General features: G+C 44.8%; 4 protein-coding genes across 5 annotated transcripts; 1 reads left to right on the plus strand and 3 right to left on the minus strand.

The window, feature by feature from the left end:
- Window positions 1-2043: 2043 nt before the first annotated feature.
- LOC138793371 (olfactory receptor 52B2-like) lies at window positions 2044-24550 on the plus strand. Of its 2 annotated transcripts, none has more exons than XM_069971914.1 (3): window positions 2044-2119; window positions 16462-16547; window positions 23559-24550. In XM_069971914.1, the coding sequence occupies exon 3, from the start codon at window positions 23585-23587 to the stop codon at window positions 24548-24550; it is 966 nt and encodes a 321-aa protein (XP_069828015.1). In that variant the 5' UTR covers window positions 2044-2119; window positions 16462-16547; window positions 23559-23584. The 2 variants fall into 2 exon arrangements, with proteins under 2 accessions (XP_069828015.1, XP_069828016.1); XM_069971915.1 differs by lacking the exon at window positions 2044-2119 and adding an exon at window positions 3972-4058.
- Window positions 24551-32034: 7484 nt separating this feature from the next.
- LOC138793992 (olfactory receptor 1E1-like) lies at window positions 32035-32829 on the minus strand. Its single transcript, XM_069972757.1, has one exon. The coding sequence runs from the start codon at window positions 32827-32829 to the stop codon at window positions 32035-32037; it is 795 nt and encodes a 264-aa protein (XP_069828858.1).
- Window positions 32830-42023: 9194 nt separating this feature from the next.
- Window positions 42024-42959, minus strand: LOC138793993 (olfactory receptor 10G4-like). Its single transcript, XM_069972758.1, has one exon. It carries the CDS (start codon window positions 42957-42959, stop codon window positions 42024-42026), a length of 936 nt encoding a protein of 311 aa, XP_069828859.1.
- Window positions 42960-52310: 9351 nt separating this feature from the next.
- LOC138793372 (olfactory receptor 10G8-like) lies at window positions 52311-53252 on the minus strand. The gene has a single exon (XM_069971916.1). It carries the CDS (start codon window positions 53250-53252, stop codon window positions 52311-52313), a length of 942 nt encoding a protein of 313 aa, XP_069828017.1.
- Between the last annotated feature and the right edge of the window lie 18837 nt (window positions 53253-72089).

A 72089-nucleotide genomic window follows, 5' to 3' on the forward strand; every position in this document is an offset into this window, starting at 1 on the left:
AGAGCCTAGGAACTCTATCTCGCAGCACGGTTGTCAGCAGGAAATCCTCAGCATTCTGCTCATCTCAGGTAACAAGGTCTGGGGCCTTGTGCCACTCTCATAGGACGGGTCACCTGACACTGGTAGGGCATTAGGTGGTGCGAAGACCCAAAGGTCAAAACACGGGCACAAGTATTCTCTTCTTCTTCTAAGTATTCTTTTACCTCCTCCTCCAACCTCCCGGCAGCACACAGTACTACTTGGGTTGAGACTCTCATGACATCCTCCTCTCTGCTACTCTGATTCTTTGTATCTCTCAGCACGCTACTCAGTCAGCACGACTGTACTCTTAACTGTATCCCTATCACAGATCTGGTTGCTGTATTTTCAAGTGTACTACTGAGTGTATTCTCAAGCGCTTTCTTAAGAGAAACATATCCTATCAAGGGAAAGTTGTATTACCTGATGCTCACTTTACTTTCACAGTAATATGAGATTATTTATGATAAAGAGACTTTGTGATTCTTCACCCCACACTGACACAGTGTACATTACATCCTTGGGACATTTCCCCTTTCTGTGGGTGGCAGTTCCGATAGTCCGGGAGGGTCACTACACCGCTCCCGCCCACCGTGATATCATCCCAAGGGACCCCGTAGCAACCCGTCAGGACACTGTCCACAGGGGAACAAGGTACAACTGGCCCTTTAAATTAAAAGCAGGTGTCCCACCATACCTATGTACCTGACCAGCACTGGCATCACGACACAACATCACTGGGCCCGGTTGTATCTCGGCCTACCACCACCATAGATCTGGTGTCACACCTCAACATCCGACATAACACCACAGGGGGTCACCACAACTGCATAATAAAAATAAGTGTTGCTTTGAAAAAGAAGTGTCTCTGTGTTTCCCATACGTCTGTCCACTACCAAACTCCCGACTAGACTACACTGGACAGGTGGGGGGACCAGGGCCCAGCTGGACTACAGCAGGGACCGTCTTGTTGTACGTCCTCTCTCTACCAAGACTTGGATAAGACTCCCTAAGTGTGGGCGTGTACTTCCTCTCCCCATGTGACAACTTCCTACAGGGTGTGTAATACCTCCTGTGAGTGGTGGAGAAGAAAGTGCAAGAAAAGAAAGGAGAATACAGATAGGTGGAGAAAAGTAAGAGCTCTTAATGGTACGCAGATTACAAATAAACAATAACCCCTTGTTCATTACAGCTGTGCAATATACAAGTACATAGATAAATAGTAGCAACACCTAGTGGAAAAACTTAGGCATAACTTCATTACCACTTTATATATATGGCAGAGGGTGGGGTGCATTTCGTATGTGGGAACTTGATTTGAGAGAGGATAAGCATGTAACATGGACACCCAAAGAGTCTGTGGTGTTACATAGGACTGCAGGTGACTACTACATTATTTGTACTCAGAGATATATCAGTGTTATCTGTGCTGTTACATAGGACTGCAGGTGACATCTACATTATATGTACTCAGAGATATCACTGTGTTATCTGTGCTGTTACATAGGACTGCAGGTGACATCTACTACATTATCTGTACTCAGAGATATCACTGTGTTATCTGTGCTGTTACATAGGACTGCAGGTGACATCTACTACATTATCTGTACTTAGAGATATCACTGTGTTATCTGTGCTGTTACACAGGACTGCAGGTGACATCTACTATATTATCTGTACTCAGAGATATCACTTTTATCTGTGGCGTTACATAGGACTGCAGGTGACATCTACTACATTATCTGTACTCAGAGATATCACTGTGTTATCTGTGGTGTTACATAGGACTGCAGGAAACACCAAATATATTATCTATACGCAAAAAAATAATTCCAGTATATAAATAATTCTGACCTAGAAAAGTTAATGACAAACTCAGCTCTACTACATCTGTATATTCTTAGTTTACAATACGCTCATAAAAGGTAATATAAAGAGTAAACACAGTGAGCGGCTGGTTCCCGATGCGTCACGTGTCTCGGCCGCTGGTTATCTCCTGCCACATTCTCACGTTTATATGGAGACGGGAGAAGACGAGGGACGGATTTATACCTGAGAGGTCGCAGCACCTCCACATTACACTGATCCCAGGCGGCAGCAGGTGAGTACAGGGGAATATAGAATATATTACTACAGGGGGATTATAGAATATATTACTACAGGGGGATTATAGAATATATTACTACAGGGGGATTATAGAATATATTACTACAGGGGGATTATAGAATATATTACTACAGGGGGATGAGATGTAATAGCAAGTACAGCGCCACCAAGGTCTCTGTAAAGGATTATACACTGCCAGACTGACAGCTACATAGGTTACATTATTGCTGATCCGAGCACCTGAGGGTGTAATACTGATCATAGGGAGACCGATAGCAGCACTACTATTTATCTATCTATCTATCTATCTATCTATCTATCTATCTATTTCCTATCTATCTATCTATCTATCTATCTATCTATCTATCTATCTATCTCCTATCTATCTATCTATCTATCTATCTATTTCCTATCTATCTATCTATCTATCTATCTATCTATCTATCTATCTATCTATCTATCTATCTATCTCCTATCTATCTCCTATCTATCTATCTATCTATCTATCTCCTATCTATTTATCTATCTATCTCTCTCCTATCTATCTATCTATCTATCTATCTATCTATCTATCTATCTATCTACTTATCTATCTATCTCTCTCCTATCTATCTATCTATCTCCTATCTATCTATTTATCATCTATCTATCTATCTCTCTCTCTCCTATCTATCTATCTATCTATCTACTATCTATCTATCTATCTATCTATCTATCTATCTATCTCCTATCTATCTATCTATCTATCTATCTATCTATCTATCTCCTATCTATCTATCTATCTATCTATCTATCTATCTATCTATCTATCTATCTCCTATCTATCTATCTATCATCTATCTATCTATCTATCTATCTATCTATCTATCTATCTCCTATCTATCTATCTATCTATCTATCTATCTATCTATCTATCTCCTATCTATTTATCATCTATCTATCTATCTATCTATCTATCTATCTCCTATCTATCTATCTATCTCCTATCTATCTATCTATCTATCTATCTATCTATCTATCTATCTATCTCCTATCTATCTATCTATCTATCTATCTATCTATCTATCTATCTATCTCCTATCTATCTATCTATCTATCTATCTATCTCCTATCTATCTATCTATCTATCTATCTATCTATCTATCTATCTATCTATCTATCTATCTATCTCCTATCTATTTATCATCTATCTATCTATCTATCTCCTATCTATCTATCTATCTCCTATCTATCTATCTATCTATCTATCTCCTATCTATCTATCTATCTATCTATCTATCTATCTATCTATCTATCTATCTATCTATCTATCTATCCATCTATCTATCCATCTATTTCATGTGCCAAACCACAGCTCCATTCATATCAAAGGAGGTGGGGGCCGATCTAGAGATCCCCAGGGAGCACAGTGGTTGCCCCCCCCCCCCGCCCACCTTGCGCAGTCTCATACTTTTCCCCATTCCCATGGATAGGGGACAAAAAAGTTTAAATCAGAAAACCCCTACTGTGATGATCTAGAGCATTACATGTCTGATAATAGAGATTTTTAAGGTTTAATAGAGATTTTTAAGGTTTGTGTTCAGGATGTTCACTTCTCACTAGTCTAGAAGGGGTTACTGGTAAAGCTCTTGGTGGTCTAGGGCATGTAATGGGTTAAGGGTATAAAGGTTCTGATAGTCTTGGACAATGAAGGAGTTAATGGTGATGTCTGGACTGTCTCCTGGTGACGTGGAGCTGAATGTTCCTTGTGTTCCTGTCCTGTTTGCCCCCCCCCCACACACACAGTAGTGGCACAGACTATATTTGGTCACCCCCTCAGCCACATTCCCTCGTTTTCACGGTGTAATCGCGGAGGGCAAGTCACCTGTAAGAGTTTTGTTTTCGTCTTATTTTCCGCTCGGCTGAGCTGCTGCATTCGCCGCTCAGGAGGAAATGTGAGTAAATCAATAACGGTGACATTAATACACATTACGGGCAGCAATGAGCCGCGGCGTGTCCAAGGGCTCCTGATAATCTCAGTAAATATGGAAAGTTTTCCGGACTGCAGATAGTAACGTAGCGACGTCACCGATCACTGAACATCTGTCCACATCACTGCCCACACGGGAAGTCATTGATCCGGCTGCTGTGGCGGTAATTGGTTATTATGGGTTTTATTATATTATGTCACAGTGATACATTCCATAATGCACATGATATAGATTATAGGAGATATATATATATATATGGACGCAGTGATAGAGGGGTGGGATCCGCATGTCAGCCCCGTGGCCACACAACCCGCTCTAAGCAGATCAGAACACAGAGATCAGCCACCAACTGATCACACATCAGCTGATCGCTGGTCCTATCACACAGGACAACATCAGTCGGTAGTAGAGTCCATTCAGCTGTAAGGACTGACTGGTCACATGATCAAAATATCCCCCCCTCCCCCCGGCCGTGATCACATGTGCTGTCAGGTTCCCCCATAAACAGTGCCAGCCAGACTTCTGCCTTAAATAAATACTAATTTCTCTATATAAATAGTAGCAGCCATATAAACCTCTAGACAGGATATCCCTACAAACAACAGTGCCCACTAATTGTATCCTATAAAATGTGCTCTAAAACAGTGCCAGCTAGAGCTTCTCCTATATCAGTGCCAGCTAGAGCTTCTCCCATATCAGTGCCAGCTAGAGCTTCTCCCATATCAGTGCCAGCTAGAGCTTCTCCCATATCAGTGCCAGCTAGAGCTTCTCCCATATCAGTGCCAGCTAGAGCTTCTCCCATATCAGTGCCAGCTAGAGCTTCTCCTATATCAGTGCCAGCTAGAGCTTCTCCTATATCAGTGCCAGCTAGAGCTTCTCCCATATCAGTGCCAGCTAGAGCTTCTCCCATATCAGTGCCAGCTAGAGCTTCTCCTATATCAGTGCCAGATAGAGCTTCTCCCATATCAGTGCCAGATAGAGCTTCTCCCATATCAGTGCCAGCTAGAGCTTCTCCCATATCAGTGCCAGATAGAGCTTCCCCCATATCAGTGCCAGATAGAGCTTCCCCTATATCAGTGCCCACTAGAGCTTCTCCTAAATCATAGCCAGCTAGACCTTCTCCCATATCAGTGCCAGCTAGAGCTTTTCCTATAGCAGTGCCAGCTAGAGCTTCTCCTAAATCAGTGCCAGATAGAGATTCCCCTATATCAGTGCCAGCTAGAGCGTCTCCTATATCAGTGCCCGCTAGAGCTTTTCCTATAGCAGTGCCAGCTAGAGCTTCTCCTATATCAGTGCCAGCTAGAGCTTATCCTATATCAGTGCCAGCTAGAGCTTCCCCTATATCGGTGCCAGCTAGAGCTTTTCCTATAGCAGTGCCAGCTGGAGCTTCTCCTATATCAGTGCCAGCTAGAGCTTCTCCTATATCAGTGCCAGCTAGAGCTTCTCCTATATCAGTGCCAGCTGGAGCTTCTCCTATATCAGTGCCAGCTAGAGCTTCTCCTATATCAGTGCCAGCTAGAGCTTCTCCTATATCAGTGCCAGCTAGAGCTTCTCCTATATCAGTGCCAGCTAGAGCTTCTCCCATATCAGTGCCAGCTAGAGCTTCTCCCATATCAGTGCCAGCTAGAGCTTCCCCTATATCAGTGCCAGATAGAGATTCTCCCATATCAGTGCCAGCTAGAGCTTCCCCTATATCAGTGCCTACTAGAGCTTCTCCTAAATCATAGCCAGCTAGACCTTCTCCCATATCAGTGCCAGCTAGAGCTTTTCCTATATCAGTGCCAGCTAGAGCTTCTCCTAATTCAGTGCCAGATAGAGATTCCCCTATATCAGTGCCAGCTAGAGCGTCTCCTATATCAGTGCCCGCTAGAGCTTTTCCTATAGCAGTGCCAGCTAGAGCTTCTCCTATATCAGTGCCAGCTAGAGCTTATCTTATATCAGTGCCAGCTAGAGCTTCCCCTATATCGGTGCCAGCTAGAGCTTTTCCTATAGCAGTGCCAGCTGGAGCTTCTCCTATATCAGTGCCAGCTAGAGCTTCTCCTATATCAGTGCCAGCTAGAGCTTCTCCTATATCAGTGCCAGCTGGAGCTTCTCCTATATCAGTGCCAGCTGGAGCTTCTCCTATATCAGTGCCAGCTAGAGCTTCTCCTATATCAGTGCCAGCTAGACATTCTCCTTTATCAGTGCCAGCTAGACATTCTCCTTTATCAGTGCCAGCTAGAGCGTCTCCTATATCAGTGCCCACTAGAGCTTTTCCTATAGCAGTGCCAGCTAGAGCTTCCCCTTTATCAGTGTCAGATAGAGCTTATCTTATATCAGTGCCATCTAGAGCTTCACCTGTATCAGTGCCAGATAGAGCTTCCCATATATCAGTGGCAGCTAGACTTTCTCCTATAGCAGTGCCAGATAAAGCTTTTTCTATAGCAGTGCAAGCTAGAGCTTCCCCTATATCAGTGCCAGCTAGAGCTTCCCCTATAGCATTGCCAGCTAGAGCTTTTCCTATAGCAGTGCCAGCTAGAGCTTCCCCTATATCATTGCCAGCTAGAGCTTTTCCTATAGCAGTGCCAGCTAGAGCATCCCCTATATCAATGCCAGCTAGAGCTTATCCTATATCAGTGCCAGCTAGAGCTTCTCCTATATCAGTGCCAGCTAGAGCTTTTCCTATAGCAGTGCCAGATAGAGTTTCTCCTATATCAGTGCCAGCTAGAGCTATTCCAGTATCAGTGCCAGAGAGAGCTTCTACTAAATTAGTGCTGGTTAAAGCTTTTCCTATAGCAGTTCCATCTAGAGGTTCTCCTATATCAGTGTCAGCTAGAGCTTCTCTTATATCAGTGGCAGCTAGAGCTTCTCTTATATCAGTGGCAGCTAGAGCTTCTCCTATATCAGTGCCAGCTAGAGCTTTTCCTATATCAGTGCCAGCTAGAGCTTCTCCTATATCAGTGCCAGCGAGAGCTTCTACTAAATCAGTGACAGCTAGAGCTTATCCTACATCAGTGACAGCTAGAGCGTCTCCTTTATCAGTGCCCGCTAGAGCTTTTCATATAGCAGTGCCAGCTAGAGCTTCCCCTATATCAGTGCCAGCTAGAGTTTATCCTATATCAGTGCCAGCTAGAGCTTCTCCTATATCAGTGCCAGCTAGAGCTTCTCCTATATCAGTGCCAGCTAGAACTTCTCCTATATCAGTGCCAGCTAGAGTTTATCCTATATCAGTGCCAGCTAGAGATTCCCCTATATCAGTGCCAGATAGAGCTAGAGCTTATCCTATAACCGTGCCAGCTAGAGCTTCTCCTATATCAGTGCCAGCTAGAGCTTCTCCTATATCAGTGCCAGCTAGAACTTCTCCTATATCAGTGCCAGCTAGAGCTTATCCTATATCAGTGCCAGCTAGAGATGCTCCTATATCAGTGCCAGCTAGAGCTTCCCCTATATCAGTGCCCGCTAGAGCTTCTCCTATAGCAGTGCCAGCTAGAGCTTCTCCTATAGCAGTGCCCGCTAGAGCTTCCCCTATATCAGTGCCAGCTAGAGATTCTCCTATAATCAGTGCCCGCTAGAGCTTATGCTATATCAGTGCTAGCTACAGCTTTCCCTATATCAGTGCCAGCTAGAGCTTTTCCAATAGCAGTGCCACCTAGAGCTTATCCTATATCATGGCCAGATTGAGCTTCTCCTATATCAGTGCCAGCTAGAGCTTATCCTATATAAGTGCCAGCTAGAGCTTCTCCTATATAAGTGCCAGCTAGAGCTTCTCCTATATAAGTGCCAGCTAGAGCTTCTCCTATATCAGTGCCAGCTAGAGCTTCTCCTATAGCAGTGCCAGCTAGAGCTTATCCTATAGCAGTGCCAGCTAGAGCTTCCCCTATATCAGTGGCAGCTAGAGCTTATCCTATATCAGTGCCAGCTAGAGCTTATCCTATATCAGTGCCAGCTATAGCTTCTCCTATAGAAGTGCCAGATAGAGCTTCTCCTATATCAGTGCCAGCTAGAGCTTTTCCAGAATCAGTGCCAGATAGAGCTTCTACTAAATCAGTGCTGATAAGAGCTTCTCTTATAGCAGTGCCAGCTAGAGCTTCTCCTATATCAGTTCCAGCTAGAGCTTCTTCTATAGCAGTGCCAGCTAGAGCTTTTCCTATATTAGTGCCAGCTAGAGCTTCTCCTATATCAATGCCAGGTAGAGCTTCTCCTATAGCACTGGCAGCTAGAACTTCTCCTATATCAGTGCCAGATAGAGCTTCTCCTATATCAGTGCCAGCTAGAGCTTCTCCTATATCAGTGTCAGATAAAGCTTCTCCTATATCAGTGCCAGCTAGAGCTTCTCCTATAGCATTGCCAGCTAGAGCTTCTCCTATAGCAGTGCCAGCTAGAGCTTCTCCTATAGCAGTGCCAGCTAGAGCTTCTCCTATAGCAGTGCCAGCTAGAGCTTCTCCTATAGCAGTGCCAGCTAGAGCTTCTCCTATATTAGAGCCAGCTAGAGCTTCTCCTACAGCAGTGCCAGCTAGAGCTTTTCCTATAGCAGTGGCAGCTAGAGCTACTCCTATTTCAGAGCCAGCTAGAGCATCTCCTATATCAGTGCGAGCTAGAGCTTTTCAAGAATCAATGCCAGCTAGAGCTTCTACTAAATCAGTGCAGGTTAGAGCTTTTCCTATAGCAGTTCCAACTAGAGCTTCTCCTATATCAGTGCCAGCTAGAGCTTCTCCTATATCAGTGCCAGCTAGAGCTTCTCCTATAGCGGTGCCAGCTAGAGCTTCCCCTATGTCAGTGCCAGCTAGAGCTTCCCCTATGTCAGTGCCAGCTAGAGCTTCTCCTATATCAGTGCCAGCTAGAGCTTCTCCTATATCAGTGCCAGTTGGAGCTTCTCCTATTAGTGCCAGCTAGACCTCCTCCTATATCCGTGCCAGCTAGAGCTTTTCCAGTATCAGTGCCAGATAGAGCTTCTCCTAAATCAGTGCCAGTTAGGGCTTCTCCTATAGCAGTGCCAGCTAGAGCTTCTCCCATAACAGTGCCAGCTAGAGCTTCTTATACATCAGTGCCAGATAGAGCTTTTCCTATAGCAGTGTAGTTAAAGTTTCTCCTATAGCAGTGACAGCTAGAGCTTCTCATATGTCAGTGCCAGATAGAGCTTTTCCTATAGCAGTGCCAGATAGAGTTTCTCCTAAAGCAGTGCTAATTAGAGATTCTCCTATATCAGTGCCAGATAGAGCTTTTCCTATAGCAGTGCCAGATAGAGTTTCTCCTAAAGCAGTGCTAATTAGAGCTTCTCATATTTCAGTGCCAGATAGAGCTTCTCCTATATCCTGTCCCTATAAAAAGTGCCATGTAGTGATACCACTATAAACCATGCCATTAAGAAATACTCCAATAAATAGTGTCATCTAGTGCTACCCCTATAAACAGTGCCATCTACAACTACCCCTATAAACAGTGCCATCTACAACTACCTCTATAAACAGTGCCATCTACAACTACCCCTATAAACACTGCCATCTACAACTACCCCTATAAACAGTGCCATCTACAACTACCCCTATAAACAGTGTTATCTACAACTACCCCTATAAACAGTGCCATCTACAACTACCCCTATAAACAGTGCCATCTACAACTACCTTTATAAACAGTGCCATGTACAACTACCCCTATAAACACTGCCATCTATAACTACCTCTATAAACAGTGCCATCTACAACTACCCCTATAAACATTGCCATCTACAACTACCTCTATAAGCAGTGCCATCTTCAAATGCCCCTATAAACAGTGCCATCTACAACTACCCCTATAAACAGTGCCATCTACAACTACCTTTATAAACAGTGCCAACTACAACTACCCCTATAAACAGTGCCATCTACAACTACCCCTATAAACAGTGCCATCTACAACTACCCTTGTAAACAGTGACATCTACAACTACCCCTATAAACAGTGCCATCTACAACTACCTCTATAAACAGTGCCATCTACAACTACCCCTATAAACAGTGCCATCTACAACTACCCCTATAAACAGTGCCATCTACAACTACCCCTATAAACAGTGCCATCTACAACTACCTCTATAAACAGTGCCATCTACAACTACCCCTATAAACAGTGCCATCTACAACTACCTCTATAAACAGTGCCATCTACAACTACCTCTATAAACAGTGCCATCTACAACTACCTCTATAAACAGTGCCATCTACATCTACCTCTATAAACAGTGTCATCTACAACTACCTTTATAAACAGTGCCACTACAACTACCTTTATAAACAGTGCCATCTACAACTACCCCTATAAACAGTGCCATCTACAACTACCCCTATAAACAGTGCCATCGACAACTACCCCTATAAACAGTGCCATCTACAACTACCTTTATAAACAGTGCCATCTACAACTACCCCTATAAACAGTGCCATCTACAACTACCTCGATAAACAGTGCCATCTACAACTACCCCTATAAACAGTGCCATCTACAACTACCTTTATAAACAGTGCCATGTACAACTACCCCTATAAACAGTGCCATCTACAACTACCCCTATAGACAGTGCCATCCACGACTACCCCTATAAACAGTGCCATCTACGACTACCTTTATAAACAGTGCCATCTACAACTACCCCTATAAACAGTGCCATCTACAACTACCTCTATAAACAGTGCCATCTACCTCTACCTCTATAAACAGTGTCATCTACAACTACCTTTATAAACAGTGCCATCTACAACTACCCCTATAAACAGTGCCATCTACAACTACCCCTATAAACAGTGCCATCTACAACTACCTCGATAAACAGTGCCATCTACAACTACCTCGATAAACAGTGCCATCTACAACTACCTTTATAAACAGTGCCATGTACAACTACCCCTATAAACAGTGCCATCTACAACTACCCCTATAGACAGTGCCATCCACGACTACCCCTATAAACAGTGCCATCTACAACTACCTTTATAAACAGTGCCATCTACAACTACCCCTATAAACAGTGCCATCTACAACTACCCCTATAGACAGTGCCATCCACGACTACCCCTATAAACAGTGCCATCTACAACTACCTTAATAAACAGTGCCATCTACAACTACCCCTATAAACACTGCCATCTACAACTACCTCTATAAACAGTGCCATCTACAACTACCCCTATAAACATTGCCATCTACAACTACCTCTATAAGCAGTGCCATCTTCAAATGCCCCTATAAACAGTGCCATCTACAACTACCCCTATAAACAGTGCCATCTACAACTACCTTTATAAACAGTGCCAACTACAACTACCCCTATAAACAGTGCCATCTACAACTACCCCTATAAACAGTGCCATCTACAACTACCCTTGTAAACAGTGACATCTACAACTACCCCTATAAACAGTGCCATCTACAACTACCTCTATAAACAGTGCCATCTACAACTACCCCTATAAACAGTGCCATCTACAACTACCCCTATAAACAGTGCCATCTACAACTACCCCTATAAACAGTGCCATCTACAACTACCCCTATAAACAGTGCCACTACAACTACCCCTATAAACAGTGCCATCTACATCTACCTCTATAAACAGTGCCATCTACAACTACCCCTATAAACAGTGCCATCTACAACTACCCCTATAAACAGTGCCATCTACCTCTACCTCTATAAACAGTGCCATCTACAACTACCCCTATAAACAGTGCCATCTACAACTACCTCTATAAACAGTGCCATCTACAACTACCCCTATAAACAGTGCCATCTACAACTACCCCTATAAACAGTGCCATCTACAACTACTTCTATAAACAGTGCCATCTACAACTACCCCTATAAACAGTGCCATCTACAACTACCTCTATAAACAGTGCCATCTACAACTACCCCTATAAACAGTGCCATCTACAACTACCCCTATAAACAGTGCCATCTACAACTACCCCTATAAACAGTGCCATCTACAACTACCTCTATAAACAGTGCCATCTACAACTACCCCTATAAACAGTGCCATCTACAACTACCCCTATAAACAGTGCCATCTACAACTACCCCTATAAACAGTGCCATCTACAACTACTTCTATAAACAGTGCCATCTACAACTACCCCTATAAACAGTGCCATCTACAACTACCTCTATAAACAGTGCCATCTACAACTACCCCTATAAACAGTGCCATCTACAACTACCCCTATAAACAGTGCCATCTACAACTACTTCTATAAACAGTGCCATCTACAACTACCCCTATAAACAGTGCCATCTACAACTACCCCTATAAACAGTGCCATCTACAACTACCCCTATAAACAGTGCCATCTACAACTACCCCTATAAACAGTGCCATCTACAACTACCCCTATAAACAGTGCCATCTACAACTACCCCTATAAACAGTGCCATCTACAACTACCCCTATAAACAGTGCCATCTACAACTACCCCTATAAACAGTGCCATCTACAACTACCTCTATAAACAGTGCCATCTACAACTACCCCTATAAACAGTGCCATCTACAACTACCCCTATAAACAGTGCCATCTACAACTACCTCTAAAAACAGTGCCATCTACAACTACCCCTATAAACAGTGCCATCTACAACTACCCCTATAAACAGTGCCATCTACAACTACCTCTAAAAACAGTGCCATCTACAACTACCTCTATAAACAGTGCCATCTACAACTACCTTTATAAACCGTGCCAACTACAACTACCCCTATAAACAGTGCCATCTACAACTACCCCTATAAACAGTGCCATCTACCTCTACCTCTATAAACAGTGCCATCTACAACTACCCCTATAAACAGTGCCATCTACAACTACCTCTATAAACAGTGCCATCTACAACTACCCCTATAAACAGTGCCATCTACAACTACCCCTATAAACAGTGCCATCTACAACTACCTCTATAAACAGTGCCATCTACAACTACCCCTATAAACAGTGCCATCTACAACTACCCCTATAAACAGTGCCATCTACAACTACCTCTATAAACAGTGCCATCTACAACTACCCCTATAAACAGTGCCATCTACAACTACCCCTATAAACAGTGCCATCTACAACTACCCCTATAAACAGTGCCATCTACAACTACCTCTATAAACAGTGCCATCTACAACTACCCCTATAAACAGTGCCATCTACAACTACCTCTATAAACAGTGCCATCTACAACTACCCCTATAAACAGTGCCATCTACAACTACCCCTATAAACAGTGCCATCTACAACTACCTCTAAAAACAGTGCCATCTACAACTACCTCTAAAAACAGTGCCAACTACAACTACCCCTATAAACAGTGCCATCTACAACTACCTCTATAAACAGTGCCATCTACAACTACCTCTATAAACAGTGCCATCTACAACTACCTCTATAAACAGTGCCATCTACAACTACCCCTATAAATAGTGCCAACTACAACTACCCTTATAAACAGTGCCATCTACAACTACCTCTATAAACAGTGCCATCTACAACTACCTCTATAAACAGTGCCATCTACAACTACCCCTATAAACAGTGCCATCTACAACTACCCCTATAAATAGTGCCACTACAACTACCTCTATAAACAGTGCCATCTACAACTACCCCTATAAACAGTGCCAACTACAACTACCCTTATAAACAGTGCCATGTAGTTTGAGGACAGGTGTCTGTATCAGTACTGCAGCAGAGCTTCTCCTCTTGCAGTAATACTCTCTAAAGACTCTGCACCTCCCTGTGTATATGAGCGCAGCTCAGGAGGTAAATAGGTGTGAATGCTTCCGTCACACTCAGTGGGGTCACTAGATCTCCGCCATAAGTGATAGATCCATTATATGGATAGAGGGCGCCCATAAAACCAACACAATCCAAGACATAAGTATAAGAAGCCGAGTCAGGGTGAATGTTTAACTTACTGTGACAACCAATTAAAGTAGAACTTACTGAGCTACAAAGGGTCAAAGGTGAAGCTGGTGCCAACAGCGCTTCTGGCATGGCTGTCCTGCTCTATGGTGCTGCAGCCACACTACATAGGGATTATGACATGGGGAGATATATAGTTCTTGGGAAGAGAAAGGACTCATAAGGGCCAAGGGATAACTTTTTTTGGTAATCATGTTTACCATTTCAATGGCTTAAAAGGCTTAAGGGGGTATTCTGCTGCCCATGGTGAGACTAACAATTCCTTCCATACTTGTTATTATCTATTCAGTCTCCTTCCCCCAGTTCTCAGCTGCTGCTTTCTGCTGAAGGCACAAAAATATGACTGTGAGCTTGTACGTCTGTCTCCCCATTTTCCCCCCTCCCTTTGGAGACAGCTGATGTAAACAACTTTGTAAATCTGCAACTTTGTAGTTTCATTAGAAACTTGACCTCAGAATAACTCTCCCAGCATTACAAAGAAGCTAGAATGTTGTAGATACAGCCTGCCAGGGACCGTCTCAGAAGGGAGGGGGGAGGAGGGGGACATGGAGTGAACAGCTTTTATAAAGTTTTTTGTGTCTTCAGCAGAAAGCAGCAGCTGAGAACTGGGGGGAAGAGACAGAATATATAATAACAAGTATGTAAGGAATTGTTGGTCTCACCATGGGCAGCAACATATCAAAAGTTATGTATGAGTGGAGTACCCCTTTAAAAAGTTTGTCCAATTTAGAAAACCCACTATACTCTAGGGAGTTAAAGGAGGAAGTCCCCAGTTCAGTCTCCTCATCTCTTGGCCAGAGTTCAGTTCAGTTACAAAGAACGTCCCTTTTACTGGAGGACCTGACTTGTCCTGCCAACTGAGATAGATATGTATATATATATATATATATATATATATTTATATATACACACACACTGTGTAGTGCTTATTCTGTCCTGTCATGGCGCTGCAGGGAAAGTGAACACTTCCTACTAGTATTTGCCAGAGATTACAGCCAGTCACATTTATTAAGTCCGGCGTTTTCTACCGGGCTTAACAATGTTCCCACAGTGCCGACAGTACAGGGGCACACTGCCTCTACATAAATCCCGTGCGCACCAGTGTGGGCGCAGAGGAAACCTACACCACCAAAATTATAAATTAGGCGGACCCTTCATTACAGAGGAGCAAAGTGAAGATGGGTTTGCTGAGTCCATTATATCCTATGAAGGGGGCAGGCTGCCGAGGGAGATGAGTGAGCAGGAAGAGAAGAAAAACAGCTGTACAGTATGGAGAATGTCTGGGCACAGAAAACGCCAGATTCACAGGTCAAAAAGGTCAGTGCTTATCTGGGAGCTTGCTGAGAGAAGATTGTAAGATGTTGTGCAGTGCAGGGCTGCCTTTTCTCCTCTCTGTGCTCATTCATCCCCCTTGACCCCTCCCCTCTCCATAGAGCATAATAGACACAGAAATCCTGCTTCTTCTAAAATGACAGGGGGGTGGGGTGGGGGTCTGGGAAACAGTAGTATAATGGTACACTTGTACTATTGATAGTTATTGATTTCTGAAAAATGACAGAATGATTTATATAACAGTTATTCTTTAAGGCCTTTTGGACACTTTGGATATATATTTCATATGCTACTGACATTACTCACTGTATGGGAGACGTTTTCTGATAATATACAGTAGTATAACTTGGGTATAATGCTGTATAGGGGTTTTAGCACTATATGTCGGTTTGAGCACTATATGTTGATTTGAGCACTATATGTCGGTTTGAGCACTATATGTTGGTTTGAGCACTATATGTCGGTTTGAGCACTATATGTTGGTTTGAGCACTATATGTCGGTTTGAGCACTATATGTCGGTTTTAGCACTATATGGCCTCCTCCCGTGCCTCATTTATCAGGAGTTACACCTGATCGCTGGCATAAACCAGGATCTAATATACAGCTGACGGAGGCAGGTGTAGGTTTGTTGTGTCGGGTGCAGTGCTGGCTGGAATACGCAGGCATTAATAAATCCCCCTATATGTACAGCAGTTTTTCTTGTGCACTGTATAGCTGTATTATTTAAGAACAGTAGTATGGCAGTACAATGGCAGCCACTGTATGTCGGTATAAGGAGTATAGACTGCACCTAGCTTATACGAGTGACCTTCCTATGAGTTCAGTCCCTTCATATATCACAGTGTATGGGATCTTCTAGGCTGTGATGTGACGGCATTGTCTGTGCAGGTTATTATTACCGCCATGTTGTGTCTCAGAGAAGGGGAAGTAGCTATGAGGAAGTCACAGCTGGAGAATTAATCTGGTGACAGTGAGCGGCAGATATATGGCGGAATGATCCTTATACACCAGATAACACGGCAGATATACAGCCCTACCGCCGACGTCATTCCAGCCATAACGTCATGTGTACAGCGCCCCACTAATGTCACCGCTATACTCTGTGTTCCAGGCTCCCGGCATGGATGGAATTACCGCCAGTCATTTCCTCTATTGCTCATGTTCACAGGTGACGTCTGTGCCGAGCGAAAAGTAGAGGTAAGACGCCAAACCCGAAACGTGTCGTATGTAAGTATAGATGTACACTACCGTTCAAGAGTTTGGGGTCACATAGAAATGTCCCTATTTTTGAAGGTAAAGCACTGTACTTTTCAATGAAGATAACTTTACACTAGTTCTAACTTTAAACCAATCCACTCTATACATTGCTAATGTGGTAAATGACTATTCTAGCTGCAAATGTCTGGTGTTTGGTGCAATATCTACATAGGTGTATAGAGGCCCATGTCCAGCAACTATCACTCCAGTCTTCTAATGGTACAATGTGTTTGCTCATTGGCTCAGAAGGCTAATTGATGATTAGAAAACCCTTGTGCAATCATGTTCACACATCTGAAAACAGTCTAGCTCGTTACAGAAGCTACAAAACTGACCTTCCTTTGAGCAGATTGTGTTTCTGGAGCATCACATTTTTGTGTCAATTAAATGCTCAAAATGGCCAGAAAAAGAGAACTTTCATCTGAAACTCGACAGTCTATTCTTGTTCTTAGAAATGAAGGCTATGCCATGCGAGAAATTGCTAAGAAATTGAAGATTTCCTACAACGGTGGGTATTACTCCCTTCAGAGGACAGCACAAACAGGCTCTAACCAGAGTAAAAAAAGAAGTGGGAGGCCGCGTTGCACAACTAAGCAAGAAGAGAAGCACATTAGAGTCTCTAGTTTGAGAAACAGACGCCTCACAGGTCCCCAACTGGCGTCTTCATTACATAGTACCCGCAAAACACCAGTGTCACCATCTACAGGGAAGAGGCGGCTGCCGGATTTTGGCCTTCAGGGCAGAGTGGCAAAGAAAAAGCCATATCTGAGACTGGCCAATAAAAGAAAAAGATTAAGATGGGCAAAAGAACACAGACATTGGACAGAGGAAGACTGGAAAAAAGTGTTGTGGACGGATGAATCCAAGTTTGAGGTGTTTGGATGACAAAGAAGAACGTTTGTGAGACGCAGAAGAAATGAAAAGATGCTGGAAGAATGCCTGACGCCATCTGTTATACATGGTGGTGGTCATGTGATGGTCTGGGGTTGGTGCTGGTAAGGTGGGAGATTTGTACAGGGTAAAAGGGATTGTGAATAAGGAAGGCTATCACTCTGCACCGCCATGCCATACCCAGTGGGCAGCGCTTGGTTGGAGCCAATTTCATCCTACAACAGGACAATGACCCTAAACACCTCCAAATTGTGCAAGAACTATTTCCAGCAGAAGCAGCAGCTGGTAATCTATCATAGGTAATGGAGTGGCCAGCGCAGTCACCAGATCACCACCCCATTGTGGGAGCAGCTGGACCGTATGGTACGCCAGAAGTGCCCATCCAACCAATCCAACTTGTGGGAGCTGCTTCTAGAAGCGTGGGGGGCAATTTCTCCAGCTTACCTCAACAGATTAATAGCTAGAATGCCAAAGGTGTGCAATGCTGGAATTGCTGCACAAGGAGGATTCTGGGACGGAAGCAAAGTGTGATGGAAGAACAATGTTATTTCACATACAAATCATTATTTCTAACCTTGTCAGTGTCTTGTCTCTATTTTCTATTCAATTTACAACATATGGTGGTGAAGAAGTGTGACTTTTCATGGAAAACAAAATTGTTTGGGTGACCCCAAACTTTTGAACGGTAGTGTATATAGGTATAGATACTAGTATAGAGGTACAGGTATAGATATATATAGGTATAGATACTAGTATAGATGTATATAGGTACAGGTATAGATGTATATAGGTATGGATACTAGTATAGATGTATATAGGTATAGATACTAGTATAGAGGTACAGGTATAGATGTATATAGGTATAGATACTAGTATAGAGGTATATAGGTATAGATACTAGTATAGAGGTACAGGTATAGATGTATATAGGTATAGATACTAGTATAGAGGTACAGGTATAGATGTATATAGGTATAGATACTAGTATAGAGGTACAGGTATAGATGTATATAGGTATAGATACTAGTATAGATGTATATAGGTATAGATACTAGTATAGAGGTACAGGTATAGATGTATATAGGTATAGATACTAGTATAGAGGTATAGATACTAGTATAGAGGTATATAGGTATAGATACTAGTATAGAGGTATAGGCACAGGTATAGATGTATATAGGTATAGATACTAGTATAGAGGTATAGGCACAGGTATAGATGTATATAGGTATAGATACTAGTATAGAGGTACAGGTATAGATGTATATAGGTATAGATACTAGTATAGAGGTATATAGGTATAGATACTAGTATAGAGGTATAGGCACAGGTATAGATGTATATAGGTATAGATACTAGTATAGAGGTATAGGTACAGGTATAGATGTATATAGGTATAGATACTAGTATAGAGGTATATAGGTATAGATACTAGTATAGAGGTATAGGCACAGGTATAGATGTATATAGGTATAGATACTAGTATAGAGGTATAGGCACAGGTATAGATATATATAGGTATAGATACTAGTATAGAGGTATAGGTACAGGTATAGATGTATATAGGTATAGATACTAGTATAGAGGTATATAGGTATAGATACTAGTATAGAGGTATAGGTACAGGTATAGATGTATATAGGTATAGATACTAGTATAGAGGTATAGGTACAGGTATAGATGTATATAGGTATAGATACTAGTATAGATGTATATAGGTATAGATACTAGTATAGAGGTATAGGTACAGGTATAGATGTATGGGTATAGATACTAGTATAGAGGTATAGGTACAGGTATAGATGTATATAGGTATAGATACTAGTATAGAGGTACAGGTATAGATGTATATAGGTATAGATACTAGTATAGAGGTACAGGTATAGATGTATATAGATATAGATACTAGTATAGAGGTATAGGTACAGGTATAGATGTATATAGGTATAGATACTAGTATAGAGGTATAGGTACAGGTATAGATGTATGGGTATAGATACTAGTATAGAGGTATAGGTACAGGTATAGATGTATATAGGTATAGATACTAGTATAGAGGTACAGGTATAGATGTATATAGGTATAGATACTAGTATAGATGTATATAGGTATAGATACTAGTATAGAGGTATAGGTACAGGTATAGATGTATGGGTATAGATACTAGTATAGAGGTATAGGTACAGGTATAGATGTATATAGGTATAGATACTAGTATAGAGGTATAGGTACAGGTATAGATGTATGGGTATAGATACTAGTATAGAGGTATAGGTACAGGTATAGATGTATATAGGTATGGATACTAGTATAGATGTATATAGGTATAGATACTAGTATAGAGGTACAGGTATAGATGTATATAGGTATAGATACTAGTATAGATGTATATAGGTATAGATACTAGTATAGAGGTACAGGTATAGATGTATATAGGTATAGATACTAGTATAGATGTATATAGGTATAGATACTAGTATAGAGGTATAGGCACAGGTATAGATGTATATAGGTATAGATACTAGTATAGAGGTATAGGCACAGGTATAGATGTATATAGGTATAGATACTAGTATAGATGTATATAGGTATAGATACTAGTATAGAGGTATAGGTACAGGTATAGATGTATGGGTGTAGATACTAGTATAGAGGTATAGGTACAGGTATAGATGTATATAGGTATAGATACTAGTATAGATGTATATAGGTATAGATACTAGTATAGAGGTACAGGTATAGATGTATATAGGTATAGATACTAGTATAGATGTATATAGGTATAGATACTAGTATAGAGGTACAGGTATAGATGTATATAGGTATAGATACTAGTATAGATGTATATAGGTATAGATACTAGTATAGAGGTATAGGCACAGGTATAGATGTATATAGGTATAGATACTAGTATAGAGGTATAGGTTCAGGTATAGATGTATATAGGTATAGATACTAGTATAGATGTATATAGGTATAGATACTAGTATAGAGGTATAGGTACAGGTATAGATGTATATAGGTATAGATACTAGTATAGATGTATATAGGTATAGATACTAGTATAGAGGTATAGATACAGGTATAGATGTATATAGGTATAGATACTAGTATAGAGGTATAGGTACAGGTATAGATGTATATAGGTATAGATACTAGTATATAGGTATAGATACTAGTATAGAGGTATAGGCACAGGTATAGATGTATATAGGTATAGATACTAGTATAGAGGTATAGGCACAGGTATAGATGTATATAGGTATAGATACTAGTATAGAGGTATAGGCACAGGTATAGATGTATATAGGTATAGATACTAGTATAGAGGTATAGGCACAGGTATAGATGTATATAGGTATAGATACTAGTATAGAGGTATAGGCACAGGTATAGATGTATATAGGTATAGATACTAGTATAGAGGTATAGGCACAGGTATAGATGTATATAGGTATAGATACTAGTATAGAGGTATAGGTACAGGTATAGATGTATGGGTATGGATACTAGTATAGAGGTATAGGCACAGGTATAGATGTATATAGGTATAGATACTAGTATAGAGGTACAGGTATAGACGTATAGGTATAGATAAGTATAACTCCTATACCACTCCAGGTGTTAATGGACGCTGATCTAGTGATGGGCCTCTAGTTGCCTTGTCCTCTGGTTGTGGGTAGTATTCCAGCTGAGTTCCATTGAAGTGAACAGTGCTGAGTTGTTATACCAGACACAACCTGTGGGCAGGTGTGGTGCTGTTTAGGGATCTTGGGTTTGAATGTATATTTATCCCCTGTTATCCTCTTCACCACTCTAGACTACCAGGGATATTAAATATAAAGCCAAAATAATTCTAGACTACAATAAGAAATATGCATCAATGTGGGTCCGTTATCACCCTCACTAGGAATACTAGGTATTACCCTCCAATCAATCTACCCTAGCCCTCCAGGGACCTTAGCTACAACCCCACAACTATATTAGGCCACCATACATGATATGTATCAGTGCTGGCCCCTTTATCACCCTAGACTACCAGGAATACTAGGCATTACCTTCCAATCTACCCTAGATCTCCAGGGATATAAGATACAACACCAAAACCATATCAGGCCACCATAGAAGGTACAGTATGTATCAGTGTTAGCCCCTTTGTCATCCTTGACTACCAGGAATACTAGGTTCAGCTTCCAAGCTACTCTAGCCCTACAGGGACATGAAATACAAACCCATAACCATCTTAGACCACCATGACTAAAAACATCAATTTAAACCCTTTATCACCCTTAGCCACCAGAGATAATACTGAAGCCATTACCACCCTAGACACCCAGGGATGGGAGATATAAACCCAAAGCAATCCTAGACCACCATGACTAGTATGTATCACCATAGGACCTTTATCATCCTAGACTACCATGAATACTAGGTATTAAAGCAGAAGTCCGGCGAAAATTTTTATGAAAGTATTATATTGCCCCCCAGTAGTTATACAAATCCCCAATATACACTTATTACGGGAAATGCCTATAAAGTGCTTTTTTCCCTGCAATTACTACTGCATCAAGGCTTCACTTCCTGGATAACATGGTGATGTCACTTCCTGGATAACATGGTGATGTCACTTCCTGGATAACATGGTGATGTCACTTCCTGGATAACATGGGGATGTCACTTCCTGGATAACACGGTGATGTCACTTCCTGGATAACACGGTGATGTCACTTCCTGGATAACATGGTGATGTCACTTCCTGGATAACATGGTGATGTCACTTCCTGGATAACACGGTGATGTCACTTCCTGGATAACACGGTGATGTCACTTCCTGGATAACATAGTGATGTAACGACCCGACTCCCAGAGCTGTGCGGGCTGTGGCTGCTGGAGAGGATGATGGCCGGGGGACACTGAGGGACACAGGGCACTGGAGGGACACTGAGCATCCCTCTGCCATCATCCTCTCCAGCAGCCACAGCCCACACAGCTCTGGGAGTCGGGTCGTAACATCACCATGTTATCCAGGAAGTGACATCACCATGTTATCCAGGAAGTGACATCACCATTTTATTCAGGAAGTGAAATCGCCATGTTATCCAGGAAGTGACATCACCATGTTATCCAGGAAGTGGCATCACCATGTTATCCAGGAAGTGACATCACCATGTTATCCAGGAAGTGAAGCCTTGATGCAGTAGTAAGTGCAGGGAGAAAGCACTTTATAAGCATTTCCCATTATAAGTGTATATTGGGGATTTGTATAACTTTTGGGGGGCAATACAATACTTTCATAAAAATTTTCGCCGGACTTCTGCTTTAAACTCCAGGCTACTCTGGCCCTTCAGGGACATTAAAAACAAACTCATAATCATCTTAGAAAGCCAAGAATAATGTGTATCAGTGATGGTCTATTCATCCCACAAGGCTACTGGTAATTTAAGTAATTTACTTCCAAGCCACCCTAGCCCTTTGGGGACATTAAAGGGGAAATCTGGAGATTTTTTTTCTTTTTTAAATCAACTGGTGTCAGAATGTAATATAGATTTGTAATTTACATAAAAATGTCCTTCCAGTACTTATCAGCTGCTGTATGTCCTGCAGGAAGTGGTGTATTATCTCCAGTCTGACACAGTGCTCTCTGCTGCCACCTCTGTCCATGTCAGGAACTGTCCAGAGCAGCAGCAAATCCCCATAGAAAACCTCTCCTGCTCTGGACAGCTCCTGACATGGACAGAGGTGGCAGCAGAGAGCACTGTGTCAGACTGGAGAGAATACACCACTTCCTGCAGAACATACAGCAGCTGATAAGTACTGGGAGACTGGAGATTTTTAAATAGAAGTAAATTACAAATTTATATCACCCTTAAAATAAACGCTCACCACCATTTTATTAACAATATCAGTGTTAGCCCTTTTTTCACCCTTCACCACTAGAGATACTGCTGTAGACCTTAGCCCCAAGTCCCTCTAGACATTGATGGATATTAGATAGAACCCAACCTCTCCCTACCCACCATGTATCACTGACTGTAACGGGATCTGTTCTGGATGTTTCAGGCTTCCCACCGGATTCCCAGCAGTCCATGGCTAATCACACTGGATTTATTCTCCTTGGATTCCCGAGCCTTGCGGAGAGGTTCGATGTCCCGGTCTCAGTGGCGCTCTTCCTGGTCTACCTCATCTCCCTCTTCTCCAATGTGACAGTCATAGTTCTGATCACTTGTCATCGCCGGCTCTACCAGCCCATGTATCTGGTCATCCTAAACCTGGCCATTTCCGATCTGCTGTTCGACACGGTCACGTTGCCGAAGATCATCGCCAAGTACTGGTTTGAGGATGGCTACATCTCATTTGCCGGTTGTATTTTCCAAGTATTTTGCGCTCATACCCTGGGGAGCTTAGATTCCTACATCCTCTTACTGATGGCTATCGACCGCTATGTGGCCATCTGCAAGCCTCTGAGATACCCCTCCATAGTCACCAATCGACGGACCGGCCTCCTCTGCTGCTTCTTCTGGGTTTTCACCATGTTGATCGGCCTGGTCGTTGCCTTCCTGGACGCCGATGTTCCTTTCTGCCAAAACACAGTGCGGAGCTGCTACTGCACCAACAGCGGGGTCCTGTCCCTGGCCTGTGGAGATGTCACCGTCCTCAAACGCCTCATATTCGGGATTGCCATGTTTGTCCATCTGCTCCCATTGGCGTTCATCCTTTTCTCCTATGGAGTTATCATCAAAGTGGTCATCTCTCAGTCCCAGGGCGACAATCGGAGGAAGGCGTTTTATACCTGCGCCACCCACTTGTGCGTCATCGGCTTGTACTTTGTCCCAAGGATATTTGTGTATATAGCAAATCAGGTGAAGCTGATCCTCAATGAAGACATCAATGTCCTTATTCTCTGCATCTACACCTATGTACCTCATATGGCCAACCCCATCATCTACTGTCTCAGGACTAAGGAGATCAGGAGAACGCTTAAAAATCTGATCAAGAGACGAATCCTGATGAAAACACAACACATACCTGTAATCAATACAATCGCTAGATAAAATAATACACGATTGATCATTTAAATACGTTGTGGCCTTTACTTAATTTTGTGGTTGTTTATGTCTGATAAAGTTCCGGTAATGTTCTACATAAAGCTATTTATATAATTTGCCTGCAATACCTCACCTGTCCAGTAGGTGTGCTGTAGATACAACTAATAAGAGAAGTGTAACACAGTGTTCTACAGCACCACCTGCTGGTAGGAATGTGTCATGCAGCGCTGCAAAGTGTACAGGAGCAGGGACTCCGACAGAAGTCCCTGCTCCTGTACTCAATCCACCAGAAAAAAAATCCCCTAAAACTATGGGGGAAAATTGTGGAAAAAAATTGGAGTGTAATAAAACATTTAAAGGGGATACTTGGGGAACCCAAATATCCTGTCAGAATAGAATGTGCAAGCTTTATTTATTCTCTATGAGAGCTGCTGGTGATGCCGTGTAAAGTAGATCAGACGGGTTCAAAGGGTCAAAATTTCTTCCCATTTTCAACCAACCTTGCTTTCAACTACATCTGCATCACCAGGACACCAACCCAGATGAAAACCATAGTGGAGCAGAGAGCCATTGGCTTCATGCCCTGTCACTTACTATTGTAGGCTGCAGCTGTTGGAAGCAGTTGAAAGAGACTGGTACAGGTGGTGAGTGAAAGAGACTGGTACAGATGGTGCAGTGAAAGAGACTGGTACAGATGGTGCAGTGAAAGAGACTGGTACAGGTGGTGAGTGAAAGAGACTGGTACGGGTGGAGCAGTGAAAGAGACTGGTAGAAATGGTGCAGTGAAAGAGACTGGTACAGGTGGTGCAGTGAAAGAGACTGGTACAGGTGGTGCAGTGAAAGAGACTGGTACAGGTGGTGCAGTGAAAGAGACTGGTACGGGTGGTGCAGTGAAAGAGACTGGTACGAGTGGAGCAGTGAAAGAGACTGGTACAGGTGGTGCAGTGAAAGAGACTGGTACAAGTGGTGCAGTGAAAGAGACTGGTACAGGTGGTGCAGTGAAAGAGACTGGTACAGGTGGTGCAGTGAAAGAGACTGGTACAGGTGGTGCAGTGAAAGAGACTGGTACGGGTGGTGCAGTGAAAGAGACTGGTACAAGTGGTGCAGTGAAAGAGACTGGTACAGGTGGTGCAGTGTAAGAGACTGGTAAAAATGGTGCAGTGAAAGAGACTGGTACAGGTGGTGCAGTGAAAGAGACTGGTAAAAATGGTGCAGTGAAAGAGACTGGTACAGGTGGTGCAGTGAAAGAGACTGGTACGAGTGGAGCAGTGAAAGAGACTGGTAGAAATGGTGCAGTGAAAGAGACTGGTACAGGTGGTGCAGTGAAAGAGACTGGTACAGGTGGTGAGTGAAAGAGACTGGTACAGATGGTGCAGTGAAAGAGACTGGTACAGATGGTGCAGTGAAAGAGACTGGTACAGGTGGTGAGTGAAAGAGACTGGTACGGGTGGAGCAGTGAAAGAGACTGGTAGAAATGGTGCAGTGAAAGAGACTGGTACAGGTGGTGAGTGAAAGAGACTGGTACGGGTGGAGCAGTGAAAGAGACTGGTAGAAATGGTGCAGTGAAAGAGACTGGTACAGGTGGTGCAGTGAAAGAGACTGGTACAGGTGGTGCAGTGAAAGAGACTGGTACAGGTGGTGCAGTGAAAGAGACTGGTACGAGTGGAGCAGTGAAAGAGACTGGTACAGGTGGCGCAGTGAAAGAGACTGGTACAAGTGGTGCAGTGAAAGAGACTGGTACAGGTGGTGCAGTGAAAGAGACTGGTACAGGTGGTGCAGTGAAAGAGACTGGTACAGGTGGTGCAGTGAAAGAGACTGGTACAGGTGGTGCAGTGAAAGAGACTGGTACGGGTGGTGCAGTGAAAGAGACTGGTACGAGTGGAGCAGTGAAAGAGACTGGTACAGGTGGTGCAGTGTAAGAGACTGGTAAAAATGGTGCAGTGAAAGAGACTGGTACAGGTGGTGCAGTGAAAGAGACTGGTAAAAATGGTGCAGTGAAAGAGACTGGTACAGGTGGTGCAGTGAAAGAGACTGGTACGAGTGGAGCAGTGAAAGAGACTGGTAGAAATGGTGCAGTGAAAGAGACTGGTACAGGTGGTGCAGTGAAAGAGACTGGTACAGGTGGTGAGTGAAAGAGACTGGTACAGATGGTGCAGTGAAAGAGACTGGTACAGATGGTGCAGTGAAAGAGACTGGTACAGGTGGTGAGTGAAAGAGACTGGTACGGGTGGAGCAGTGAAAGAGACTGGTAGAAATGGTGCAGTGAAAGAGACTGGTACAGGTGGTGAGTGAAAGAGACTGGTACGGGTGGAGCAGTGAAAGAGACTGGTAGAAATGGTGCAGTGAAAGAGACTGGTACAGGTGGTGCAGTGAAAGAGACTGGTACAGGTGGTGCAGTGAAAGAGACTGGTACAGGTGGTGCAGTGAAAGAGACTGGTACGGGTGGTGCAGTGAAAGAGACTGGTACGAGTGGAGCAGTGAAAGAGACTGGTACAGGTGGCGCAGTGAAAGAGACTGGTACAAGTGGTGCAGTGAAAGAGACTGGTACAGGTGGTGCAGTGAAAGAGACTGGTACAGGTGGTGCAGTGAAAGAGACTGGTACAGGTGGTGCAGTGAAAGAGACTGGTACGGGTGGTGCAGTGAAAGAGACTGGTACGAGTGGAGCAGTGAAAGAGACTGGTACAGGTGGTGCAGTGTAAGAGACTGGTAAAAATGGTGCAGTGAAAGAGACTGGTACAGGTGGTGCAGTGAAAGAGACTGGTAAAAATGGTGCAGTGAAAGAGACTGGTACAGGTGGTGCAGTGAAAGAGACTGGTACGAGTGGAGCAGTGAAAGAGACTGGTACAGGTGGTGCAGTGAAAGAGACTGGTAGAAATGGTGCAGTGAAAGAGACTGGTACAGGTGGTGCAGTGAAAGAGACTGGTACAGGTGGTGCAGTGAAAGAGACTGGTAGAAATGGTGCAGTGAAAGAGACTGGTACGAGTGGAGCAGTGAAAGAGACTGGTAGAAATGGTGCAGTGAAAGAGACTGGTACAGGTGGTGCAGTGAAAGAGACTGGTACAGGTGGTGCAGTGAAAGAGACTGGTAGAAATGGTGCAGTGAAAGAGACTGGTACAGGTGGTGCAATGAAAGAGACTGGTACGGGTGGTGCAGTGAAAGAGACTGGTACGAGTGGAGCAGTGAAAGAGACTGGTAAAAATGGTGCAGTGAAAGAGACTGGTACAGGTGGTGCAGTGTAAGAGACTGGTAAAAATGGTGCAGTGAAAGAGACTGGTACAGGTGGTGCAGTGTAAGAGACTGGTAAAAATGGTGCAGTGAAAGAGACTGGTACAGGTGGTGCAGTGAAAGAGACTGGTAAAAATGGTGCAGTGAAAGAGACTGGTATGGTTGGTGCAGTGAAAGAGACTGGTATGGTTGGTGCAGTGAAAGAGACTGGTACAGGTGGTGCAGTGAAAGAGACTGGTACAGGTGGTGCAGTGAAAGAGACTGGTACAGGTGGTGCAATGAAAGAGACTGGTATGGTTGGTGCAGTGAAAGAGACTGGTATGGTTGGTGCAGTGAAAGAGACTGGTATGGTTGGTGCAGTGAAAGAGACTGGTACAGGTGGTGCAGTGAAAGAGACTGGTATGGTTGGTGCAGTGAAAGAGACTGGTACAGGTGGTGCAATGAAAGAGACTGGTACAGGTGGTGCAGTGAAAGAGACTGGTACAGGTGGTGCAATGAAAGAGACTGGTATGGTTGGTGCAGTGAAAGAGACTGGTACAGGTGGTGCAATGAAAGAGACTGGTACAGGTGGCGCAGTGAAAGAGACTGGTATGGTTGGTGCAGTGAAAGAGACTGGTATGGTTGGTGCAGTGAAAGAGACTGGTACAGGTGGTGCAGTGAAAGAGACTGGTACAGGTGGTGCAGTGAAAGAGACTGGTACAGGTGGTGCAGTGAAAGAGACTGGTACAGGTGGTGCAGTGAAAGAGACTGGTACAGGTGGTGCAATGAAAGAGACTGGTACAGGTGGTGCAGTGAAAGAGACTGGTACAGGTGGTGCAGTGAAAGAGACTGGTACAGGTGGTGCAGTGAAAGAGACTGGTACAGGTGGTGCAGTGAAAGAGACTGGTACAGGTGGTGCAGTGAAAGAGACTGGTACAGGTGGTGCAGTGGCTCAGGGTGGGATCAGGGAGAGATGAGCTTCATTTTTTTATTGTTGAAACAAAGGGGACATTAATAATGGGGGGAGGGAGACTAAAGAATGTGTGTATGTTTGTGTGTATGGAGGGGGGAAGGGTTACAAAAAATTGTAGTGTCCTAATACCCTTATCCCTGCTTCAAAGGTTGTAGTGTGGCTGAGGAATCTCCTGCAATGTATCTTACATTGTGTTTTGTAAGCCAGCACTGCTTAAACTGTAGAATAATGGAAGTGCAAGGGTTGAAATGACTGTGTATGTGCCATTCAGTGGTCACATGTCTAGGAAGTAAATATTTTGGTCGCATGACCTTCCCTGGGCTGTGCTCTAAGAAGCAATCCGTGCCATGTAAGTCCAGTCTTCTCTCCCCAGAGGGCTGAAGGTTTCTAGTTACTCCTGGCCTGACCAGCGGAGTGAAGATCCCCTCTCTATGTCTCCTCCTGGTTGCTAGGCCTTGTATAAAGCCTGAGGCCTAGACAGTGTCCAGTTTCCTGTAACGTCTATTTTCACCGAGTAAATACTTGTATGCTACAAAGTTACCCAACATCGTATTCCAGCTGCTAGCTTCCCAGATCTGGGTGGTATACATGGTGGCATCATGTGGAGGTGTCACCTGAGACGGCCTACAGTCTACACTGGGAGGACAAGTCTACTTCAAGCTGCTGTTCCCAATCCAGACAGGAACACCGGTAAGCTAAGAGAGAGGTAAAAGCTTATAACCTGCTGAAGACACAGGACGAGTATGCCCATCCTGGTGCTGTCAACTATATTTATAGCGAGCTCATGACGTGAGCCTGCTGTATACACGGCGCCCCCTGGTGGGCTGGTGGGTGGTGCTAATATCCAGCATGGAGGGATCCTCGGTGGCATTTACCATTGAGATGCCACTGTCAAAACTCACAGCTGCATTTAAATGGCTTGTAAAAGCCTTCACTGCTGTTCAGTGGGGGGAATTGGCTTTCCATGATCACAGAAAACCAACCAGTTATACTTACTGATGCTCTGACGCTGGTCCCTGCTGGGCGATTGCTTTAGGCTGCCTTCAGCCTTAGCAATTGAGTACAGATAACATTGATCAATGCAGTTCATATATAGTGCATTGATCCCTAAGCATCCTTATAGGATTCCTCTGGGGAGACTACAAATTAGTGTAAAAAAAAATCATATATAAAAAATTCCATCTGATTGGTTTTATCACCCCCCCCCTCTTTTTCCTGTATATTAAATAAAAAATATAAATAAACAAAAAAAACCTTGACCACATTTAATAAAAAGTGAGCAAAATGTCGCCCATACGCAAGCGAGATACACCTCACACAGCAACATAGACTGAAGGATAAAAGCGTTATAAGGATGGGAATAGAGTGATTTCAAGAACATTTATACATTTTTTAAAAGCTTTAATTTCTTAAAAGTAGTAAAATAAAATGAAAGTTGTATACATGGTTGTAATCGTACTGACTTGAGGAACATAGACAACATGTCAGTTTTAAAACACATTTAACAGCGTAAAGACAAAAAAATCCTAAAATTTACAATTTTCTTACCAATTTCACCGCACAAATACTTTTTTGGGGTTTCACAGTATATTTTATGGAGAAAATTTTTCTTTCAAATCAACTGGTGTCAGCAAGTTAAATAGATTTGTAATTTACTTCTATTTAAAAATCTCAAGTCTTCCTATACTTGTCAGTTGCTGTATGCCCTGCAGGAAGTGGTGTATTCTCTCCAGTCTGACACTGTGCTCTCTGCTGCCACCTCTGTCCATGTCAGGAACTGTCCAGAGCAGGAAAGGTTTTCTATGTGATTTTGCTGCTGCTCTGGACAGGTCCTGACATGGACAGAGGTGGCAGCAGAGAGCACTGTGTCATACTGGAGAGAATACACCACTTCCTGCAGGGCATACAGCAGCTGACAAGTATGGGAAGACTGGAGATTTTTAAGTAGAAGTAAATTAGAAATCTATATAATTTTCTGATATCAGTTGATTTAAAAGATTTTTTGAGGGAGACCCCCTTTATGTCCTTCCTTGCAAAGTATAACTTGTGTCACAAAAAATAAGGGCTCATGTGGGTCTGTAGGTGATAAAATACAAGCGCTCTGGGATTTTAAACATGAGGAAGAAAAAAACAAAAGTGCCAAAATGAAAATTAGCTCTGTTCTCCCGGAGGTAAAAGACTCTTTAAGAGTATAAGCCGGAGCAGCGTGGCTCACACCTACAGGAAAGGTTTCTTCCTGCATCTGCCCCTCTGGGTCCTACAGCCACATAACCGTGAGTGACGTCTACTCCAGAACACTGACCGCAGTCTGACAGATCTGTGCAGACTCTCTACAGCAAAGTCTAAACCAAGGGAGTGCATAGCAACAATCTCTAAGCTCATGGACTACTCCCAGCAACACGGAGGTGCCTAAAGGGCTATTACAGTCAATACATATATTTTATATTTTGTTTATAACCTTATTAAATAAAACATGTCACCCGTTACTGCTGCCAATATATGGGAGATGCTTCATGTGTCCAGGCACATCTGGCACCGATAAGAATAACGGTATTAAAAGTCTCCACATTCTAGCACTAAGAACATAACCATCAACTGGTCCGAAGACCTTGGTGCTACTTATCGGTGGTAAATATCGGTGGATAAAGACGTTGACCACCGAAGGCCGGAAGGCTGTTGGGTTTTTTCGAGAACCTAGATATAGTTTTATTCTTCTGACATAAAACATAATTTTGGAAAAGCAAAGTGATTCCAGATGGCTTCAATATGGACAACCCAATGGACGACACAATGAATGACTCCGAGGTGTAGACTTCTGAGAATAATGGACGCTTAAAATAGATCTGTTCAATTCATCTTCGTCACCTCAAACACTCGTCAGGTCTTGACTATGATCTGTAGGTCTTGTACTTTTGTTCATGTTGCCCATAACTTTCTGGACATCTACACATCATGTAGTTCTCATCTCCCATCTCTAGCACCAATTGTGCTGACCCAGAACTCATGATCTTGGGTTGTCCATGTTGGTACCACTTGGCGTCTCATTGGTTCTCCATAATTTAGAGTCTGGAGCACATCCGGGCATACTAGAGAGCTACAGGTTGAAAACCACTGGTCAAGATCCAGAGAAAGACCAAAGTATTATGAAAGTCAAAATAAAATTAGAAATTAAGTAACACAGAATTGTCTCTATTCTCTGTACATATCATTAGGAGCAGATTACATACATGTTAAACTATGCAAGTAGCCAAGATGAGTCTGCTAAGTGTGTTATTACATAGGACTCCACTCACATTAGTGTTACATAAGGGTATTACACCCCAAAGACAATCTTGCTTTTAATAATAATTTTGATTGTCCTCTTGATCTCCTCGGTCCTCAGACAGTATATTATAGGGTTGGCCAAATGTGGCAAATACGAGTGAAGAACAATGATTAAGACATTGAGATCTGGTGAAAGGGCAAGTTTAACGAAATTGGCCAAATATACAAATATTCGAGGTACGTAGAACAAGGTCATGATGATCCAGTGTGTGGTGCATGTGGATAGAGCCTTCCTCCAGCCCTTAGAGTGGGAAGACAAGACAATGGACAGGATGATGACGGCGTAGGAAAAGATGATTAAAGCCAATGAAGAAAAGAGGATGAACAAGCCATCAATCAATAGCACTTGCCGAGTGGCACTGACATCATCACAAGCCAAGCGTAACATGGTTGAGCTATTGCAGAAGAAGCTAACAATCTTATAAGGACCACAGAAGACATGCTTGGTAATTATTAAGGTGGCAAAGCCAAAGGCCACCATGATGAGCCAGAACACCCCACAGGAAACAAGAGTAATGTTCGGGGTCATTATGGATGAGTAGCTCAGTGGTCTGCAAATTGCAATATAGCGATCAAAAGCCATCAACATAAGGATAAAAGAATCCATTCCACCAAATAGGTGGACTAAACACGTCTGCATGAGACACTCGAGGAAAGATAGTCTCCCACCATCAAACCAGTACTTGGCAATGATCTTGGGTAAGGTCACCGTGTCAAAGAAGAGGTTGGAGAAAGCCAGGTTGGCGATCAGTAAGTACAGAGGCTCGTGAAGCTTTTCTCTCATTATGATCAGCATCACTACGGATCCGTTACAGATCAATGTGATGTTATAGAAGATAAAAATGACAATGGAGAATGGAATTTCTAAAAATTGGGGGGTGCCTGGAAACCCAGTCAGCTCGAATTGGAAGTCAATAGATTGATTTGCCATAGAGGAACTTTGGAGTAGCTCTGCGGAAAAAAAATATAAGATATCAACCTAATAGGTTTACACATCTGTGCTGTGACCCCCATAGAAGAGATTAATTTAAGCTCCTTATCATGATGGACTGTTGTGCCATCCAGAATGGATAGCTTTAGTTTTTGTTCAGCCTGAATTTCCTACCTTAATGCTAACAATGTAGTTTCTTGGCGGTAGGTTCCCTCTACCTAATAGCATGGGGGTTGAGACTAACCATGGGTGGCCCCCTCTATAGAAAGTCCTCATACCAGCCACTTAAGATTTCCGTTGGTGCACCAGAACCTAATGATACCAGAAGATGTAACTTTCCTTTCCCCGAGAGCAGCTGGGCACAGTCTTGTTTTGTCATCATTTTTCTTTTACAAAAAGGAGCAAATTTTACCTGATCTGGTGTAAACCCTGTAAGAAAACCTTCATAAATGGAGGCCAGGTTTGTAGTTAGCTGTCAAGATATTTGGGCACATCGTCTGGGCTCTATAACATCCTTGAAAAGTTGTTTTTTTTTTGACCACCAGAAAGATAGCAAATACTGTCTACCAGATGCTATATACGCATTGGTCAACCATGTCCTACTCACAGCTACTCCAACATATCGTCCAGGTTGAGTAACAGACCATGGTTTGAGTATGGACACGGGATGCCGGCTGTCTGTTATCACAGATGGTGTGAAGGATCTCCTGTAATGCATCATTGGACAGGACATTTAGGCCCCTGATGCGACCCTGGGGTCTAAGTAATTATATGGGTTGAGTCAGTGGTCTAATTAAAGGTCCTTATACACCCCTATCTCCAGTGGTGATGGAAAACCACCATCCAAACCCTTTGTTTTGCGAGCGATAAGCTGCTTTCAGAGCTCTCTGATTGTGGCCTAACCCTCCCTTCACCAAAGAGGACCCAAGAACGCCCAACGGTGCCGATAGTTAGTGTGTATGGGGAGTACAGGGGACGGACAGATGAGATAACTGATGGCCGTCAGTGATTGAAGGACTCTTACCACCTTTAGTTTGCTTTGTTGTCTGTGATCTATTTTAGGATTTGTGATTTATTTTAGGATTCAGGTCTGTGGTCTGGGGTCTGATCAATTTTAGGTGGTCTGGTCTGGGGTCTGATCAATTTAAGGGCTCTTTTCAAGGGTCTGAATCATATTTAGGTTTGGTCAGTTTAAAGGGTCTGGTCTGGGGTTCGAGTAGTTTTCGGGACACCCTGTCTGAATTCTAAATGACTTTTAGCTGTCTGAGGATGAATTCTTTCAAGGGGTTTGGTCTGGAGTCTGATCAATAGTCTGGACCAATGATGGTCAATATGACCACTGTTTAGTAGAAGAGCAGATAGCAGGCCGACAATACAGTATGTTATACAGCCCAATAGTCATTGTAAACCTCATAGCCTATGGATAGAATTTATGCAGTTCCATAGCACTAACCTTTCGTGTAATAGGTGTGATGGAGCAATCAGAGTCTCGTTGAGGGATTTGCTATACTACGGCCATTATTGTACGCTTCGTTCGTGATCTCGTTCATCATCAGCTCCAGGAACGTTACATGACACTTGTATTTATATACAAAGTAATATAAGTAGAACGTCTCCTGCGGCCGAGACCTTTCTTAGTCATGTAAAAATCCAATGACTTGTAATTACCGCCTAGGGGATTATTTACCACCTAATAAGGTCCCAATTGCTTTCTGACACTTCAAGTTTCGTATGGAGACAAAATGAAGTGACTAAGGTATCAGGTGCAAATGACAACATGACAGCAGCGCTCTAACCTCTTACATGGTCATTGGTGATAACCCAGTAAAGAACTTATTCCATATATTCAGATACCCTGCATATTATGGAAGCTCATGCTCGATACCTTCCAACTCTCCCCGACAGATCGTGTCAGAAGGGAGAAGGATTGGGCATCTTGGATTTCATCAGATGCCTACAGTTCAGTACACGCTTAGTTGATCCAGATGAACGTGTGTATCAGGAAAATTATTTATTATTGGCCTGCATGAGTAACAACTTTAGAAGGTCTTGTGCATCTTTCTAATAATGGTTCCTTCCCTATATTCACTAGTATGAGGTCATGATTTCCAACTAAAGTTCTTCAGAGCCATGGCGTGTATCGGAACCAGATTGGTGTTCGCTAATAGATAGAAACAGCGATGAGCTTATTATCTTAGAGACGACAAACTGGACTCGTCCTGCTTTCAATATGGCCGGGGAGGGTGAGGGTGAAAATAATTACATCCACTTACCTCCCCGGCTCCAGCGCTGATGCCCGCATGCCACCGTTTTGGTCCCCGGCTGTTTCCTGGTCTGAGATTGGACTTGGGATGCTCAGCCAGTCATTGGCAGAGGGACTAAGGGACACCACAACAGCCGCTGCCACATCACATCTCAGGTCCCTTCTCACCTTCAGGAAGAGGCCAGGATTTGGGGAATTCTTTGGTCATCTTAAGTTACTTTAAAATTGTGGTAGAAAGGGAGGTTTTTTTACAGGGCAAAAGTTTTTAGAGGTTCTTCAATGGCTCAAAGTTGGAAAAAGAACCCCATTAAAGAAGAAAGCAGTATGACTGTCAGATTACTGCAGGTCAGGCTTGTAGCACTTATAGCACCTCCTGCAGAGGTGTAACAACTGGACAGCTCGGGTCCTCCAGAAGAGACTTGTTTTCTTGCTCATTGAATGGATAGCCGAATCCTCTATGATGTTCTTATGTCGGGACCCTTCCTTTCGGCGCACCCCTGGGCTGGAGGTGGGGGGAGAGGTGCCGCAGGCCAAGAGCACGGACGCTGTAGGCCAGGCCAGATTGACTCGGCTGCGCCACAGTAATAAAAGTAGTTTTTCTTCAAAATATCCAGGAGAAGGCCGCCCCTCTAACCTGATACTGCGTGAGGACCTATACAACGCGGTATTCCCGTGTAGTATGGAGGCCAAAATAATCATAGGCTTCTCTGAACTTGCTGCTTATATTGGTCACAGTGGAGTAGAACGGATGCAAGTTTTTTTCCATGGGGCCCACCCCCACTGGGAGGCTCCATTCTAATGTATATGTACATACTAGGATACATACTAATTAGAGATAAGCGAACCTGGAGCATGCTCGAGTCGATCCGAACCCGAACTTTCGGCATTTGATTAGCGGTGGCTGCTGAAGTTGGATAAAGCCCTAAGGCTATGTGGAAAACATGGATATAGTCATTGGCTGTATCCATGTTTTCCAGACAACCTTAGGGCTTTATCAAAGTTCAGCAGCCGCCGCTAATCAAATGCCGAACGTTCGGGTTCGGATCGACTCAAACCCGAACCCGGTTCGCTCATCTCTAATACTAATCAAGTGTAACACAATCTGACTTCTATCCTGCTCTAATGTGACATTATTATTATTATTTCTTTATAAAGCGCCTTTAACTCCGGAGCGCCCGACATTGGTTTTTCCTACTCTCATTTTATAGCGTGTGTAATGTATTATGTATATCGTTGTACAGTGTTAAACAAATAAGTAAAAGTTACATTTTTTTTTTATTTCAAAATTTTTTATTGTTTTCTCATATAAAGAAATAAATAGTTTGCTTATTACAGACGTATAGTAGATGTACAGACATACCATGGGAATAGCCATATACAACGCCATTTCACGAACAAGAACAAAAGTAGGTTTATAAGTGGATATAAGAATCCACACAGAAAGGAATAAACAAGCACCTAGAGATGAGCGAACCTGGAACATGCTGGAGTCCATCCGAACCCGAACTTTCGGCATTTGATTAGCGGTGGCTGCTGAAGTTGGATAAAGCCCTAAGGTTATGTGGATCATGGATATAGTCATTGGCTGTATCCATGTTTTCCAGACAACCTTAGAGCTTTATCCAAGTTCAGCAGCCGCCACTAATCAAATGCCGAACAATCGGGTTCGGATCGACTTCAACCCGAACCCGGTTCGCTCATCTCTACAAGCAACATAAGGGAACCTTGTGGTACAGCCCGGCTCCTGCCTCCGTATTGTAAATCTAGGGGTCAGGTGCAGTGGTGTAGCTACCACAGAGGCAGGGAAGGCGGTTGCTATGGGGCCCATGGAGGGAGGGGGCCCAGAGAAGATAAGAGCCTCCTGTGTCCTTTTGCTTAACTCCTTATGTACTGCAGTGTGTTAGTGATCCAGTGTTCTCTTACTTGCTGCAACACAAAAAAGGGTTAACAATTAGCTCTCTGCCTCACTACTCTGATAACCTTTGACCTCTGTTCTCTGAGCTCCTGCAGAGGTCAGGGGTTATCAGTGCAGGAGTAGTGAAGGAGAGCTTATTGTCTTCTGTATTAACCCTTTGTTTGTGTTGCAGCATGTAAGAGAACACTGGGTCACTTACACACTGCAGTAAATAAAGGGTTAAGCAAAAAGTAGTCTGCTCCTGTACCTATGTATATAACCATGAGACTCCTAATAGGCTGTTATAGGTAAATACAGTGGATGGACAGAACAAGCAGACATTGGCTACATATTTTAGTGTGTAGGGGGGCCCCATACAGTTTTGTGCTATGGGGCCCCATGAATCCTAGCTACGCCCCTAGTCAGGTGGAGTCAAATGTGTCCTCGGAGTAAGTTTTAAGAGCGCTCGTTTGCTCCTCTAGACGGCCCGTGGAATAGGGTCATTAGGTCATGCTGAGTTTTTTTTCCCCAGAAACTGCAAAGTTATACCACCTATATACACCCCCTATCACACGGTGCACAGAAATGCTTGGAGGGTGGGAGAGAGGGGGCAATAGGATGTTCGGTACGGGGTCCAAGACTTTCTAATAACACAAAGATTAAATGTAGAATTTATATACAGTGCTGGCCAAAAGTATTGGCACCCCTGCAATTCTGTCAGATAATACTCAATTTCTTCCAGAAAGTAATTGCAATCACAAATGCTTTGGTATTAATCTCTTCATTTAATTTGTCTTTAATGAAAAACCACAAAAAGAATTGTTAAAAAGCCAAATTAGATATAATTCCACACCAAACATAAAAAAGGGTGCGAGCAAAAGTATTGGCACCCTTAGAAAAATCATGTGATGCTTCTGTAATTAGTGTAATTCCGAGCAGCTGTTACTTACCTGCGGCACATAACAGCTGGTGACAATAACTAAATCACACCTGCAGCCAGTTGAAATGGATTAAAGTTGTCTCCACCTTTGTCCTGTGTCCTTGTGTGACCACATTGAGCATGGAGAAAAGATAGAAGACCAAAGAACTGTCTGAGGACGTGAGAAGCCAAATTGTGAGGAAGCATGAACAATCTCAGGGCTACAATTCCATCTGCAAAGACCTGAATGTTCCTGTGTCTAAGGGTCCTATTCCACGGGCCGAGCAGGGCCCGATCAACGATGTAGGTGTAGATGCTAGATCGGCGCTCGTTTACTGGGCCTATTCCACAGCCCCGATGATCGTTTAGCGAGGGCTGCAGGGAAATCATTACCAATGTCCTTGCAGCCCTTGTTTCATGCATTACCTGTCCGGGCGCAGGTCTTCTTCTCCCCGGGTCCCGTGCTGCAGCAGCTTCGGAGCGGGGCTGTCTGAACTGACAGATCGCTCAGCCAATCACTGGCCGCGGTGGTTCCGGCCAGTGATTGGCTGAGCGGTCTGTCAGTTCAGACAGCCCCGCTCCGAAGCTGCTGCGGCACGGGACCTGGGGAGAAGACCTGCGCCCGGACAGGTAATGTATGGTGTTTTGAAATCGTCGATCGTTGCCACGCACCGCTATTCCACCCTAGTGATGCACTGGTGGCGAACGATGATTTTAGGTTTGAACCTAAATGACGATCGGCCAATGACACAATCATCGGCTGATCGTTCTCTCTATTCCACGGAGCGATAATCGGCCGAAAGGGGCCGATTCAGCCGATTATCGCTCCGATTTGGCCGAATATTGCTTTGTGTAATAGGCCTCTAACATGCGCAGTGTCATCAAGGGTAAAGCCCATGACACTGTGGCTAACCTCCCTAGGTGTGGGCATTGTGACTTACCTCCCTAGATGTGGACCGAAAAGGAAAATTGACGAGAGATTTCAATCAAAGATTGTGCGGATGGCGGCTAAAGAACCTCGACTAACATCCAAACAAGTTCTAGCTGCCCTGCAGTCCGAGGGTACAACAGTGTCACCCCGTACTATCCACCGGCGTCTGAATGAAAAGGGACTCTATGGTAGGATACCCAGGAAGACCCCACTTCTGACCCAGAGACATAAAAAAGCCAGGCTGGAGTTTGCCAAAAGTTACCTGAGAAAGCCAAAAACTTTTTGGAAGAATGATCTCAGGTCACATGAGACAAAAGGAGAACTTTTTGGGAAAATGCATCAACATAGAGTTTACAGGAAAAAAAGAGGCCTTCAAAGAAAAGAACCCGGTCCCTACAGTCACACATGGCGGAGGTTCCCTGATGGTTTGGGGTTGCTTTGCTGCCTCTGGCACTGGACTGCTTGACCGTGTGCATGGCGTTATGAAGTCTGAAGACTACCAACACATTGTGCAGCATAGTGTAGGGCCCAGTGGGAGAAAGCTGGGTCTCCCTCAGAGGTCATGGGTCTCCCTCAGAGGTCAGGGCTCTTCCAGCAGGACAATGACCCAAAACACACTTCAAAAAGCACTAGAAAATGGTTTGAGAGAAAGCACTGGAGACTTCTAAAGTGGCCAGCAATGAGTCCAGACCTGAATCCCATAGAACACTTGTGGAGAGATCTCACAATGGCCGTTTAAAGAAGGCGCCCTTCAAATCTCAGGGACCGCGAGCAATTTGCCAAAGAAGAATGGTCTAAAATTCCAGCAGAGCGTTGTAAGAAACTCATTGATGGTTACCGGAAGCCGTTGTTTACAGTTATTTTGTCTAAAGGTTGTGCTACCAAGTATTAGGCTGAAAGTGCCAATACTTTAGTCCGGCCCATTTTTGGAGTTTTGTGTAAAATGATCAATGATTTGACTTTATTTCTTTATTCTCTTCTGTGTTTTTTCATTGCAAGCAAAATAAATGAAGAGATTATTATTACCAAAGCATTTGTGATTGCAATTACTTTCTGGAAGAAACTGACTATTATCTGACAGAATTGCAGGTGTGCCAATACTTTTGGCCAGCACTGTATCTTGTCTCTGGCTAGCTGTACAATTTGGGGTGTTTAAGTTTTGTCATATATATTATACAAAACAAAGAAGCCACAATGTAATTTTTTTCACCTTATAGTCAGGGGCGGTCTTGGCATTTCTGGGGCCCCAAGAGAAGTTATGTCTGAGGCCCCCCCCTCGACACGCGTTCCAAAACAATAGGCCGCTGTGTGTTGCCCCCAGTAGTATATACCCCTTGTGTCCTGCTCCCAATAGTATATACCCCTTGTTTGCTTCCCCCAGTAGTATATAGACCCCTGTGTGTTCCCCCAGTTATATATAGCCCCCCCCACCGTGTGCTCCCCCAGAAGTATATAGACCTCCTGTGTGCTGCCCCAGTTGTATATAGACCCCCTGTGTGCTCCCCCACTAGTATATAGACCCCCTGTGTGCTCCCTCAGGGGTATTTAGCCCCCCTGTGTGCTCCCCCACTTGGATACAGACCTCCTGTGTGCTCCCCCACTTGGATATAGACCCCTGTGTGCTCCTCCAGTAGTATATAAACCCCCTGTGTGGTTCCCCCAATAGTATATAGACCCCCTGTGTGCCCCACCAGTATTAAATAGACCCCTTGTGTGCTGCCCCAGTAGTATACAGACCCCTGTGTGCTCCCCCAGTTATATATAGACCACCTGTGTGCCTCACAAGTAGTATATAGACCCCCTGTATGTTCCCCCAGTAGTATATAGACCCCCTGTGTGCCCCACCGGTAGTATATAGACCCCTGTGTGCTCCCCCAGTAGTATATAGCCCCCCTGTGTGCTCCCCCACTTGGATATAGACCTCCTGTGTGCTCTCCAAGTTGTATATAGACCCCATTCTGCTGCCCCAAGTTGTATATGGACCCCCTGTGTTTTCCCCCCAATAGTATGTAGACCCCTTTGTGAAGCCCCAGTAGTCTATAGCCCCCCTGTGTGCTCCCCCTGTTATATAGCCCCCCTGTGTGTTCCCCCTATTTATATAGACCCCCGATGTACGCTCCCCCAGTTAAACAGACCCCTGTGTGCTCCCCCTCCCATATAGTATATAACACAATAAAACAAACACTTATACTCACCTGGGTCCGGGCGTCTCCTCTTCTCTTCACTTTTGTGGCCGCAGGAAGGTTTTTTTCTGCGATCACAAGAGACCGCACTCCCCTTGTCCTGGCGCCGATTATCCAGTGATGTCACTGGAACGCCGACACCACAAGGACAAAGCTGCCACTTGTGACCGCAGGGAAAACCCTTCCTGCGGCCTCAAGAGTGACTGACAGGAAGGGAGCCAATGTCTCCCTCCCTGTCAGTGCTGCTGCATGTAACTATGAGCGCTCATTACGAGTGCTCATAGTTACAGTTCAGATGGCAGCAGCGAGCGGGGCAGCGGCCCTGTCCAGCGGTCTTGAGCACAAGAGCGGGGCGTGGGGGCCCCCCTGGATGTTGGGGGCCCCAAGCGATCGCTTGGTGTGCTTGGTGCCAAAGACCGCCACTGCTTATAGTATATAATATATAACCTAATAACTATGTATAAACCTATCAAAGATGAACACATAGATATCTGCCATGATCTTTTTATATCCAAGACTAACAATCATATTGGATTCTTTGCTGTAAGAGCGGAACTCTCTTCTAGAGGACGGTGGTTTCTGCAAGTTAATAGGAAGAAGTGACAGGAGATTAGGGGATCAGAAGGAGCTGATCAGGAGCTGCGGGGACTGAGGGTAGGTAAGTATAGATTAATTTTCTAAAGGTCACAGCAGTATAAGAAGTTTTGTAAAATGCCGGACAACCCCTTGAAGTCAGCCTAGATGGAATGGTGAAAATGAGGAGCATGATGTAGAAGATCATGAAGGAAGGAATGCTACCTGTTGGTTATTACCATACAAAGGGACTTAATAAATGAACAATGGGCCAGAAAGCCAATCTAAGTTCCAAATTTCTTTTTAAAAATGTTGGCAACCGTCCTTTTGATCTCCTCGGTCCTCAGACAGTAGATAAGAGGGTTGGCTAAATGGGGCAAGTATGAGTACAGTAAGATGAGAAAGACGTTGAAATCTGGAGAAAGGACCAGTCGGACGTAATTGGCGATATACACGAATAACCGGGGAACGTAGAACAAGGTCATGACGATCCAGTGTGATGTGCATGTAGACAGAGCCCTTCTCCAGCCCTTAGAGTAGTTTAGTGAGATGATGGAGAGGATGATGATGGCATAAGATAATATGATGAAACTCAAAGTCAGCAAAAGAAGAACCAAACCATAGGTTAGTATGGCTTCCCGAGTGGGATTAACGTCATCACAGGCCAAGCGTAGAAGGGTTGAGGTGTTGCAGAAGAGACTAAGAATCTTATTAGGACCACAGAAGGGATGCTTCAAAATGAGAAGGTTCATAAGTGTAACCAAAGCAACAAGGAGCCAGAACATCCCACAGGCAACCATGGTGGCTCTGTGGGTGACTATGGATGAGTACCTCAATGGTTTACAAATTGCAACATAGCGATCAAAAGCCATCAACATGAGGATAAACGGGTCTAATCCAGCCAAGAAGTGGCCGAAATACGCCTGGATGATGCATTCAAGGAACGATATTCTTCCACCATCAATCCAGTACTTAGCAATAAACTTGGGTAAGGTCACTGTGTCGAAGAAGAGGTTAGAAAAAGACAGGTTGGCGATCATGATATACAGAGGCTCGTGAAGCTTCTCCTTCATGATGATCAAGACCATTACTGATCCATTCGAGACCAAGCTGATGTTATAGACAATGAACATCGCAAAGGAGAAGAGAATGTCAAACTTTGCTGGAATTCCTGGAAAACCTGTGAGCTCAAAGTAAAATTCACCAGAACGATTGGCCATAGAGAAACCTTGGAGCTCTTGAGGAAACAGAAACACGACGGCTACGGAGGTAAAGATAAAAATGTTTTGGCAATTATTGACAGGTCTATAGATATTGGATAATTCTTAAAGGCTTGGTTTGAAGAGTAAATTATATCTTGCCAAGTGTCGCTAATATCCAAACAAAGAGTCCATCAGCCCTTGCAGTAGAAACCTTACACGAGTGAACAATTGCAAGAACAAGCCCTAGATAGTTGTTACCTTGTTTACAAAAACGAATGTTCTTCTACTAGGGACAGTTTTTGGGAAACTATAAGATTAAATCCGCCAAAAAAAAATATCACTTACAATCACTGAGAACACATACAGTATTCTAAGGATATTATTACACGGAACGATAATCGCTCCGTGTGATAAATACGATCAGCCGATGACATCGGATGATTTGATATAGGTTTGAACCTATAATGGTGAGCGGCAGGCGAGTGACGATTTGCATTTCCTATCCAGGCTGCAGGGCTCCTCTTGCGCTCTGCTTCTCCCCAGGTCCCGCACGCTCCAGCTTCAGAGCGGCCTGTCCGAGCTGACAGGCCGCTCAGCCAATAACTAGCCAGGACTGCCGTGGCCTGTGATTGGCTGAGCGGCCTGCCAGCTGAGACAGGCCGCTCTGAAGCTGGAGCAAGCGGACCCGGAGAGAAGAAGACTGCAAGAGGAGCCCTGCAGCCTGGAAAGGTAATGTATAAAGTTGAGCAAGGGCTGCAAGGGTATTGGTAACTATGTCCCTGCAACCCTTGTTAAATGATAATTGGGCCATGTAATTGGCCCAGTAAACGGGCACTGATCTCGTTCACAGTTATTATCAGGCCTTCATCGGCTCGTGTAACACTACCCTAAGAGGCGACTATCTGGTGGAGGATCATCTTGTGTAAAAGGAACTTGGCTCCTCCGCTTATCACTACAGGAACACATCTGCAAATTCATAGAATGATCCTCTGAGGTTCCCTAGGACTATATCCATCGGGTACAGTGCTAAGAGACCTCACAGGGCTGTAGCTGACCTTTCCATGCAATTGGAGCACTTTGGAAGTTGAATTACTTTTCGAAACAAAACAAATTTGTTACATTCTGATTGGTGGAAGCTCATTGTAGAGTCACTTACCTCTAATATAGTGCCACCAAAAGTCATCAGGCTTACAATGTTATAAAATGTAGTGTTATAAAATAGTGTATATGGGTCACTGGGTCAACATCCATTTAGGGGTAGAGTTATTACCATAATTTCGTCATTTATAGTAATACAGTAATATAGTAATACTTGGCTAATAACAACCATAACAACCATGACAGCCAACATAATCTAGAGAATGTCCAACGGCGACGGCCGTTGGGCACAGTGCTGCAAGTTTAAAAGTTGTTTTTTTAGGACAATAACTACATCACCTGCCGAATGGACTCCAGGACAGATCTTGGATTAAAAGCAGCTATCCGAAGGTACAAGGGGTTTGGGGTGGGGGCAGATTGTGGGTACAGAGTCGCTTCAATGTGTAACAACTTCTGACCATGTAAGCTTTATTATAACTCCAACCACCAGGACCTGGGCGCAACTTTGACCTCTACTAAGATACCATATTATGGTTCAGAGCTTGAGTCCTCAAGGTGACCTATGGTTTCTGGCTATGATATACGCTATCCTCCCCTCTACTGTCTATGATACAACGTGACACCCTCAGACTCTCTGTTTTGGAGTTACGGCCATTGGACAATAAGATGATCTGGTTATACTCTACTTTGTAGATTCAGCAGTGGTGGGATTAGAACTGACCTTACTTACAGATCCTGGTCACGTAGTTTCTTCCTGTAGGCTCCAGATGTAATGTGATACACTATTTACACCCGTCTTTATATAGACAACCGACCAGTGTAGTGTCTCCTGGGGACGGGGTCTGACACGGTTAGATACTGATAGTAGTAAGAGATAACTCATTACTTAGAGTGTTCTGTAAGCAGAAAGATGTGCGCTCTCCGGGGGGTAATCTGCCTGTTAATAGGGTCCCAGAAGGATCCTGCCACTTCAAGCCAAGTAACCAGCACTTAATGAATCACTCGTAGTGAATTGCATCATGACAACGTGACATATTATATAATATATAATGCAATTGCTTATTTTTAACAGTTTTTTTTTAACTTTGTGACTATAAAAAAAATCTTAAAAAATAAAGAGCAAACTAGTGCTTGGTACTTGTTCGAGTATTAGGGTACTAGATGGTACTCAATACTCGGACGAGCATCTCGTGATACTCGAGACAATGGCATCTTCCTCTTCCTGTATGTTTGGCGGCTTTTTATCAGCCAATCATCATGCAGGAGAGTCTTTGGGAGCTCGTAGCATCACGTGGGAACCCTTCATGTCAATAGCAGCGATTGGCTGGCCAGATCAGATGACCCTGGCATATAAGTATCTGGGCCGGCGGTGCTCGCGTCAGACGCAGGTTGGAAGAGATTAGGGAGAGAGCTGCTGTCTGTCAGGGAGAGTGTTAGGGAGGGAATTAGCGTTCTAGTAGGCAGGGATACTATATACAGAACCCAACAGCCCTTGTAAGGGCTTAAAATCTTTATTTTTTTGGCATTACTCCAGACTGCTGGCTGGGACTTGCAGTGCAGCTACCACGATTTCAGCAGCACACTGTGGTGATCGGCTGCTGGCAGAAAGGGGACAGCAGGTGTTGCATACAGACAACTAAGAAGTGCTCAGTAATATTATATTTTTAGTGGCTGGTGCTACTACTGTTGTTGTACATTGTATTGCTGTGATTTGTAGCACAGCTGCATAGAACCTCAATGCTCATTGTCCTGTGTAAGAGGTGGCATACACCATATAGCAGCACTTACACACAGACTCTATACGACAATCACCAAAAACTAGTGTGACCAGTTTATTTTGTCATCTGCAGCCAGTCTACAGCCATATCCAAGCTCACTGCTGATTGTCCTGTGTAAGAGGTGGCATACACGGTATAGCAGCACTTACACCCAGACTCTATACGACTACCTCAAGAAGTAGTCTGAGTAATATATTTTCTTGGCTTGCTGTGATCTGTAGTGCAGCTATCTTAGTCTTGACTGTACAGTGTCTATAAAATGGTGAACCCCACGGTTAAGGGACGAGGACAAGGGCGTGAGCGTGGGGTTCCAAGCGATGCAGTGGGCAGAGGCCGCAGACGTCCACTCCCTAGCTTCTCGCAACTTACGGGGTCTCAGGGTACATCACTATTGAAACTGCAGCAGTGTAAACAGGTGATCACGTGGATAGCGGATAATGTGTCCAGTAACTTATCCACCACCCAGTCTTCCACGCAGTCCACCCACGCTACCCAAGGGAGTGGAACCCTTGCTTCAGCAACTCAGCCTCCTACCCCACAGCCTGGCCCCTACAGGGAAAGGAGGGATTAAGATCCACCACCTCCACCATGCTCCCAGGAACTCTTTTCTGGACCCATCCCTGAGTCAGAGCAACTGGAGCAGTCGATCTGTCCTGATGCCCAAACTATGCAGCTCACGCAGTCAGGGGGTGATGAGAGTGGGGACTTGCAAGCGGGGTTGGAAGAGGTGTCTGATGATGACGATGAGACACGGTTGTCAGACAGTGAGGTTGTTGTCATGAATGTAACTCAAAGTGAGGAGGAGAGTGAGGAATTGGAGGAACAGCTGGTGGATGAGGACGAGGTGACTGACCCGAGCTGGGTGGATAAGGTTAGTGAAGACCGTGCTTCTGAGGGGGAGGCAAGTTCACCCGCAGGACCGATTGGAAGAGGAAGAGGGGTGGGCAGAGGGAGAGGCAGGGGCAGAGCGAGTAGATCAGCAACTGTTTCACAGAGTCAAACTCTCGTGGCCAGGGCTAGATGTTCGCAAGTCTGGAGTTTTTTTAAAGAAAGTGCTGATGACTGACCGACTGTAGTGTGCGACCTGTGCCATGCCAGGATCAGCAGGGGAGCCACCACTACCAGCCTAACCACTACCAGCATGCATAGGCATATGAGTGCTAAACACCCCACTCAGTGGAACCAAGGCCGTTCAGTGACTGCAAGTCTCACCCCTGCTCCTTCCCATGTCACATGCTGGCTCTGTCAGTCCCCCCGCCCAGGCCCCAGGCACGAGCGCCTCCCGCCCTACACGCACCCCTTCACTTCCACTCTGCTCCACACCCTCCAGCAAGGTGTCCAAGCGCAGCGTTCAACTGTCCCTGCAGCAGACCTTTGAACGGAAGCGCAAGTACACTGCCACTCACCTGCATGCACAAGCCCTAAATGTGCACATAGGCAAACTGCTGAGCCTGGAGATGCTGCCCTATCGGCTGGTGGAGACAGAGGCTTTTAGGAACCTCATGGCGGTGGCTGTCCCTCGGTACTCTACTGTGTCAGGCCTAATTTTTGTGAGGTTGAACGCCTGCCTTATCTACCTTGTTCACTGAGTTCTCACTGCCATGATGTGTCAGGCCTAATTTTTGAGAGGTTCCACGCCTGCCTCATCTAAAGGCCGGTAAAGGCCACTTTACAGTCTTTTTTTTTTAAATCTTCAATTTCAATTTTCAAATCAAATCGACTTCAATTCAAGTGCTATTTTGCAGGGCTGTCAGGTCATTTATTGTATCTCCAAGATACACGCCACAGTTAAAAGGAACAGACAGTGAAAATGGTGGATCCTAATTTAAGATCCTTGTCTTGTGTTGTCCATTTCGAACCATATAAATGGTTGGTGTAAAATTGCAGGTGTCCTCTCCTTTGCGTTCCTATTATTTTGTAGCTGTTTCAAAGGCAGAAGTCAGCAGTAGGGATGAGCGAACCGGCCGAGATTCGGGTTCATATGAATCTGAACTATCGGCTGTCTGCCCGCTCCGTGGAGAGGGTGGATACTGCCTTAGGACCGCCTGGAAAACTGGGATACAGCCTATGGCTATGGCTGTATCCCAGTTTTCTAGGAGGTTCTCAATGTTGTATCCACCCTCTCCACGGAGCGGGCAGACAGCGGGAATCATTACCGAGAGTTCAGGTTCATACAAACCCGAACCTTGGCCGGTTAGCTCATCCCTAGTCAGTAGCTCGGTAAAGGCGACTTTATGGCCTTTTTTTTTTATCTTCAATTTCAATTTTCAAATCAAATTGACTTCAATTCGACTAATAGTTGATTTCAAATTCGACTTTTTTGCAGGGCTGTCTGGTCATCTATTGTATTTCCAAGATACATGCCACTGTTCAAAGGAACAGACAGTGAAAATGGTGGAAAAAGTCCACCCGCTACTACCGCACTTGCCCTCTCTTAGATACTCTTTAAAGGATTACTCAAATTTTAATTCAAACTCAAAATCAAATTATTATTCAAATTTCAAAAATAAATAAATAAAAAAAAATAATTTTAAATTCGGTCACCAGAAAAGAAGCGGTGGGGAGAAGTGGTGAGTGACATGATACTGGGAAAAATTACCCCAACTACTAAAGTAGTCAGGGGGTGTTATGCCCCAGCCCTTGTCAGTCTAGTAGTTTAAAAAAGACAAATTATTACTGGCAGGGGAACACTCTCCAAGCCTTTGACCTTAATAGTGAACTTCAGGCCTTTGGTCTCTGTCAGGCTAAATTTTTGGGTGGTTTATATGCTACCTCTGTTTTAATGGTTCACTGTGTTCTCACTGCCATGCTGTGTCAGGATAAATTTTGGGGTGGTTCATATGCTACCTCTTTTTTAATGGTTCACTGTGTTCTCACTGCCATGCTGATGCCCAAAATTTGGCGTAATGTTGTGATTAGGCAGCCTCAGAAGCCTGAGGGGTCTCAGAAATCAGTCTGTAATTGCCCATGGGGAGCAGTCCGTGTAACTGAGCCCTTCACTCCCGTGAAGGGCTGTTCCCATCTATCACAGAATGCCCCTAGCATAAAATGTTCTTGCCCACACTAGGGGCAAATTTATCATGGGCTTGGCACCTATTTTTAGGTGAATAATTGGATTATTGGCCCATTTTTAGTCTAAGTTCTATATATGAACCAGTATCCAATGGGTGAATATCTTTTAGATACAACTTTTTTCTAGTCTGCCTTTTTTGAGTACAAACCCAAAGGTTCGCATAATCCAGGAGTAGCTCCCAATTTATAATTTGTATCCATTTAAAAAGTTGCACAAACAGGTGCAGGTGCTCGTCAGTACCAGGAAATTTGTGTGCACAATTTTTAACTTTTTGCAACAATTTTGCGACTTTTTAAGTTTTTTTTTTTTTTTGCACAAATTGCTCAAATGGCCTCTCCTCTTCCAAGGACTGTCTGCACCTGTTGCTGCCTGTCACTAAGTCTACTCGCCAAGCCCCTCTCTTTCATACCAATTACTTTTCCCACTCTCTGTCTTACACAATCGGTTGCTGTTCATGCTGCTTCTGTTACACAAACTGATGTCCACCTCCCCTTCCCCCTACAGACTGCCCCTGAGGGTGTCCTAACATATTCTTTTTGTGTGGTGTTTTTTTCCCATAAATTAGTGTTTTTTTCTGGCATTTTTGACTTTATGTTGACTTTGACTTTATAATGTTTTTTTGTGGTTTAGGCATTTTTGTGTGCTGAACTTTTTTCCTCTGCTGGACCACAGAAAGTGACAAAAACGCCAACAATAAAACACCATGACGTTTTTGAGACAACCAGAACAATCCCATTGAAGTCTATGGTAGAAAGTTTGCCAAAAATCGCCACCCCCTCAGCATGCTGCGTTTTGAAAAAACTGTCACAGAGCCTCAAAAACACCCGAAAGGAAAGAAAAACGCCACCCCAAAAAGACACCATGTGTAAAGCAGATCATAAACTTCTATTGACCTCCAGCTAACATCTGGCCGCTGGTGTTTTTACAAAAAAAAAAGCACCATGGAATTTTTATTGGCGGTTTCCCAAGATGGCAGTGTGAAGCCAGCCTGACCTTCTTCTCTCTGAGCAATGCCACCACTCTGCTACTAAAGAAAATCCACTGTAGAAAGACCAATATCATCTCATACCAGTTACCATATAGAGGTAGATATCAATGGTACCCATGCTCTGCACACAATGTAAGTGATTACAGTGCAGTTACATCCAGTGACTTACATGGGGCATATTCTCTAAATAGAGTTGCTCTCTTTTCTTTCTTTTCTCTGTGAAAGATATTAACTAGAAGCAGCAGTATCTTCAGATCAAGGCAGCTTTATTTCTTGTGCAAGGAGACAAATGGTACAAATCTAGTGAACCATCACAGAGTTGTCTGATAATACCATACAAATACAACTTTTTTACAGGTCTCTTGCTTGTCCTTGTACTGTTGATAATAACAGTGTTGAAATCTAACAGTTGAGTTGTCTAACCTGAAACACCTGGCATGGATATATATCTTTACGTAAGTTATTGCTCTTACTGTAGTACTGCAGTACAATATACACATTTTTCTAAAATTCTCCATCCTGTCTGCGCCATCTTGAGGACTTCTCCGAGCCATGGCTTGTCTTCGTGGAATCTGCTAGACAGACATTTTAGGCTCCTTACTTTCACACCATCCTCATCTCTTTACAAATGCCACATGTATATTGGCAGCATTGTGCCCTCAAATAGTGGGTAGGCCCCACTCTGTTCCCTCCATATCATATTAGGATCCCTTCATGTCCCCATATAGTATTAGGCCCCTCCATGCAGCCCTCATATAGTGTTAGGCCTCATATAGAAGATAGCCCCCATATAGAAGATAGCCCCTCTGTGAAGCTCTGATATAGTATTAGTTTCCTCTGTGCAGGCTGATATAGAATATAGCCCCCATATAGAATATAGACCCCATATAGAATATAGCCCCCATATAGTAGATAGCCCTTCTGTGAAGCTCTGAGTCTAGTAGTAGACTACTCTGTGCAGCAACATACAGTAAATATCCACCTGTGTGCATCCTCTATTTAGTAATAGGCCTGTCTGTGCAGCCCATATCTATCAGATGGCCCCCTCTGTGCACCCCCATAGTAGATGCCCCCTTCCGTACAGCACCCATATAGTACTTAGCACCCTCTCTTCAGCCTTCTACAGCAATAGCCATCATGTCAACCCCCATATAGTAAATGGCCCCCTCTGTAAAGTCTCCATATACTAGGTAGCCCCCTCTGTGCAGTCTTCATATAGTAGGTGTCTTCCTCTCTGCATTCTCTATAAAGTAGATGTCCCCCTTTGTGCATCCCTCTATAGTAGATGGGAATTCTGTACATTCTCCATATAGTAGATGACAACCTCTGTGTAGTCCCCATATATACTAGGCAACCCCTTTGTAAAGTCCCCACATAGTAGATGGCCCTCTCTGTTCAGTCCCCATATAGTATGTGGCCCCCCTCTGTGCATTTTCCATATAGTAGGTAGCCCCTTCTGTACACTCTCCATATAGTAGGTAGCCCCTTCTGTACAGTCCCTAAATAGTAGGTAGCCCCTTCTGTGCAGTCCCCAAATAGTAGGTGACCCTCTCTGTGCAGTCTCTATATAGTAGATAGTCCCTCTCTGTGCATATCAATTTAGTAGAAGATCCCCTCTGTGCAGTTCTCATATATACCAGGTGGCCCCCTCTCTGCACTTCCCATATAGAATGTGCCCCCCCCCCCACTCTGTCCAGCTGCCATATAGTAGATGACCCCGTCCGTACAGGCTCCTTGTAGTAGGTGCCCCCTTCTCAGCAGTCCCCCTTTGTGTAGTTCCTATACAGTATGTAACTCCCTGTGCAGTATAGTAGATGCCCCCCTCTATACAGCCCCTCTATAGTTAAAACCCCCATGTGCAGCTCCATATAGTAGATGACCCCCTTTTTTTATATCCCCCTTCAAGTAATATCTCACTCTGTGCTGTCCCCATATAGTAGGTGTCCTCCTCTGTGCATGTGCTGAAGTAGAGCATCCCCACTGTGCAAACCCTCTGGTTGCAGCCCCCCCCCTCTGTGCAGTCCCTTAAAATAGGTGGTCCTTCTCTGTGTAGTCTCTTAAAATAGATGGCCCCCCTCTTTGTAGACCCCTAGAGTAACAGCCCCTTATGCATAAACTTAGGTGCAGAAATTCACCTAACACATGCTCCACAGCTGATACTGCTCTTCTGTTTTTCTCTCCTCTCTTCCAGCATAGGCAGTCCTCACCTGTCAGCGCTTAGTCAATTGTGCGTACGTCTTAAAGGCATACACACAACTAAATGGTGCACTCGGCCAGGAATCTGGGACAGGTGTCCTGGATTCCTGGGGTGACACTGCAGCAGAGCTCCACAGCTGTCAAGGCCCAAAAGAGGATCTTCCGGTCCGACACTGTTAACAACATACAAAAAAATTCAATAGATAAAGGATTTTAGAAGAACAATGGGCCAATATTCACATCTCAGATCCAATTCTATGTTTCAAAATATGGTCAATAGTTCTCTTGATCTGCTCGGTCCTCAGACAGTATATAAGAGGGTTGGCTAAATGTGGCAAATACGAGTGCAGAAAGATGAGCAAGACGCTGAGATCTGGAGAAAGGACCAGTCGGGCGTAATTAGCGATATACACGAATACCCGAGGGAAGTAGAACAAGGTCAGGACAATCCAGTGTGATGTGCATGTAGAGAGAGCCTTCATCCAACCCTTAGAGTGGTTTAGTGAGATGATGGACAGGATGATCACTGCATAGGACAATATGATGAAAGCCAGTGGCACCAAAAGAGTAACCAAAGCCAAGGTCAAAAGGGTTTCTCGAGTGGCAATAACATCACCACAGGCCAAACGTATGAAGGTTGAGCTGTTGCAGAAGAAGCTAAGAATTTTATTAGGACCACAGAAGGGATGCTTCAAAAGGAGAAGGTTCGTAAGTGTAAGCAAAGCAACAAGAAGCCAGAACATCCCACCGGCGACCATGGTGGCTCTGTGGGTGACTATGGATGAGTACCTCAATGGTTTACAAATTGCAACATAGCGATCAAAAGCCATCAACATGAGGATAAACGGGTCTACTCCAGCCAAGAAGTGGACAAAATATAGCTGGGTGAAGCATTCAAAGAACGATATTCTTCCACCATCGAACCAGTACTTGGCAATAAATTTGGGTAAGGTCACTGTGTCGAAGAAGAGGTTGGAGAAAGCCAGGTTGGCGATCATGATATACAGAGGCTCATGTAGCTTCTCTTTCATGATGATCAAGACCATTACTGATCCATTCGAAACCAAGGTTATGTTATAGACAATGAACATTGTAAAGGAGAAGAGAATGCCAAACCTTGCTGGAATTCCAGGAAAACCGGTGAGCTCAAAGTAAAATTCACCAGAGTTATTAGCCATAGGGCAACCTAGGAGTTCTGGAGGAGATATGAACAGGAGGACTAGACAAAAAAAAAAAAGGAAAAAAAATGTCTCGTTAATTAGTAATAGCTAGGTGTCGTAAAGAAATTCTTAGTATAGGTCATTACATAACTTATAGTAAGCCAAAGAGTATAGATTGCCATCCTGTGACGGTCCAGCTGGTGCAGAATTATTACAGGCCGTCGGGCATGATAGAGGTTATATTATGGGACAGCCAGGGGCCACAGGCTGGAGATCATTGCTCTAAATCATACAACACCAACAGTATAGATGTAAAGTCTATACACATGACCGTATACTAAACTATAGATACCTATCAAATACTACCGTCATATTACCTTTATTAATGGGATAAGTAATATGACCCCGTCATGACCACTTCACAGTGTATGGATAATACCAACATAACGTAAAAGAAAAATATCTCCACACTGGCAGCACACTACTACTAACACCACCACATAGTGACTAAGTACTATAATAATACTATAATAATACAATCTACTCTCTTACAATGCTGTTAAATCATGTGACCACAGATTATCTTCCCGCATCGGACTTGTTGCCATTGTCCCTTTCTCCCCTGCCTGGCCCAGACCGCCATGAACATTTACCTCCCATTTGTCTTATTTCATCCCGACCCTGGGCCATGCAAACTTTCCATCCTTCTACCATCCAAACTTACCATCAATCTGGTGCGACCGACGTTAACCCCTTAAGGACAGAGCCTGAAATGGCCTTAATGACAGAGACAAATTTTATGAATATGACCAGTGTCACTTTAGTCATTAATAACTTCGGGATGCTTTTACCTATCCGGCTGATTCTGAGAATGTTTTCTCGTGACATATTGTACTTTACATTTCTGGTAAATTGGAGTCGATAATCATAACAAATCTTTATGAAAAAAACCCAAATAATGTGAAAAAATTTGAAAAACTGCATTTTTCCAACTTTGAAACTTTTTTGCGTATACAGAAAGTGGTTATACCACATAAATTATATATTAAATAGCATTAGCAACATGTCTACTTTATGTTGGCGGCATTTATTAAACGATCTTTAATTTTTTTGAGACAATAGGAAGCTTAAAACATTAGCAGCAAATTTCCAAATTTTCAGTAAAATTTCAAAATCAGATATTTTTAGGGACCTGTTCAGGTCTAAAGTGTATTTGAGGGGCCTGTATGTTAGAAAGCCCCACAAAGCACCCCATTTCAGAAACTGCACCCCCCACACTCTGCAAAAGCATATCCAGAAAGTGTTTTAACCCTTTAGGGGAGTCACAGAAATAAAAGCTAAGTGTGTAAGAAATTTGAAAATTTTAATTTTCTGTGCAGAGATTTTATTGTAATCCAATATTTTTCATAATATAAACCTATTACCAGAGAAATGCACCCAAATAATTATTGCCCCATTTCTGCAGTTTATAGAAATACCCCATATGTGGCCCTATTGCGCTATTTGACGCAACCACAAGCCTCAGATACAAAGGAGCGCCTAGTGAATTTCAACGCCTCCGTTATATTTGGTCATTTCTGACTGTACCACTTCAGGTTGGCAGAGGCTCTGGGGTGCCAAAACCTAAAAAACACCCCTAAAGGGACACCATTTAGAAAACGACACCCCTCAAGGAATGTAACAAGGGGTGCGGTGAGCATCTGGACCCCACAGGTGCTTCACAGATTTTCCGAACAATATGGCGTGAAAAAAGAAAAATTTATTTTTTACACTAAAACGTTGTTCTAGCCTTCAATTTTTCATTTTCTTAAAGGGATAAGAGGAAAAAAAAGACACAAAATGTGTAGCGCAGTTTCTCCCGAGTACGGAAATACCCCACATGTGGCGATAAAGTGCCAAGGGGGCGCAGGACGAGCCTCCAAAGGGAAGGAGCGCCAATTGGCTTTTGGAAGCTGAATTTCACTGGAAAGGATTTCAAGGGCCATGTTGCATTTACAGAGCCCTCGTGCTGCCAAGACACTGGAAACCCCCCACAAGTGACCCCATTCTGGAAACTACACCCCTCAAGGAATCTAACAAGGGGCACAGTGAGCATATGGACCCCACTGGTGACGGGCACAAATGTGGAACAATGTGACGTAAAAGTAAAAAATTTCATTTTTTCACTTTCATGGCACAAATGTGCCCGTCATCAAGGGGTCCATATCCTCACTGCACCCCTTGTTAGATTCCTTGAGGGGTGCAGTTTCCAGAATGGGGTCACTTGTGGGGGGTTTCCAGTGTTTTGGCAGCACGAGGGCTCTGTAAATGCGACATGGCGTTCATCATCCATTCTAGCCAAATCCAACCTCCAAAATCCAAATGGCGCTCCTTCCCTTTGGAGGCTTGCCCTGCGCCCACATGGCGCTTTATGTCCACATGTGGGGTATTTACGGACTCGGGGGAAATTGCTCTACACATATTATGTGTTTTTTTTCTCTTTTAACCCCTTGTGAAAATGATAAATTCAAGGCTAAACCAACATTATAGTGTAAAAAATGTAATATTTCATTTTCACGCCACATTGTTCCACATTTGTGCCCGTCACCAGTGGGGTCCATATGCTCACTACACCCCTTGTTACATTCCTTGAGGGGTGTAGTTTCCATAATGGGGTCACTTGTGGGGGGGTTCAACTGTCTTGGCAACACAGAGGCCTTTTGAATGCAACATGGCCCCTTAAAATCCATTCCATCCAAATCCAGCCTTCAAAAACGAAATGGCGCTCCTTCCCTTCGGAGGCTTACCCTGCACCCGAATGGCGCTTTATGTACACAAGTGGGGTATTTCCGTACTCAGGGGAAATTGTTCTACACATTTAGTGGTTTTTTTTTATCTTTTAGCCCCTTGTGAAAATGAAAAAATGATGACAAGATTAATGATTTAGAGTAAAAATGTTACAAAAATTACACTAAATGTTGGTCTAGCCTTGATTTTTTCCATTTCCACAAGGGGTTAAAAAAGAAAATTAACACAAAACGTGTAGGGTAGTTTCCCCTGATTACGAAAATACCCCATATGTGGGCATAATGTGCCATATGGGCACAGGGCAAGCCACCAAAGGGACAGAGCGCCATTTAGAGGCTGGAATGGAGGATGGAGGCCATGTCGCAATTACAAAGCTCCTGTGCTGCCAGGACAGTAGAAACCCCCGACAAGTGACCCCATTCTGGGAACTACACCCCATAAGGAATCTAACAAGGGGTGCAGTGAGCATATGGACCCCACTGGTGACAGGCACTTACGTAGAACATGTGCCGAGAAAATAAAAAATACCATTTTTTTCATTTTCACGTCCCAAATGTGGCCGTCACTTGGGGGCCATATCCCCGCTGCCCCCCTTGTTAGATTCCTTATCGGGTGTAGTTTCCAGAATGGGGTCACTTGTGGGGGGTTTCTACTGTCCTGGCCCCACAGAGGCTTTGTAATTGCATCATGGCATCCTCTAATGGGAATGGCGGCCATACCTATTTAGCTGGGAAAAAGGGACAATTCTAATTTATTTGGGGGTATTAGGCCAATTATTAGTTTATAAGGTTGGAAATGACAGGTGTCCATCAAATTCAACCTGTGTTGATCCAGAGGAAGGCAAAAAACCCTCGTGAGGCAGACGACAGTAGCCTCATCAATGGGAAAAATTCCTTCCCGACTCCATAATGGCGATCAGAATAATCCCCGGACCAACGTGACCCCTGAAATAGGAATAAGGGACAGAATTTAGATAATGTAGAACTCCAATGACGTGTGGTGCGCCTTGAAGCGATCCAGTATGCAGAGGACGGGGGGATCAGGACAGGCGTCACACTGGAAATGGTGTCCTTCCTGATCCCCCTGTTACGCCACACCCTGCACTTCTTCTGGGGTCTCCTGTTCTCCAGTGTGGGGGACGTCACCTGGAAAATGTTGTCCTGGTGCGATACGGGGTCCCTCATATCCAGAAGCGCTGGGTCCACTCCATGGCTGCTAAATATTAGGGCGCTATTACTACTTCTGATATGTTCGGATCGTGCCGCAAGCTACAGTAGCTCGGGCAGCGAGGGACCGTAAGAGGGGGTGCTGGTATAAATGTTATCCTCGTACAGGTGGTGACCTTTATCCAGCAGTGGGAAGATCAGTTCCCGGACGAGGATGGGAGGGGAGGGGGCATCTGGGGCTGGATTCGGGTGTTCCTTCCTACATACACTCTAAGGGTACATGCACACTGCGGAATCGCGACAGATAACCCTTCGTGCATTCCGCAGTTGGCACCCGCCGGCGGACTGATGCAGGCGCACGTCTCCGTCCGTGTCATAGACTCCATTCTATGCACGGGCGGATTCCGCTCTCCGTCCAACGTGTTCATTGTTTGGATGGACGACGGAATCCGCCCGTGCATAACATGGAGTCTATGACACGGATGGAGACGCGCCCCTCCATCAGTCCGCCGGCGGGTGCCAGCTGCGGAATGCACAAAGGGTTATCCTTCGCCATTCCGCAGTGTGCATGTACCCTAAATCTGTAAGTGTTCTCACAGAGTTTGTAGAATTTCACACCATACCGTCATCTCTTATTGGGACGGTACTGGCGGAAAAGACGTGTCTGGGGGGCAGCGTACGCTACGCTACCCCCAGACACGTCACTGGATAATGAGGATGAATGGAGGAAAGAACGATCCCCCCCATTCATCCTCACTGGCTGTTTCGGTGTCGGAGGCAATAATAACGTATCCCTCTGATGCCGAAAACACCCTGGGGGTCATCTTTATATGGGGACTAGTATATGGGGTATGTAGTGGTGTAGTGTCAAACTTTATTCAATGTAGTGTGGTGTAATGTAGTGTTTTTTACGTGTTTTTTTTTACAGTAAGTATAAAAAAAATCTACGCCAACAAAGGAGTTGCTGATAAATGCCGCACTTATGTGCGGCACTTATAAGCAGACCGTGGCAGTAGAATAAAGAAAAAAAACACCCTACGCCAAAAAGGAGGAGTTGCTGATTAGCAGCGCACTTTCGTGCAATGCTAATCAACACTCAGCGGCGATAGGGTGCGGAAAATAGAAAAAAAAAAATTGGGGGAAAAAAAAAACACTTTTTCTATATTCTGAATATCCCTGTAGCTGCTGATAAGTGTATTACACATATCAGCCGCTAGGGGGCAGCAGAGCGCAAAATCCGGAAAATGACGAGGCTGGAGCCGAAAATAGCCGAAAGAAGACGACGAGGACCGCCGGAAAGACCCGAAGACCGAACGGAATGACGGAGGACGCCGCGAACCCGGAAGCCGCCGATCAGGAGCCTGGGACAGGTGAGTAATGTCCAAATACCTGCTCTGGACCCCTCCGCTACCTAGCTGAGGGGTCCAGGGCAGGTATTTACTATTTTGTGGGACTCTGATCGCCGTGCCACCGGCCCGATCGACGTGAACGGCCGGCCGGCCGTTCACGGCGATCGGGCCGGTGGCACGGCGATCAACATTACTTTTTACAGTAATGGCGGTCGGTGCCGTCCTCGGACAGCACCGACCGCCATTTTTTTCCGGGTCATCGGGTCGCCCATGACCCGGAAAGGTTCCGATCGCCGCTATTGGCTGATCTGAATTGATCAGCCTATAGCGGCGATCGTAAGCACGGGGGGTGTTAACCACCCCCCGTGCCGAGAAGCTATGATGGCCTGCTATGATTTATAGCAGGCCATCTTCCCCGACCGCTGTGTGTGAACACGCAGCGATCGGGGAAACATCGGGCGTAAATTTACGCCCTGATGCGCTAAGTACCAGGGCGCCAGGGCGAAAGTTTACGCCCGATGTCGTTAAGGGGTTAATATTTATTCTTATTCTACCAAGAAATAATGGTAAAAAAGTAGTCATTTGTTCACAGTGCACCACACAGAAATAGTGCTCCCTTACTGCCTCTATACAGTAATAGTGCCCCCTTACTGCCTCTGTACAGTAATAGTGCCCCCCTTACTGCCTCTACACAGTAATAGTGCCCCTTACAGCCTCTATACAGTAATATTGCCCCCTTACAGCCTCTACACAGTAATAGTGCCCCCTTACAGCCTCTATACAGTAATAGTGCCCCCTTACAGCCTCTACACAGTAATAGTGCCCCCTTACTGCCTCTACACAGTAATAGTGCCCCCCTTACTGCCTCTATACAGTAATAATGCCCCCTTACAGCCTCTACACAGTAAGTGCCCCCTTACAGCCTCTATACAGTAATAGTGCCCCCTTACTGCCTCTGTACAGTAATAGTGCCCCCTTACTGCCTATACACAGTAATAGTGCTCCCTTACAGCCTTTATACAGTAATAGTGCCCCTTACAGCCTCTATACAGTAATAGTGCCCCCTTACTGCCTCTGTACAGTAATAGTGCCCCCTTACTGCCTATACACAGTAATAGTGCTCCCTTACAGCCTTTATACAGTAATAGTGCCCCTTACAGCCTCTATACAGTAATAGTGCCCCCTTACTGCCTCTATACAGTAATAGTGCCCCCTTACAGCCTCTATACAGTAATAGTGCCCCCTTACTGCCTCTATACAGTAATAGTGCCCCCCTTACAGCCTCTATACAGTAATAATATCCCTTACTGCCTCTGTACAGTAATAGTGCCCCCTTACTGCCTATACACAGTAATAGTGCCCCCTTACAGCCTCTGTACAGTAATAGTGCCCCCTTAAAGCCTCTACACAGTAATAGTGCCCCCTTACAGCCTCTACACAGTAATAGTGCCCCCTTACTGCCTCTACACAGTAAAAGTGCCCCCTTACAGCCTCTATACAGTAATAGTGCCCCCTTACTGCCTCTACACAGTAATAGTGCCCCCTTACAGCCTCTGTACAGTAATAGTGCCCCCTTACAGCCTCTATACAGTAATAATGCCCCCTTACAGCCTCTACACAGTAATAGTGCCTCCTTACAGCCTCTGTACAGTAATAGTGCCCCCTTACAGCCTCTATACAGTAATAATGCCCCCTTACAGCCTCTACACAGTAAGTGCCCCCTTACAGCCTCTAAACAGTAATAGTGCCCCCTTACTGCCTCTGTACAGTAATAGTGCCCCTTACAGCCTCTAAACAGAAATAGTGCCCCCTTACAGCCTCTATACAGTAATAGTGCCCCTTACAGCCTCTAAACAGTAATAGTGCCCCCTTACAGCCTCTGTACAGTAATAGTGCCCCCTTACTGCCTCTACACAGTAATAGTGCCCCCTTACAGTCTCTACACAGTAATAGTGCCACCCTTACTGCCTCTATACAGTAATAGTGCCCCCTTACTGCCTCTATACAGTAATAGTGCCCCCTTACTGCCTCTATACAGTAATAGTGCCCCCTTACTGCCTCTATACAGTAATAGTGCCCCCTTACAGCCTCTACACAGTAATAGTGCCCCCTTACAGCCTCTGTACAGTAATAGTGCCCCCTTACTGCTTCTACACAGTAATAGTGCCCCCTTACTGCCTCTACACAGTAATAGTGCCCCCTTACAGCCTCTATACAGTAATAGTGCCCCCTTACAGCCTCTACACAGTAATAGTGCCCCCTTACTGCCTGTATACAGTAATAGTGCCCCCTTACTGCCTCTATACATTAACAATATCCCTTACAGCCTCTATACAGTAATAGTGCCCCCTTACTGCCTCTACACAGTAATGGTGCCCCCTACAGTCTCTACACAGTAATAGTGCCCCCCTTACTGCCTATACACAGTAATAGTGCCCCCTTACTGCCTCTATACAGTAATAGTGCCCCCTTACAGCCTCTACACAGTAATAGTGCTCCCTACTGCCTCTACACAGTAATAGTGCCCCCTTACTGCCTCTATACAGTAATAGTGCCCCTTACTGCCTCTGTACAGTAATAGTGCCCCCTTACTGCCTCTACACAGTAATAGTGCCCCCTTACTGCCTCTATACAGTAATAGTGCCCCCTTACTGTCTCTACACAGTAATAGTGCCCCCCTTACTGCCTCTATACAGTAATAGTGCCCCTTACTGCCTCTGTACAGTAATAGTGCCCCCTTACTGCCTCTACACAGTAATAGTGCCCCCTTACTGCCTCTATACAGTAATAGGGCCCCCTTACTGCCTGTATACAGTAATAGTGCCCCCTTACTGCCTCTATACATTAACAATATCCCTTACTGCCTCTATACAGTAATAGTGCCCCCCTTACTGCCTCTACACAGTAATGGTGCCCCCTACAGTCTCTACACAGTAATAGTGCCCCCTTACTGCCTATACACAGTAATAGTGCCCCCTTACTGCCTCTATACAGTAATAGTGCCCCCTTACTGCCTCTACACAGTAATAGTGCTCCCTACAGCCTCTACACAGTAATAGTGCCCCTTACTGCCTCTATACAGTAATAGTGCCCCTTACAGCCTCTATACAGTAATAGTGCCCCCTTACAGCCTCTATACAGTAATAGTGCCCCCTTACAGCCTCTACACAGTAATAGTGCTCCCTACAGCCTCTACACAGTAATAGTGCCCCTTACTGCCTCTATACAGTAATAGTGCCCCCTTACTGCCTCTGTACAGTAATAGTGCCCCCTTACTGCCTCTATACAGTAATAGTGCCCCTTACTGCCTCTGTACAGTAATAGTGCCCCCTTACTGCCTCTACACAGTAATAGTGCCCCCTTACTGCCTCTATACAGTAATAGTGCCCCCTTACTGTCTCTACACAGTAATAGTGCCCCCCTTACTGCCTCTATACAGTAATAGTGCCCCTTACTGCCTCTACACAGTAATAGTGCCCCCTTACAGCCTCTACACAGTAATAGTGCCCCCTTACTGCCTCTACACAGTAATAGTGCCCCCCTTACTGCCTCTATACAGTAATAGTGCCCCTTACTGCCTCTACACAGTAATAGTGCCCCCTTACAGCCTCTACACAGTAATAGTGCCCCCTTACTGCCTCTATACAGTAATAGGGCCCCCTTACTGCCTCTATACATAAATAGTGCCCCCTTACAGCCTCTATACAGTAATAGTGCCCCCTTACTGCCTCTATACATTAACAATATCCCTTACAGCCTCTATACAGTAATAGTGCCCCCCTTACTGCCTCTACACAGTAATGGTGCCCCCTACAGTCTCTACACAGTAATAGTGCCCCCCTTACTGCCTCTACACAGTAATAGTGCCCCTTACAGCCTCTACACAGTAATAGTGCCCCCCTTACTGCCTCTGCACAGTAATAGTGCCCCCTTACTGCCTCTATACAGTAATAACATCCCTTAATGCTTCTATACAGTAATAATATCCCTTAATGCCTCCATACAGTAATAGTGCCCCCTTACTGCCTCTACACAGTAATAGTGCCCCCTTACAGCCTCTACACAGTAATAGTGCCCCCTTACAGCCTCTATACAGTAATAGTGCCCCCTTACAGTCTCTACACAGAAATTGTGCCCCCTTACAGCCTCTATACAGTAATAGTGCCCCTTACTGCCTATATACAGTAATAGTGCCCCTTACAGTCTCTACACAGTAATAGTGCCCCCTTACAGCCTCTATACAGTAATAGTGCCCCCTTACAGCCTCTACACAGTAATAGTGCCCCCCTTACAGCCTCTATACAGTAATAGTGCCCCCTTACAGCCTCTATACAGTAATAGTGCCCCCCTTACTGCCTCTTCACAGTAATAGTGCCCCCTTAAGCCTCTACACAGTAATAATTTCCTTTACTGCCTCTACACAGTAATAGTGCTCCCTTACAGCCTCTATACAGTAATAGTGCCCCCTTACAGCCTCTATACAGTAATAGTGCCCCCTTACAGCCTCTACACAGTAATAGTGCCCCCTTACTGCCTCTACACAGTAATAGTGCCCCTTACAGTCTCTACACAGTAATAGTGCCCCTTACAGTCTCTACACAGTAATAGTGCCTCCCTTTACTGCCTCTATACAGTAATAGTGCCCCCTTACAGCCTCTACACAGTAATAATTTCTTTACTGCCTCTATACAGTAATAGTGCCCCCTTACAGCCTCTATACAGTAATAGTGCCCCCTTACAGCCTTTAAACAGTAATAGTGCCCCCTTACTGCCTCTATACATTAACAATATCCCTTACTGCCTCTATACAGTAATAGTGCCCCCCTTACAGCCTCTATACAGTAATAGTGCCCCCTTACAGCCTCTATACAGTAATAGTGCCCCCCTTACAGCCTCTACACAGTAATAGTGCTCCCTTACAGCCTCTATACAGTAATAGTGCCCCCTTACAGTCTCTACACAGTAATAGTGCCCCCTTACAGCCTCTATACAGTAATAGTGCCCCCTTACAGTCTCTACACAGTAATAGTGCCCCCTTACAGCCTCTATACAGTAATAGTGCCCCCTTACAGCCTCTATACAGTAATAGTGCCCCCTTACAGCCTCTACACAGTCATAGTGCCCCCCTTACTAACTCTATACAGTAATAGTGCCCCCTTTCTTCCTCTACACAGTCATAGTGCCCCCCATACTGTCTCTATACAGTAATAGTGCCCCCTTACAGCCTCTATACAGTAATAGTGCCCCCTTACAGCCTCTATACAGTAATAGTGCCCCCTTACAGCCTCTATACAGTAATAGTGCCCCCTTACAGCCTTTATACAGTAATAGTGCCCCCTTGCAGCCTCTACACAGTCATAGTGCCCCCCTTACTGCCTCTATACAGTAATAGTGCCCCCTTACAGCCTCTATACATTAATAATATCCTTTACAGCCTCTATACAGTAATAGTGCCCCCCTTACAGCCTCTATACAGTAATAGTGCCCCCTTACAGCCTCTATACAGTAATAGTGCCCCCTTACTGCCTCTACATAGTAATAGTGCCCCCTTACAGCCTCTATACAGTAATAGTGCCCCCTTACAGCCTCTACATAGTAATAGTGCCCCCTTACAGCCTCTATACAGTAATAGTGCCCCCTTACAGCCTCTATACAGTAATAGTGCTCCCTTACAGCCTCTATACAGTAATAGTGCTCCCTTACAGCCTCTTTAGAGTAATAGTGCCCCCTTACAGCCTCTATACAGTAATAGTGCTCCCTTACAGCCTCTATACAGTAATAGTGCTCCCTTACTGCCTCTATACAGTAATAGTGCCCCCTTACTGCCTCTGTACATTAATAGTGCTCCCTTACAGCCTCTATACAGTAATAGTGCCCCCTTACAGCCTCTACACAGTAATAGTGCCCCATTACTGCCTCTATACAGTAATAGTGCTCCCTACTGCCTCTACACAGTAATAGTGCCCCCTTACAGTCTCTATACAGTAATAGTGCCCCCTTACTGCCTATACACAGTAATAGTGCCCCCTTACAGCCTCTATACAGTAATAGTGCCCCCTTACAGCCTCTACACAGTAATAGTGCCCCCCTTACTGCCTCTATACAGTAATAGGGCCCCCTTACTGCCTCTATACAGTAATAGTGCCCCCTTACAGCCTCTACACAGTAATAGTGCCCCCTTACAGCCTATACCTAGTTATAGTGTTCCTTTTAATATTTATGGTCACCTTTAAGTGGTTGAATGCAAAAAGCATGACAGCACCCATAGCAATGTATGGGGCACCATTATAACTGTAACCTATGATAGGGCCCATAAATGTAACATGGCCTCCCGGGCTGCAATGAAAGTTACGTAAAAGGTCCCTCCACCTTGTAATGGAAAAAAAAATGAAAAAAAATAAAAGCCTATACCAATACTAAATACTAAAAAGACATACACAAAAAAACAGACACAGACCCCCCCCCCCCCCCAATACACAGTAAAACCCATGTCTTGTATCTATAGCAGTGGTGGCTGGTTGCAGAATTGCCTGTGGTGACATATTCAGCTCTGCTACATTTGGAAACACCTAACAGAACGTCCAGCAGACGTCATATACCCAGGACTGAGGTGTAACTTTATTTTATGTTACGATCTGGGACCTTGATGTCTGTCACCCAGAATTTCTCCCAGTGGCCTCCACCAACCTTAATCTCAGTATTATAGATGAGCAGACGTGATTTTACTTGCAAAACCCGCTCAGCTGATTCTTCCAGTGACCACCGGCAATGATACGACCAGTTACACCAGGGTTTATATAGACCTCAGAGCAGTGTAGTGTCTCCTGGGGATGAGGTCTGACATGGTTAATACTGGAGATACTGTATAAGAAGAAATTATAAGACTGTACTGTAAGCAGAAAACTGTGCGGTCCCAGAGGGGGATCTGTCAGTTAATAAGGTCCCTGATGGATTTACCACTGCAAACTGAGCAATAGCATAGAATTAATCTCTGGTAGTGAGCGGTATTATTGTGGTTTACCAGAACGGAATTCCTGCCGCTGGGTCTAGGATGGTACCTGGTCACCAACTGTTTGGTATATGTAGATTCATGCTATGTGTCCTCTGTACCAGGGTGACTGGCAGTAGTGCCTCACTACACACACTACACTACTGTAAGGCAACATTGACACCTGCAGGTGCCCATGGTGATGTTAGTCGGAGGAACGGCCGGTCACTTGCTAGGTGTTGTAGTGTGACACCACTCAGGTGGTGGATGGCCAAGATACAGCCGGTCCTTGGTAGGTTGTTATGTGACGCCAGTGCCTGGTGGGCACACAGGTGTGATGGCACACATGCTTTTAAGTTACAAGGCCGTTTGTACCATTTTCCCCTGTGGTCAGGGTCCTGCCGGATTGCTACAGGGTCCCTTGGGGTTATGTCACTGATGGCCAGAGCGGTGTAGTGACCCTCCCGGATGGTAGGACTCGCCACCCACAGAAAGGGGAGAATGTGCCAAGGTTGCGGTGTGGGCTGTGTCGGTGGTGGTGAAGAAGAATTAGAGTCTTGTAATAAAGTAGAGTCAGTTTACTACTTACTAATGTGCAGCAGGTAATACAGAAAGTCTCTGAAACACACTTGACAAAGTTCCAAAAAACACTTGATAATAGAACGACCAGATCTGTAGAATAAGTGCAGGGTAGGATATAGTCAAGTTGGTAGAGTTATGCTGAGTAATAAAAGAAGCAGAGTAGCAGAGAGGAGGATGCCGTGAGAGTCTCAAAGCATGTAGTAGTGTGCTCTGCCAGGATAATGGAGGATAAGGTAGAATACTTGTAGAAGAATAAGAAGAAGAACACCTGTGCCCGTGTATTGACCTTTGACTTCAGTCTTCACACCACCTTATGCCCACAAGACTTGACTGAACCTTCCTAATGGGTAACACAGGCCCCATACCCTGTTACCTGGGATGTGCGGAATGCTGAGGGTTCCCTGCTGACACCAACGCTGAGAGATGGAGTTCATAGGCTACTGCAACTTTGCTCCACCCGGATCAGTTACTGGCTCTGTGGCTCTGTTATGGATACTGTCCTGCACTGTGACTTCTCCTTGTCCTCGGCGTGGGTTGAGGTTGTCTCTGGCTAGTCCTCTCTTACGAGGAGTTTAACAGTGCATAGTGCTTTAGAGTACTACTGGTAAAGAAGTTGGTGTCAGTGTGTTGTCTTGCGTCCTTCCCATGAGGGGTACTGACTACACTGACCTACACCTACACTGGGCCAAGGCCCAAACAGGATCACTGTGGAGAGCTATCTGGCTCGTGTCCTTCCTCCACAACTTCCAGACGAAAAAACTTTCCTATGCTCCTCCTCCACCCATGTGACTAACTTCCTCCCTAGTGTGGAGGTGCGCTACGAGTGGGTGAAAGAGTGCAACAGGAGAAAAGAGAAGGGAGAGGAAAATGAGAGATGAGAGAAAAAGGCAGAAATCCTACTCGCCTACAGATTCTGGTGACACATAAAAACAATAATCCTTTGCAATCCTTCAGCTGTGCAGCTTCCATATACACATACAGCGACATCTAGCGGCGAACTTTTAGTACTACTTTCATCATAATGATGATACAACAAGTACAGACTTTTGCGAAGGGTGTATGTAGCAGTTTCATCCCTTGTGGGACACCACATAGGCTGTAGTGGGTACTGCTTTAGGTAGTGGAGAAGTTCCAGCTCTTTCTAGAACCTGCTAGAAGGTAGGTAGAGCAGGCTAATATGATCAACACAAAAGTTGAGAAGCTGCCAGAAAACTAAAGGAGAAAGCTGTGTAGTTGAGTGGGGGATCAGGGAGTCTGTTGGAGTTCAAGTTGAGGACAGATGGAGGTGAGACTAAGAGACTGTGGGAGAGAGTTTGTCTGGTGCAGCTTCCACATCCAGGAAGGGACCTGCACTTTTACTGTTTAAGGCTATGTTCACACTACGTAAAACTACGGCAGTTGTTGCCGATGGCAACAACGGTCGTAGTTTTTGCGGGGTGGAACAATGCTTTAGTTTCAATGGGATCCCGGCCGGAGCGTGTACACATCGTATACGCTCCGGCTGGGATCCCATGCGGCCCTGCAAATAACTGACATGTCAGTTTTCTGCAGCCGCAATTCAATGAATTGGAGCCGTAGGAAACCCTGTCAGTTCACACTATGAAGCGAGTGGCCCCGGCAGCTCGCTCCATAGTGTGCAGGGGGAAGCTCTGATGCCGGCGTGCACTGATGCGCCCGCATCAGAGCTCTGTGGCCGGACAGATCATCCGGCTGGTACTTAAGTACCGGCCGCAATAATCCGGGCACAGACCGGCCGTTCCGTGACCCTGCCGGGGTCACGGAACGGCCAGTCTGATACGTTGTGTGAACTTATCCTTACTGTTAGTGGAAATCCACAGTTCAGGGTCCTGAGTGGACTTGACCTCTTTATCATGTCTTCCTGAGTTTGGGGGGGGGGGGGGATAAGGTGGACAAGGACCTCTGGACATTTTTAGGAACCTCAAGTAGTGGCTTATTTTGGCCCGGCCTAGATATCTAAGCAAAAAGCTTCCTAGCTGACAGGGAGGGAAGAGACTCAAGCCAGGATCGCAGGATCATAGCGCCACTCATATGCAGTATATGCTTGTTTTCTCAACAGGAATCAAGTCAGGTCCTCTAAATAACCTCAGCGCTATATGTATGATAAGGCACCTAAATGCCAAGCATTAGCTACAGTGGATGAGACATCAGAGAAGCCAGCAAACATCTGAGGCTCCCTCTTTTGCTTCTGTAGTTTTGGCCTCTACGTCAGCCCACCGAGTTACAGGCCCACCTGCCTCTCCACAAATGGAAGATTTCACAGCAGCACCAGCATTGGTGATAAGATAGAGAGAAGATACCGTGGGACCTGTGCAACGCCATCAGTGTCAAGGTTCACATCACAGATACATGGATCAGTAAGCACAGTCTGGGATGTTACATCTGTAGTGACCCGGTACGGGCCCCTAAGTGAGTGCGGTAACTCCCTTGGGTTGACACAGATGGGGATGAGGTATTCACTGTAGTTAGTGTTTTCCCCACTAGGTGCTGCTCTGTATTATGTGTTATATGTGAAGCATGGCTGAAGGAGACTTGTGACGTCTTGTCCATCTATAGGTGCATTTGCTTTCCCTCCAGTCCTATTTGCCTGTCTTCTCTCTTAATATACACACGGCTCCCACCAATCACACTAAGGTTTGGTCAGACCCCTGTAGTAAGGAGTCAGTTCCTGGTGGGAGGAGTCAGTTTTTCTCAGTCTGCAGTTAGTGTGTGAAGAAGCAGCACAGACAGGAGTCTCTGCAGTTAAAGGGGTTATCCAGTGCTACAAAAACATGGCCACTTTCTTTCAGAGACAACACGACTCTTGTCTCCAGTTCAGGTGCAGTTTGCAATTAAGCTCCATTCACTTCAATGGATGGGAGCAGTAAAACCCCGCCCAAGCTGGAGACAAGAGAGGGGCTGTCTCTATAAGAAAGTGGCCATGTTTTTGTAGCACTGGATAACCCCTTTGAGCTAGTGCTTGGCTTAGGCCATGTTCTATGTCGGGGATACAAGCCAGCCAGTTCCAGATCCTCCTATTAAACGACACAGCAACTATGCAGTGCTAGAGAGTACAAAGGGGGAGAGCAACCAGGTCTGTGACAAAAGTTCGGGTAAAGGTTTGGGTCGTCAAACTTTTTTTTTTTCCTAATGAGGCTGTCAAACCCAAATATCCATGGGTCCGCTCATCACTAGTCTGGAACACTTAGACCCAGCTGAATTGTATCCTGGACAGAGAAAGTCAACCGTCAACTATTGGGGAGAGCACAGGGGGGCTATATAGTATTGGGGAGAGCACACAGGGGGCTATATACTTCTGAGGGAGCACACGGGGGGGGGTCTATATACTAATGGGTGAGCGCACAGGAGGGCTGTATATAACTGGAGGACCCCACGAGGGTCTATATACTACAGGGACACCTTACAACTATGGAGGCACCGAGGGGTGTAACTATATAGGGGTATAGAGGGGTGTAACTACTATAAAGGGGTACAAGGGACCTAACTACTGTATGTGTTGGAGCCTAAAATATTTGTCTGGCAGATTCTGGAGAGAAGATTCACAGCCAGGAGAAGACTTCAAGGTGGCCCAGGCTGGATGGAGAGAAAAAGAAAAGGTGACAGACTCTGATCAGAGAAGACGCCCCCGGTGAGTCACTGGATGTAACTGCACTCTGTTACAGGGTCTGTAGGGAAGGGGTCATGATGAGGTGGTAGTATGTAATGGTATCATTGATGATATCTTTGTTTTGTTTAGTGCAGTTTTCATGTAATATGTAATCACTGTATGGTGGAAATAGTGTTATAAGGTAACTACTGTATGTATTGGGGCTCTTAATACAGTGTGGGGGCAAATTCAGTACATTATACCATGTGCTGAAAGGGAAGGGGGGGGGGATACTCTTGAGGGCTGCGCACCGGGCCAACCAATGTATTAAAATGGCCCTGGGCCAAGTGGATGGTGGGCTGCTGCCATAACCTGGCTGGGTGTGTTACCTCCAGAGCATTCCTCTACATCCACAGGTGGATTGCACCCTTTGGCCTGTTACTGTTGTATTATGTATGCTGAGTTGGGCAAAGTGTTTAAGTTGTGCCATGTTGGTGACATGTTATGCTTAAGAAAAGTGCCTGGTCATTACACCATGTATATGGCAGAAAAAACTGCCTATTTTTTTTATTTTATTTTATTTAATTTTTTTTTTTTGGGGGGGGAGGGGGGTTAAAGTTTAGTGTGTTAAAAAAAAAGAACTTCTATGATGACTACTGTCGTCTTTTATAAAGGATCATGTTTGGTGACTTTCCCATGCAGAGATTCTAATAGATCTATCATCCTACCTGCGCCCTGTACAGCCAGAGAGTTACAGCCCCAGCAGTGTACAGTCAGAGAGCCCCAGCCCCAGAAGTGTACAGCCAGAGAGCTACAGCCCCAGCAGTGTACAGCCAGAGAGGTACAGCTCCAGTAGTGTACAGTCAGAGAGCCCCAGCCCCAGCAGTGTACAGCCAGAGAGGTACAGCTCCAGTAGTGTACAGCCATAGAGGTACAGCTCCAGTAGTGTACAGTCAGAGAGCCCCAGCCCCAGCAGTGTACAGCCAGAGAGGTACAGCTCCAGTAGTGTACAGCCATAGAGGTACAGCTCCAGTAGTGTACAGCCACAGAGTTAAAGCCCCAGCAGTGTACAGCCACAGAGTTAAAGCGTCAGCAGTGTACAGTCAGAGAGCAGCCCCAGCGGTGTACAGCAAGGCAGCGACAGCCCCAGCAGTGTACAGCCAGACAGCTACAGCCCCAGTAGTGTACAGCAGGGTAGCTACAGCCCCAGCAGTGTACAACCAAACAGCTACAGTCCCAGCAGTGTACAGCCAAAGAGCTACAGCCCCAGCAGTGTACAGCCAGAAAGCTACAGCCACAGCAGTATACAGCCAGACAGCTCCAGCCCCGGCAGTCTACAGCCAGAGAGCTACAGCCCTAGCAGTGTACAGCCAGACAGCCCCAGCAGTGTACGGCCAGACAGCTACAGTCCCAGCAGTGTACAGCCAGAGAGCTACAGCCCCAGCAGTGTACAGTCAGAGAGCTACAGGCCCAACAGTTTACAGCCAGACAGCTACAGCCCCAGCAGTGTACAGCCAAAGGGCTTAAGTCCCAGCAGTTTAGGGCCAGATAGCTACAGCCCCAGCAGTGTACAACCAGACAGATACAGCCCCAGTAGTGTAGAGCCAGACAGCTACAGCCCCAGAAATGTACAGACAGAGAGCTACATCCCCAGCAATGTACAGCCAGACAGCTACAGCCCCAGCAGTATACAATGACACGGCTGCAACCCCAGCAGTGTACAGCCATAGAGGTACAGCTCCAGTAGTGTACAGCCATAGAGTTAAAGTGCCAGCAGTGTACAGTCAGAGGACTAAAGGTCCAGTAGTGTACAGCCAGAGAGCAGCCCCAGTGGTGTACAGCAAGGCAGCTTCAGCCCCAGCAGTGTACAGCCAAAGAGCTACAGCCCCAGCAGTGTACAACCAGAGAGCTAAAGCTCCAGCAGTGTACAGCCAGAGAGCAGCCCCAGCAGTGTACAGCAAGACAGCTACAGCCCTAGCATTGTACAGCTTCAGAACTACAGCCCAAGCAGTGTACAGCAAGGTAGCTACAGCCCCAGCAGTGTACAGCCAGAGAGCTACAGCCCCAGTAGTGTAGAGCCAGACAGCTACAGCCCCAGCAGTGTACAGCCAAAGGGCTTAAGTCCCAGCAGTTTAGGGCCAGATAGCTACAGCCCCAGCAGTGTACAACCAGACAGATACAGCCCCAGTAGTGTAGAGCCAGACAGCTACAGCCCCAGAAATGTACAGACAGAGAGCTACATCCCCAGCAATGTACAGCCAGACAGCTACAGCCCCAGCAGTATACAACGACACGGCTGCAACCCCAGCTGTGTACAGCCATAGAGTTAAAGCGCCAGCAGTGTACAGTCAGAGGACTAAAGGTCCAGTAGTGTACAGC

The sequence above is a fragment of the Dendropsophus ebraccatus genome, chromosome 5 (genome assembly GCF_027789765.1).
Source record: "Dendropsophus ebraccatus isolate aDenEbr1 chromosome 5, aDenEbr1.pat, whole genome shotgun sequence".
Classification (NCBI taxonomy): domain Eukaryota; kingdom Metazoa; phylum Chordata; class Amphibia; order Anura; family Hylidae; genus Dendropsophus; species Dendropsophus ebraccatus.

What these genes read in the sequence shown, in the direction of transcription:
- LOC138793371 (XM_069971914.1), top strand. Translation starts at nt 23,585, where the DNA reads ATGGCTAATCACACTGGATTTATTCTCCTTGGATTCCCGAGCCTTGCG.
- LOC138793992 (XM_069972757.1), bottom strand. Translation starts at nt 32,829, where the DNA reads ATGAGAGAAAAGCTTCACGAGCCTCTGTACTTACTGATCGCCAACCTG.
- LOC138793993 (XM_069972758.1), bottom strand. Translation starts at nt 42,959, where the DNA reads ATGGCCAATCGTTCTGGTGAATTTTACTTTGAGCTCACAGGTTTTCCA.
- LOC138793372 (XM_069971916.1), bottom strand. Translation starts at nt 53,252, where the DNA reads ATGGCTAATAACTCTGGTGAATTTTACTTTGAGCTCACCGGTTTTCCT.